The 72,089-nt window shown below is 37.3% G+C and overlaps 1 protein-coding gene across 5 annotated transcripts; it reads right to left on the bottom strand.

Moving 5' to 3' along the window:
* Positions 1–17,873: 17,873 nt before the first annotated feature.
* On the bottom strand, positions 17,874–70,258 carry HACE1 (HECT domain and ankyrin repeat containing E3 ubiquitin protein ligase 1). Of its 5 annotated transcripts, none has more exons than XM_050315420.1 (24): positions 70,125–70,258; positions 65,604–65,658; positions 64,450–64,539; positions 62,969–63,073; positions 61,607–61,682; positions 61,193–61,324; positions 59,956–60,038; positions 57,665–57,761; positions 54,939–55,040; positions 53,084–53,190; positions 49,216–49,462; positions 44,248–44,585; positions 40,411–40,479; positions 39,680–39,767; positions 37,839–37,950; positions 37,649–37,746; positions 37,376–37,463; positions 36,197–36,346; positions 30,803–30,999; positions 25,984–26,115; positions 25,170–25,268; positions 24,803–24,873; positions 19,226–19,339; positions 17,874–18,785 (listed from the first exon to the last, which is right to left on the bottom strand). In XM_050315420.1, exons 1-24 carry the CDS (start codon positions 70,198–70,200, stop codon positions 18,683–18,685), a joined length of 2,829 nt encoding a protein of 942 aa, XP_050171377.1. In that variant the 5' UTR covers positions 70,201–70,258; the 3' UTR covers positions 17,874–18,682. The 5 variants fall into 5 exon arrangements, with proteins under 5 accessions (XP_050171377.1, XP_050171378.1, XP_050171379.1 ...); XM_050315422.1 differs by having other exon boundaries at positions 17,903–18,785; positions 49,312–49,462; XM_050315424.1 differs by lacking the exon at positions 70,125–70,258 and adding an exon at positions 70,055–70,096 and having other exon boundaries at positions 17,903–18,785.
* Positions 70,259–72,089: the final 1,831 nt, after the last annotated feature.

The raw sequence follows: 72,089 nt of genomic DNA, 5'->3' as shown, positions 1-72,089 counted from the left end.
AAGTGGATTTTAACCAAAAAATCCACAAACAAACAAACAAACAACAAAACTACTTGCAGCATAGTCGCTCCAGACAATAATGATCTTTCTGCCAGAAACTCTCAGTAGTCTCCTGCTTGGCAGAACATTGACTCCTGTGCCACAGGGTCCGGGGGCTGCAGGGAGGAAGAAAGCAGATTTTAAATAAGTCCCATCGATAATGTCTTACAGGGTAAAGTGCAAGAGGTTGTTAGATCCAGGATCTTTCAACAAGCCTTTCAGTTTTCTTCTTCTGAAATCCTGCAAACTGGGTTTTCAGATTCACTGAATATTTTCCCCAGTCTGAACATATAAAATATGATTGAGTGGTAAGCAGAGACCTGGACACTTCACCCGAATACCTGTTTTCAAACAGCATATCCAGTGGTGTTCAGAAGGCAATGCCACATGAAGCGCTCCCCCACATTTTGCTTCAAGCTCTCTGCAGCCTACCAGCATTTCTCAAAAACATGACAGCAGGTCTGTAAAGAGACAGAAACTAAAAAGAGTTGTCAGTTTAGGGTCTTGAAGTCTAGTTACTGCTGTGCTAGAGGAAGAAGACTGCAAGCAAGGGCTCTAGCATCAGCAGAAGAATAAGGGGGAATAATTACAGAGGTCCTTTTTTCATCCACTGTGCTCACCTCAACTTGCCTTGGGGAGGGAGGGAGGGAGGAAGGGAAGGCACTTGGTACAGGGGATGAGCAACTGTTCAGTCATTCTGAAAACAAAAAAGTTTAAAGTTCTCCTAGTTCTGGGAAACTGTTACTGACCTCTTTCACTGAGTTGATAAGGGTTTGGGGTATGAGGTGTTTTGTTTGGTTTTATTTTTTTTACTTTTAAGCTGTCATGATGTCGATTTCCAGACTACCTTAGGTCTGCCAGAAACCAGCTGCGACTTCTTCTTCAACTTACTGCTATCATTAGAACCAGTTTGATTTTAAAAAGTACATTTCCAATTCCAAAAATTTTAATCTAGTTTGGGTTTTGGTTTTGATTTTGGTTTTCTAAGGTGAACTGTTTTGAGCTCTTACAGACAAGAGAATGAAGCTTAACACAATAAAGCATCTGGGTTTTAACTACCATTAACAACCCCAGTTATCTGAACTGTAGTTTAATTTTTTTGAGATAGCAGAACTATCTTTAAACCACAGCAGGGTTAGAAAGGCATCAGGCGTACCCTGTGTCTGTTGTAAAATTGCCTGAGAGATGAAACCAGCAAAAACTGAGGTGCCAGCAAATTTGGAGAGGGGGGTAATCATCGTCACACCCAGAGAGAGAGTCAGACTGACAGAAAAGCACATAAGCATTTGTGAAAATAACAAGTGTAGGATATCAAAGACCAAAATGTCATCTGCTGTTAGAAAATATTTTTTTAAAAATCCTAAACAGAGAAATAAAAGACATCAACTTCTACACAAAACACCTTGTAAAACAATCTGATAGAAGCTGGGGAGGTATTTGTAGTTCATTTCTTGATATATCTATTTGGAATCTCTGTGACACTATTAAGAGACATCATAGTTTGGTGTTGTTTACTTCTGATCGGCATTTTTAGAGAGAGTTTTGGGGTTTGTGAATTTACTTGCACCGTAACCCAGAGACCTTCTTCGTGTTTCCTTGCTTCAGTATCTCATGACTGGTTTTAGCAATTTATTCTGATGAAAAACAAATACATTCATCTGAAGATAATAAATACACATGCACTCTCCCAGGGAATTTCAATCTCAGTTATCACAAATACATCTTTCATTTCTAATTTTCCTATTCCATGGCAGTAACCAGATGAGCCTTTGCTTGTTCATTTGCATCCAATCCTGTCTCCCTTTCAGGAAGCTTAAAATATACTGCCAGCTAGATGTACCGTATTTAATGATTACCTGAAAGTTCCTACACATTTGGAGCTATACAGATAATACTTTTGCCTTACACCATTAGCAATCAGTAAGTTAGGGCAGTGCTCTCCTCAGATCCCACCTCACCTGTTCCACATGGATCTCTAAGCACTTCTCTGGTACAAGGTACCATTATTTGCCATAATCATCTGCACCTTATTTGCACAGAGAGTATGTCTTGGTGAGCAGCCTCAAAGCAGCACTGTATTCTGTCGAGATCAGCAGTGCATGGAGTTCAGTGCCAAAGGGCAGTGGAAGACTCCCCATGTAAAGCATGAAGGTGGAATGTGTTATATCAAAACAAAGAGAGGGAAAAAACCTCTAACAAGTCATTTTTCAGGTCAGTTAAATGGTCTGTTTTGTCTTACATCTGCTTTTCAGTCTATTGAAACAATGTCAAATTTGGAGTAAATTCTAGAAACTGAAAAGGGAGTCCGTGTGATGATAAGCAGGCATCTGTCTGCACATTTGCCCTGTGTAAAACTAGGGTCTAGAAAAAAAAGCTCTGTGGATAGAAAGGCATTTCATTTAAAATACAAAAGCCAGCAGAGCTGTATTCCCAAATTAAGCACCTCTGACTTTCTGTTTGTTCAAAATGGATGTATCTCATGTCATTATCCTAACTTGTGAGAAAAGCAATTGCTGAAATGATCCTCCCAAGCTCCTTCTCATGGGATAGAAGGGTTAGACTTTTCCTGGAGCACTTCCATATGCTTTAAGACATTGCTGTTATTGAACCCTCCATATGTTAGAACTACACAAGGAATTTATCAGTTCCTGCATGCCCACTCAATAATTGCACGGTCTACTGGCCTATTGACAACAACCTTCCAATAATGTCTTGCTGTGGCAGAGCTGACAGCTAGGGTTGGCTTGTTTAACAGCAACTTAACACAAAAAAATTACCTCTTTGACTCTTACAGAAACACTGTAGTGTCCTAGCACAAGCTCAGTGAACTGTGACACTGACTGAATTTCCTTGAATTGTTCTGAAAAAAATTCTTTATTAAATATTCATTCAGAATGAAATTAAAACAAAAGTTTTTTGCTTTTGCAGGAAGCTGCTCTATGTTCTTTATCAGAAATCAACCATGATTAGCAGCCCACTGGCACTTTTCAAAATCAGGGTGCCCAGCAAGAACTGAGGGGTCACCCTCATTTTCAGTCCTTGAAATATATTTTAACCTTTATTTCCCCCTTTATTTTAGAATTTTTTAAATCACTTGCTTCAGGGCAGCTTTTAAAACATGCTTTCTAACTTGCTGAGTTGTAGAGGATCATTCCAAGAGGTCCATCTTTGCATTATAGTGCCATAAATAATGGCCTTCATCTACGGCATTATTATCTTTCCTGTTCTAGTATCTCTCAAAGCGACACTTTGCTGGGTGCTCTGTGCCTGAGATGGATTAGTAATACTCACAGGTACTGAACCACATTTACTAGAGGAACACTGTCTGGGTTATTGACTTACACTCTAACATGTTTCTCTCTTACATGCCTTGTAAAGCCCAGGAAAAACTAAGCATTCCTTGCAAAACTAATTATTTTGCATGAGATTTCACAGCAGAGCAGTATAGCTTCTCACAAACTTTTCTTTCCACTTGGAGGCAAGCACTTGCATTAGCAACTTACACTCATGTTTTACTGCTCATAGATTGAATTACATTTATCACTCTGCAAGCAGCAGCAGCATGACTGCCCTTCCACATGTGAAACATGCAACTCATTGATTTCTGGAGCTGTAACCACAGCTTTACATTTATCATATGTCAGTTCTGGTTTACTTAGCAGTCCCCAGTGTGGGACAATGTAGTTTAAAATGTTGCTATTAAAGAGGGGGAAAAAAGAAACATTTCACATACAATGGTAACATTCATCAACTGTTTTTTGAAGAGTGATGTAGCACTATTCATCACCTCCAGTTTCCAATTTCTCCAGCAATAACTTTCTTACTCTTATAGATGGATCAAAGATGTAAGTACAAAATGACAAAAAGCATAGTTGAAATGCAACTCACATAAACCTTCTCCTTGTGCTGAACTACAGCACCTTTTTTACAATAGGAAGAAGCAATTTTGATCCCTGAACTTTTGTCTGAAGGTATAGATGAGCTCCATGACCCCTAAGGAAATTACTTTGCCCCCAAAATTAAGAACTTCACTCCGAATTTTGAATACCACCATTTGAGTGAACAAGTCCGTATTGAGTCATCCTGTTTCTGATGTCTCTAAATCCCTCAAGCACTTGGCTTCATGTCTGCTGACCTCATGGATGCATTACAAACCCAAACAAACCTTGGCATCTGCCCTTTGGCTTTCAGATTAAATAGCAGCAAGAGCAAGTGACAAAAAACTCATCCCTATTTCAACTCTAAGTTAGTATCTCAAAATATGAAACAACTCTACCTACTTCTGAACTCTTCCACTCTTTTTTTTTTTTTTTTTTTTTTTTTGCCACCTTTTACAATTTTTGGCTGTGAGGAGCATGAAGTCTCTGACAACTAGTCGGGTGGGCAGGCACACTGTCTCTGGTCCCCAGTCAACTAAGATTTTAATACAGTGTGTCAGCTGACAGTGTTTACAAAACACATTTGTAAAGAAAAAGGCAGAATCTCCAGCTGTTCAATTATCTTTGCTGGTAGCCTTTCTGGAAAATGTATTTTAATAGGTCAGAAATAGTTAATTCCTGAAAAATCCCATATCTTATGGCCTCTCATACAAAAGCTCAGATCAGAACATATGCACATACCTGCATGTTCAGACTGAAACCAGCACAAAGCACATAGTTTATTGATTCCACCCACACAGCAAACAAATTACTCAGTGAGCACCACAGCAAGTCAGAAGCATCCCCAACAGCATCAGAGACGGTGTTACTGCTAAGGTGCTTTCTGCTAGAAAATATTAATTTCAATTTTACTCGTATTAATAAATTCCAACAAAGTTTAGGGACAGTGGTATGAATACACCAGTAATGCAGTATGGCAACAGCCTGTTTACATTCCTGTAGAATGACATTTATTGCAACGATGAACTTTAGAAACACTTTGGACCAGATGGCAACCTGTCTCCTTGATAGCACGCAGGGGAAGGAAAGCCCCTCAAAACTGAGCGTAGAGGAAACCTCGGGAGTTCACACTGACTGTAACTTTCCCAAGGTAATAGAGCTTCTTCTGTTTGCCCTTTGCATGGAGGTAAAGCCTGGCTGGGTGTGAGCTCATCAAGAGAAACAGACATGGCAACCTTGTGATCTTCAGACTGTGGCCCTGCTTCAACTGAGCTTATGAAGGTAGCTCAAGCCTATGTTGAAGTGTATCAGAAGTTTTTGAGAAATCCTAAAGCAAGAACAAACAAGGACAGTATTTTGCAGGTACCTGTCCTTTATTATTCAGGTCTCTGATCACTTGCTCACATTCAGCAATCCATTTTTAGCTTTCTTCTTTTGCTACCTGAGTCAGCCCCTTTTAAACAGCTTATTGTCCTGAATCCCGAACAGCAGGTTATGATACTGGTTTGGTACTTCACTGTGAGGAGCAGCCTCCCTGGAAGCAGAAAGGCCTGTCCCCTTCCCTCTTCCCTAAGAGGACTCCCATGTCCCGTTGACTCTCACAAACAGGCTCTAAACTGTTTGCACATAAATGCTGGTCTCCTGTCCACAGGTGCACGCTTCTGTCTGCACACAGCACATACACTCTTTTGGGTTTATGAAATGCAGGTAATTCACACCAGCAAAATCTACACACCTTACCAGGCTTCTTAATTCTTGTTTGAGATACCCAGGGAAGGCACTCTTTAAGCATTTGTCATTGCATACACAGTGCATACAAAATGCTGCTATTTGCATTTACCTCTGCAGTGCAGCATTTCAGAGTGTACCTTCACATTACCTTATTGTGGACAGCAAACACAAGCTTGGTGTTAAAATCATATCATTTTTACAATCATCCAACCTATAAGTTAAAAGGTAAATTCTGCAGACTCATTTGCATAGTCAGCATAGCAAAAATATTTATAGGAAACAGATTTAAAAATAAGCCCCTGGATGCTACATATCTAGGATAAATAAAAACTAAAAGTTACAAAGTCATGTAGACTTCATTTTGGACTAGTTGAACTTACAAGTACAGCTGCTTCAGGCATTATCCCAAGAGAATTGAAAGCTATCAGAGGAAAATCATTTGTGTGCATGCACACAGGCACATACACTATATTTATTCATGCACATGGTGTGATTTCTCTTTTACTCCAAATAAAGCATACAGGATCCTAAGGACTAATGGTTAATTTGACGTCTGTATCTTCAGATGTAGAGCAGAGTTTCCAAATGACAGAAATGGATTGATTGCCATAGACTTTTTTTTTCTTTTTTGATGCTGATATAATTGATATCAGAAGCAGAGCTGGAATGCCAACCTGGACCAGTGGTCATCTGTGGTCCCAGCACATTAGCTCCCAGCTTCCTCTCTTAGTTGTGTACATCTGCATATCTATCAACCTGTCAGGCCCAGCTTCTGAACAGCTTTAATGTGCATCAAAGATAAATACTTCTGCATTTAGGACAGCAAATGAGGCTTCTTTTGCCAATAAAGATATGATTTACAACAAGTGTTGGGATAGAACCTTTCCAACTAAAAACACCACCTAAGTCTTTTTTTTCCGTCCTCAATATCAAAGAAATCAGAACATCACTGTAATTCTGTTCATTAATTTTAGCATATTTTATTAGGAATAATCCCCCTGAGCCAATTGCTGACCTCCAAAGCATTCTAGCTTCCTGTGGGATAACAAGGAATACGAAATACACTACTGTAAAATAAGCACGGATGGTATGAAGTTTGTTACAGTGTTGTCAGATAGACAGGCCTGTAGCAAGCACTCAGCAGTGAGCAAATAAATATCGAGAGACCTTTTTCTAACAGACAACTCAGCAACTTCAAACAGATTTCTTGAGCTAATTCACTCGTGGTATGGGCCAATAAAGCAGTGATAATCTCCTGCTTTAAATCAAGTCTCTGTCATAAGGCTCTATTAATCTCTCCCAAGTTATCAAGTGTCTTAGTGGTAGGAAATTATATTTCTAAATTGAATCTTGTTTTCTTTCAGTGTAGCAAGAAATATTTTCCAAACTTATAATAGGAAGTGCAAAACCTATGATGCTGACAATACATTTGAATAAATAAAAGCTATGATTTTAAGCCAACTTCTTCCAAGCCCTAACATTAGAGCAAAATAAAAAATTGGTTACCTACAAAGAAGAAATTAAACACAAGATTTGAAATGAAAGTGAAGCAACAGATGGTTAACTTTTCTATCTTTTTATAGCAATTGGATTTAAAAAAAAAAATCCTTTAAAGTCAAACAATCTCCAGGCACTAATAAAATGCTTATTGATTCTTAGTATATATACTTACTCTACAAGATGTCCTAACCTGCAGGTTCCAGTATTTTTAACAGAAACAGATACCCTTTATGTAAGTCTGCTAAGTTAGTGCCCCTTTTTTTCATGGGAGACAAATTTGCAGTAAGTAAATGTCTCTGCATTAAATTTACTATGGTAAAGTTAAAATTAATACCAACAGGTGACAAAATAACAATTTTACAGCCTGCAATAGAGCTGCAGGGTGGGTAGTGGTAGGAGGCAGCAGAGTCTAACTGCAGCACTGATAAATTTTATGGCCTTTGCTTTCCAAGAAGAATCTCACAATCTCAGTAATGTTCAGATAAACTTGCCCCAGAGGTTTATTGGAATTTACCACAAAGCCTTTTCTTTGGGAGAGGCTGTGGGGTGGGAAGGGTGGTGCTACCTTTCAGTTCAGCTGGGAAATATGGTGTAATGACTGAACACAACCAAGACCACAGCAAGATTGGACCAAGAAGCATTATAAGCAACTGCTGCCTCAAGTTTAATTTTAGCTGACCTTCATTAACTGTTCAGAACAGACATGCATTAAGCTTTGTGCAGAAGGAAAATTTATTGTAAACATTTCTCAGGGCTGATACAGGCATGTGTGTGGTGTATATGCAGGGAGAGCAGTCTCATACAGACACAAAACAAGCCATAAGAGCCAGCTGAGGAAGCTATGATGAAGTACATCTCCCAGACTACTGGCTACTTCTGGTGGAAGGAACTAAATAAGATTTGATGCAGAGTAAAAAATACAACTGAAGTGTTTCCAAAAAACAGAGCTCTTTTTTGACCAGCTTTCTTTGTGACAAATAGAAGGATCATTCTCTCATTCAATAGAAAAATGAAAAGATGGGAGCAGGGGGAGGAGAGAGAGTAAAGAAAAAGAAACAGAGAGAGGAAGGCGGCTGCAGCCACTGAGGGAGGAAGGGAGAGCATATCCCAGAGCTGGCAAGCCTCAGGACAGCATCGCAGCAGCTCTCCTGCAGCTTCTGCAAACAATTAGAAATAAAAGGAGCCTGTTCCTGTCAATGCATCTGAAGGGGCCTCAACAGTTTTTATAGTTCCTTTGTTTGCCCCTCAAGCTACTCCCTCAAGACATTAATTTTATCCCCTTTTAAGTAAAGCTGTTTTGCTGACACATTGGAGAGATGTCTGCAGCCCCAGTTCTGAAGCAAATAGCTGGTGCATCCAGCAGCCTGCACCCACCACATTTCTGTGGAAAATTCTTCCGCAGTTTGCCCTAGGTACCCTCTGATAAGTAGGAGAAGAAATGTCTTTTTAAAACACTGATGTTTTCCCTGGAGACTGCTGATTAGAGTCTTTTCCTACCATAAGTGAGATACAGTGATAAAGAGGAAATATGGTCTTAGGACAACACAAGGAGAAACACATGCTCCTCTAAAATTCAGGATTTTAAGAATTCCTCAAGACTACATGAGAAAATATGTAATGTAGGGCAGACGTTGACTCTCATATTTCAGGGTGCTCTTATACATGGATAAAGAGAATCTAAAGAGAGTAAAAGGCTTCTTGAAGACAAGTGTCCTCATTTGTATTACCTGAATACAGGAAAGGTTTATGTAAGTCACTGCTCAAAACATGAATATAGCAGTTTGTCAATAAAAAGTAAAGCCAGTAATCAAAAATGGGAGAAAATGACAAAGCTCATTTTTCAAGGTTCAAACCCACACGTCCCATAGACAACTGTCTACGAAAAAAAGACTAACATACAAACATGAAATTCATGAGAGGAAAGAGAAGTCAGATTAATTATCTCTGTATTAAATACTGTCTAATAGAGGTATATTACCACAATATGCCATAAATCCTCCAATTCCAGCAACTTATATCAATTTACAAGCAAGAGACCATTTTCTTAAACAAGTCATTGATAAAAATTATGCTTTTTCCCAAAAGTTAAAAGTCAAGCACCTCTGGAAGATCAGCAAAGGTTTCTGAATAGAGATCTCCCCTTACCCACCAAGTTACATGAGTCTGATGAACAGACGGCCCACATTTAGTTTGGCCTTTGACAGCTATAAAGCCAAGTACCCTACAAAGACAGGAACCAGATAAAAATGTCATAATAATTAAGTTCCCTTACTTAAGCAGGTTCAGACATACTGAACGAAGCACAGCTTTATGGTCCAGGATCAGAGTAAATAGCTATCCTAAGGCAGCAAAATCAATGAAAACATTTTAGATACTTGGCACTCCTTTTTTAGGGATGGTAGAAGCTGATGATTGGCATAAATCACTACACAACTTCAACCTTCAAAATTAGAGACCTTCAGACCCTGCAGATCCTTTGCCCATTTTCTGCTTTTTATCCTGCCTTCTATCCTGCTCAGAAGCCTTCCTGATGCTGTGAGGTTTGATTTGTCTGAAGGGGAGGATGGTATGAAATTTAAAGATCTGATATTTCACAGTCACAGAAAAAACAAGCATGTTTAAAAAAGCAGCATCTCTGTAGAGCTGCAGGATAGCACCTTGCATGAAGAGATCAGCACATTTCTGGAAAATCAAGGAACTCTCCACTCTTGTTCCCCAAAATATTTCAGTTTTTCTTTAAGTGCTTGCCTACACCAAGAACAGACTTAAAATCTTTTCATGTACATAACTGTTCATATTACAAAGATACAAATGCAGAATATAATAGCTGTCCAGACAGCATCAAAACACCACTCACTTTTCTCCTCCATGAAAATGCTTACAGAAGCAGGAGGCATGTACCTATACCAACCACACTAACAGTGAGCTTTTAAAGCATAACACAAATGCATTACTGGAGAAAAACAGCTGAGGAGTTTGACAAAACCTGCTAAAATACAGGTATTGGGCTTTACTTTATTAAACTAAAAATCATATTCATAGCAAATATATATTGAAGGAACAGATTAGATTTAGAGTCAGAGTCTACATAACAGAAAAAAATTGCAGGCTTTAAGTATAAATTGTACTAGTGAGAGTTTGTACATATACAAAAAAAGGTAGGATCAACACAAGATGGACTCTTGGGATGTGTTGAACTTTAGGTGGTTAGTCTTGGTACAGAAGTTGCCAGGTGATGTTGAATGGACACACAAAAAGACCCATGCAAGAGGAGCATGACGCTTACCATCAAGGCTTCTGAAAATGAAACTCACTTCTGCTTCAAGAAGGAAGTACAATTTGCTATTTGCTTAAAAGCAACTTTCCAATTTTGTCCAAAGTTGGAAAGCAACAACTACTTCCTTATTTATCTGATAGTTAAAGAATCAGCATTAAACTTTATCAAAAGCACCTCTCCATTCAAACCATCAATTTCTGGATGGTAAAAGCCTCCAGTGACAGGGCATCGAAAGCTCTTGAGAAGATGACAATCCTAGTGCAAGTTAAAGCACCTCAGTCACACTCATACAGAGCATCCCCACAGATCACTGTTATCCAACATGACTGCTTTCCAGACAGACCACAGGAATGAACCTATTACTCCACACTTTACCAAGTATTTAGTCAATGTTACAGGGTACAAGAAGACATGGAGGAGAAGGAACAAGCCTTGCAGAGCGTTTTGGTTGATTCCAAGTCTTTCTGTTACCATTTTCAAAATTTGCAACCAGTGAGCACTCAACAGCATTTCCAAGACACAGAGATTCCCTAACCACACGTTTATGACAGCCATCTGCTCCAGTTTGGCCCAGTTGCCAGAAGGGCTCAACAGGATGGGCGAGACAGAAGAGCAAGTAGACCCTTGAGGCCCACTCCAGGACTGTCTCCAAGATCAGAATTAAACCCTGGGTAAAAATACATACACTACATCTGGACACTTCCACATACCTCTACTAAACTCATCTGCTCTGTGAGGCAATACAGAGATACACAAAGACTGTCTCCCTCCTTCAGAAGTTTACAGTCTAACTATAATAGCATGGGCCTACGTACAGACACATGAAGAGATTTACTAAGGTTACAAAGGGGGTCACGGCAGACGTAGACATCAAACGTGAGCCTCGGCACTCTCTGTGTCATCTGCCTGTCCGTTGAACTTTGCTGTCTGTTAAGCACAAAGATACATGACAGAGCAAAAGCCCCTGGTGAACTCACATCAGACCAGTCAAGACTGAGTAACAGAGAGGCTTGGTACTGGAGATAAGACAGATGCAGAAGTGGAAACAAAACATACAGTCCAACAGTGAAAGACAGAGCCAAAGGTGATTTTTCTCTAAAAGACGGTAAGGAAAAGCTTTTTTTTCAGGCATTTACACACACACACACACACAAAGTGCACATAGCTATGAGCTCTAATTACACACAGTTAGACTCTCGGACATTTTTAATGAAAGTATTATTGCACCTTATAGAAAGCATAGCTTTACATTGAAGTTTATCACAGTTATTCACTCACACATTTCCATTATTTCAATCCCTTTCTCCAGTAACATTCCCGGTGAAGACCCAGGAAATTGTCACCAAATACACAGCCAGAAATTGCAATGAATAGCAAAGGCTGTAAGTATGTTTGCCTGGTCTTTCTAACACAGTTCTCAAATTGCCACAATTCAGTCAAGACTGGAAGTGAAGATTCTAAATATGCTAAAATAAAAACACTTCCACAATGACCCCCAGCCTAAACAAAGAAAGGAACATCTATCTAAGTTTAACCCAACTGAATTTTCAACCTTTATGTATTAAGTACTTCCAAGTCGGGAGAATGATTATAGAAAGGAAAGCAAGGGAAACAATACTAACACTCTGAACCTTTTTTTTTTTTTTTAAATGCCCACAGAGGTACACACAGACTATTTTCAAAACAAACAGGTGACACAAGTTAAGTTGCATTTCAAAATGATGTCAAGGAGCTAAGGACCAAAAGCACTGATATGGCTATTTAACCTCCATGCGTCCTGACCATGGAGTCCATATTTGGAGTTTTCCTAAATTAGAGACACATTTCAGCAGTTACGCATGCCACTGCGCTTAATGGGGAGAATCTTTCCTGGACAGAAGGGAGCCCCTTCTCACATAAAATCTGAAGTGGTGGCCTTTCAGCAGAAGCTTAACTGCTTCTAGCATGCCAAGAAAATCTACCTTAAGGCATGGGGGGGAGACGGGAGGGGGAGAGATATATCAAGATGACAAGTCACCAGAAGGCTCATTCTGAGCTAGCGTTAAACATGAAAAAGAAAATTCCCCATCTTGCAGCAACCCTCCTGGCGAAGTCCCACCAGCCTTCCCAGTCTCAGTGGCAGCAGACTGCAGCCTTCAGACCAGGTGAGGAAGCAAAAAGGATCGCATCTCTAGAAAGCCCAGACACTTCTCCCACCTCCCAGCTGAATGACATATCTGTTGTTAAAACACCCCTCTTATTTCACATTTATACTCGGGACACGACTCACCTCTTCCCTGAAGATACTCTTCACTTTCAGAGGTGTGTGTCTACCATTTATTTTCTCTTTTCTCTCATTTATGGTCTTACACCTAAGAGCATCACTAATATGTGCCACAAATCAGGGCTAAAGCACAGTAGTTGTCTCCAGGCCACCTCACCAGGTCTAATCTATTACGGAATTTAGATTCCCTACAGTAAAATCCCATCCTTTAGCTGACATACACCTAAAAGCCACACTGCCGTTAACATCCACAGGCATCCAAATACCGATCAATAGCTGCATCACTTTATTTCCACAAAGACAACAATTTGAAGAATTAATTTAAAATAGTGCCTATAGATTTACCTAAATACATTAGAATAAACTTACTAGCACAGACAACCTGTGTATTAGATACCTGTAAAATCTTTGTCTGTGTGCATGTAAACTAGTACCACTCTTCAAGTATTCAGCTTTCTTTCCAATCCATGTAATTTGTAGACCAAGGTGTTTTTATATACTGGACAGCACTAGGGTTCAGTTTCCTTTTACCAGAGGTTATAAATTTGACTAGACAGCAACAATTGCTTTATAATCTAAGCAAACTGATCTGTCAGATGCAATCAGTACGGTGAACCTATCCCGTGAGAATCCTAATAATCCCGATGAATCACTTGGCGCTGTATGAAACTGAATAGTTGAACTCTTGGCACAGAATGTCACAAGCATTTAATGCACCAAGTACATACAGCTGCAAACAGCGAGCTCAGGGACACGTGCCTTCATAGTGTTTGCACTTCTGCTCAATTTCTGCACCTTTCAGCATTAACCTGTTTCTAATCATATTAGCTTTTTTTTTTTTTTAAACAACTTCCCATGGAAAAAACCTGACACATATTTAGGGATATTTGCTGTTCCTACCAATGGTAATACATTACATTCAGAGAAAAAGATCAGGAAAAATCTGGGTGAGAAACTGTGAGGGTTCTGTTTTAAGAGAAAATTTATCAATATACTGTAGTCAATACAGTAGTCAAAATGTTTCTGATGACTTTTTAACGCTGATTGGCACACAAATGACACTGATTCGAGAATATTTCAATAGACCTCTGCAGCCCTTCTTACTGGTGTTTTGAGCCTATCTGTAGCATTTCAAACACATTAAGTGAGTATTTTAAAAAACAACATGCTTTGACTAAATTATATGCCATGTATGTAAAGGCATACAATAATGCCATGTATGTAAAGGCATACAATAATGCCACATTTAAAACAAAACTAAGGTGTGTTCTATCTTAATTCAGTTCTTATTAATATCTTAGTTCAAATTATATGCAGATTTTTAAAACTGAAACTAGAAATACTGCTTTATACACATAACTAGAAATGTTTCAATCTACCTAACTGTATAGAACCGGTAACCTTAGGTTAACCTCAGAGTTACCTTACACTAGGTTTCCTTACGCAGTTTGATTCCTACTGCTTCTAAACAACATCTAGTCCTACAAAAGTACATTAACTCTGTTATTGCCCTTAGAGTGTAAAAAAGTTGTTGAATTGACAAGTGTGTCTATAAAGCATATATCACAGTCTCTAGTCTATTGGCTGTACGATTATCTATAGTAAGTCTGGATAAAAACAGATGTTCTGACTTGGAAAGCACTTATCTTTACAACTCAAGAATCCCTGAGGAGTTTTAATCTAGTTGATTTAAAGCTTTGGTCCTTAGCATCAGTTCAGTAGTTGACTGATTTTACTTCTTAACTGGACAAATGCTCTTCTATGGACATGCTAAAAATTCTCAGTAACAACAGCTGCATATACAAGCTACTGATTTGTCCATAATTTCAACAGCCTAAGTGAAAACCTACCCAGTCTCTCAGAAGACTATAAACTATTTAAATATTGTCTCCTCTCTGGAGACTGCGGTGATGTTACAACAGAACAAGCTATTAACATAAAGATTCCTTGATTCACTCTCACAGTTGTCTTCCTTCTTCATGAAGGTGCCTAAAACCAAAAAATTTCCAGTGCAAATTCACTGGACTTCTTGAAATTATCAAGACATAAGTTGTATTAGAAAGTGAGATATGCTAGAGTATTTTTTCAGTATCTTTTAGTATTTTAATAACTGCTTGAAACATGTATTTAATAGAATGCTTTATAATAAAGTTATTTACTAGCTCTTTGGAATGGTTACTGGATGCTCTTGTGTCCAGGGAGCAGAACTGCAAAAACTACTTTCTTTCAGAGTCAAAGGTCAACCCACAATTACAGAAAGAATGACAAGTCAATTGGTTCAATTTCTACACCTGGTTCCTGTGCAACACCACAGAGGTGTTACTGGAAAACCACCTACACATTAAGACTTAGAGAGCATTGCATGTCTGCATTTTGTGAGTGACAAATAAGGGGGGTTTATTTATTTTTCAAAAGGTTTAGAAAAGCACTCTGAGCAATATTCTCCCCCTTCCTTGGTCTACACCCCATACATCCAGGTTGGACATCATGAAGAGAGCTTCTGCTCCTGCTCAGGTCTGGAAGGGGAAGGCTTCTGAGACACCACTGAGACACTACTCAACCTGTACTTACAGAGGGGAATAAACTAAATTAGTTTATTTAGTGCAGATAAACTAAAATTAGAAATTTAAGTTTATATTCCTAAATAAAGAGTTAACATGTTTCCAAAGCAGAGGTGATCCTAACATTTTTCCCTATTATACATGTGGAAGTCTCCAATCCAACCACCTTCTCCCTCTCATTCCATTTTCAATTTTATGTGACTATGGAACATACAGTAAAAGTCATTAAGCTACATTTTACAGTTTATGGTTTTAATGGTTTTGCAACATTAGATGCACAACACATTTTCAAGCATCAAAAACTAGGCTTTGCTATCTAACATTTCATAAAGATAATAAAAGTTAATGAGCACTCATGATCTATGATCTGACAAGACATCTGTTCTGTTCTTTCCGAGATAAAACATTCACCCTGACTTGTTCTGGCACAGTGGGAGAGAACAAATATAAACTAATTAATCATTCTAAACTATAAGCTATATTAACTTATAGTTTCTCAACAGGCTTTTCATACCCTGTTGCTAATAGGGCACAGGTGTCCTAAAAACAGTCTTTCAATGCAGTAATTAAATCCTGTCAATTTCACATGGTCAGCTGCAGCCACCAGCACTGTTCAGAGTTTCAGCAGGGAAAAAACACTATTCAAACAAGCAGTAACGAGGTTGATGTTATACCAAGATTCCAGCATCAAGACCTCTATTCCCACTTTCTACAGAATTTCATCATGCTTTCTTGTTAAAGGAGGATCTTAAAAGAATTTCATTCTGACCCGTTATGGGGGTAAGTAGTACTAACATTACAAGAAATACTACAAGATACTTCATAGAGGACATGACTAGCATTGGCACGGAGGAAGGAGGAATAATCTGTGTCACCATTTGTGAGGCTGTAACAGGGAGATCTGTCACAGGAAACTTGAGAACAATGAAACTCTACACTCCATGACATTTCAAAACCAGCTTCCGACCATTTTAGATGTACTGTTTGAGACCACATTCAGCCTGTTGATACTTATGTCACCGACAGGATAACAAAGAGGAGAAAAAAACTGTCAAATGATTCTTTTTTCCCTTCATTCATCCTTACAGTATGACATGTTTTGAACACTATGCAGGAGTATGCAAGGGTTTGGCTTCCCCCAAACTGCTGTATATTACTGTAAACAGAACATGTGAAATGGAAAAAAAAAAATTTAAAAATCACAGATTGCACAGGAGTTAATGAACAACAGTGTTTACAGCAAAACCCTAAGATAAAGACAAAAATCCCAGTTTTACATACAGAAAACAAATACCTAATACTTGGCAAATACCTTGTGCTGCTCAAAACACTGTCCTGCTATCCATCTACCTTGCAAAGGCACATAAATAAAATGAACTATAGAACCAGGGAACCAAGCACGGCCCAGCTGTGCAGAAAAGCAAAGTACTTTTGCTAACTGAGGGATCCAAGACAGCTGGTATTTAACACTAAAACCCCACACAGCCTCAAACATCTAACCTATCTGAAGAGCCAAAGCTTCCTAGAGCCTGCCAGAGAGGAACAGCATTTCTCCACTGACTGAAGCAACAGGCAACCAGCTTTCACTGCACTGCCCCGCTGGAAGAGGCTGCTCTTTCCACTAACTAAAACCTGTATTCTCCTTAAGTTGCAGTCACAGGCTCGACCAAAGAATTTAAATCAACATTTATACAACATGTGCACAAACAGAACCAGAAAGGCTTAGCCCAAAGGAATATTACTGTGGCAAGACTGAGTCAGATGGTCCACGGATTTCTCTCTCACACCTCCAGAGGGATTATGTATGCTTTAGATTAAAATAAATAAAATCTTAAAAAGGAAAAACACTAAGTAAGCAGCCTGGGGAACTCAGGCTACAAATGTAATAGCACTTAGGGTAGGAAAACATGAATGGATCAGTAGGAAGCAGTTTCTGCTGTGGAGTTGAAACTTAAAATTTATGCGTTTGGGGAGTTTGCTATGCCTGAATTAATTTAAGAACTCTTCAGATCACCTCTTCAGATCATTTACGTCTTGCAGATACAAATTTGATGTTCACCCATTAGCATTTGGTACATTTTTGGATCATGTTTTTCTGTTTAGTTTTATCTTAGCAGACTTCAGTTTGCATTCTCTGAAGCAGAAGAACGACAAGCAGGGATGACCAGATTCATTTATAGAGAAAAAATACACCCTCCACTGAAAAAACACACCAACAACCAAAAAAACAGTCCTAGCCTGAATCAAAACAATAATGTAGACCTATCCTAGGGTCCCTGGAAAAGCAATTATGCAATAACATTATCAACCCCAACACGTGCAGCTACTTAGCAAAAACACATGCTGATAAGCCCTTGCTGTGTATTTTTGTACATTATTTGAGTAATATATTTTAATTCTACGCAAATTGTGACATGAGCTTCTAATAATTATATTCTTGTCAGTTAACTTCATAAGCTCCATTTCCTTCCTTGTGCATCTGTTTATGTCCATCCATACACTTTGACAATGACTTCTCAAATGCTGCTTCCAAGACAATTTAAATTATATAAAGATTAATAACATCCAGGGAAAAAAAAAAAAGAATAATCCACCCAGAGACACACAGACTTGTCACATTCAGATTCTGGTTAAAATACCAAAATTTAATAATACCTTTCAAAGATACAGTTATGTCAAGGAAAGAGTAAAGGCATTCAAACAATGGATATAGATCTTAAATAATATTTAAAAATTCTAAACTGCAAGTTGACTATAAAGTCACAAATACTTTAAATATTTAGTAGAATATAGTGTAAATTCTAATATAAATTAGATAAACTCAATCTGTTATTTTTTACAGTCATAGCAGTCTAATCTTTACATACTATATACATTAAAATACTAAAAAGTTATAAAATTTTCTCTCTGTTACTATGCAAAGAAATGGAAAATACATCAGCTCTGTCTTACTGTACAATATCCCAACTGAACTTTCTGTAGTGGTCTCTGCAAAAATAAATGGCACTTTCACATGCAACAAGGCATAAAGTACAACTCTGTCCATTAGCAGTATTCCATCTGAGTGCAAAGTAAACTACAATGCAAATGTCATTCAACCACATAGTTGGAAATCAAAAGTAAACTTGGGAAAGAGATTCTGACAAACTCCCTCATACTGAAGTAATAATGAAAAGCATGTAAACTGATTTCCATACAGATCTGTAATTTTAAGAAATGAAAATACAGCATGCTGAGAAGTTTGTTGTGATGGTATCAAAGCTACCTTGACAACACAATAATGGAAGGAAAGCTGATGATCCTGTGCGAATTCTGAAGCCCAGTGCTGTCAATGGGCTGCAGCATCTGAGCTGCTTCTCTACTGACAGTTTCCAAAATTACTTCTGCCACTCAAAATTGCACATTAGCAGTCAGATAAGTTTCCTAGACTTCATTATGCCATTGTGTAACCATAGCTTCCACAGTGCAATGCCACAAGAAGCCTGTCTTTCAGGATTTCTTTACTTGGGTATTCGGGTAACTTGAGCATGTTGATACTGAAAAGAAAGAAAAAAAAACCACATCACAGTTCAGCAAGAAACTCAACAGTAAAGATTTCTGATCGAAACCCCTGAAGAGACCACATTTATGGAAGAAAACAAACCTGTGTGCCTTATAGTACCACTGAGCACTCGAATATATTGCAGGAAATTGTTTTTTCACTTCAGTAAGTTGTAAAACAATAATTTAACTTAAATATTCCTTTATTAATTTCATTACTTTCAATTAGGCAAAATCAAGTAAAAAACAATGATCAAACACAATGTAATGCCATCTGGGTTAAAACCCATCGCTTTCTTGTTGGATAGTAAATATTCAAAAAAACTGCCTAAATTTCTTTGGGACCTCTTAATATTGAAAAGAACTGTACTTTTGACTGTGACTGACATGAAAAAGTTCTAGTTTTAGGACATTTCAATAAGCCTAGTTAACATACCATGTGCTTGATGTTGGTAAAAGATTTTCAGTATATGGTACAGCAGCAATTGTAAAATTTTGCAATCCACTGCCACCCATTATATGGGCAAAGCCACCATGAGGCACCCTGGAACTGAGAAAATTCACAGAAATTAGACCATTGCAATAATGCTATAAAGCAAAAAATATAATCTTTACACTGAAAATACCTCCTATTAAGAGCAATTTGACAGTTACTAATACTTTTATCAAGGTTCCCCATCTCTTACCAATATCAAAATTCTCTTCATCTAAATGCTTTTAATTACAAGACTGAATAATATATTAATCCACTTACATTAGGCACCAAATTGTTTGAATGATATTTAAGATAACTCTGCTTTTAAGGAGGACTCATTTCTACACCCAGTTTTTGTAACAAAATGTTCATACAATCATAGAATATCCTGAGCTGCAGGGGAACCACAAGGATCATCGAAGTCCAACTTCTGGCCCTGCAGGGATCACACCATGTTCCTGAGAGTATGCCCAAACACTTCTTGAACTCTGTCAGGCTTGGTGAGCTTCTCCACATCCCTGGGGAACCTGTTCCAGTGCCCGACCACCCTCTGGGTGAAGAACCTGTGCCTAATATGCAACCTAACCCTCACGGACACAGCTTCATGTCACTCCCTTGGGTCCTGTCACTGGTCACCAGAGAGAAGAGATCAGTCTTTGTCCCTCCCCCTCTGCTTAGGAGAAACCTGTAGACTGCAGTGAAGTCTCCCCTCAGTCTCCTCTTCTCCAGACTGAACAAATCAAGTGACCTCTTATCGCTTCCCCTCAAGGCCCTTCACCATCTTCAAAGCCCTCCTCTGGGCACTTTCTAATAGCTTTATATCTTGTTTATATTGTGGCATTATCTGAGGTAAGTTAAAAATGGCTATTTATTTTTACAGTTTAAGAAATACTACATCATACAAAAGTTCATTCCCTGATTACTATCTATGGGACAAATGACCAAAGTGTCCTTGATATATCTATTCATTTACAACTTCAGACCAAATATTACAAGTTTAAGTTGTAATTAAGTTTACAAATAAAACCATTACATCAGTCATGCTATCACCCAGTGACAAACTACGGCCAAACCAGAGCACACTAAAAAAAAATCACTAGCATCTTCAGGAATACATTCTCACTTAATCATATTACTAAATTCTTTTCCACTTATCAATATATTATTCAAAGATTACTCAAGGTGTAAATGGGCAATAGCCTGGAGTGTCCAGAATCCCTCCCTATAATTTTAAACTAACAAATAGAACACAATTCAGATATTCATATATTTTCATAATGTCAATTTAAGTTGGTATGCACTACAAGATAACATGCTGTTAGTATAGTCCACACACCCAAAGAAAAACCCCAAACAAAAAAAACCCTCACCTCCCCAAAAAACCCACTATAATGAAAGTATAAGGACTACAGAAGTTGAATGCATTAAGAACAATGTCACTAGCAGGGCGAGGGGTGGTGATCATTTCCCTGTACTCAGGGAGAAATATTTGGAGTGAAGCTTCAAGCTCTCCACTACAGTAGACACAGGGACATAATGCAGCAAACTGAGCAAAGCACCATGAAGATTGTAAAGGATTGGAGTACCCGACACAGGAAGACAGCGAGCTGGGACTTTTCAGCCTGGAGAAGAGAAGGCTCAGGGGAATTTTATTAATGTGTATAAATATCTGAAGGAAGGAATAAATAAGATGAAGCACTCAGTGGTCGGCAGTTACAGAGGAAATGGGCAAAAATTGAAGTCCTGGAAATTTCCATTTAAGCATGAGAAAAACTTTTTTTACTGCAAGGTGGTACAAGTTGTCTGGAGAAACTGAGAGGTCAGCACTCCTGGAGACAGTCAAAACCTGTCTGGACAAGATCTTGAGTATCCAGCTCACCTGACTTTGCTCTGAATATGGTGTTGGATTTGACAATCTGAGATTAGCTCAGGTGGTTAAAGAATGCTGCTAATAACAGCAAGGTCATGGGTTTGGTCCCCATATGGGCCATTCACTTAAGAGCTAGAGTTGGTGATCCTTGTGAGTCTCTTCCAACTCAGAATATTCTGTGAAAATCTTAATCTCTAGATTAATCTCCCTGTCAATCTCAGTTCATCTGCAATTTTATTGCTAGCAAAGAAAGAAACAAAATAAACCTTCCACAAAATATATAACAGCAGTTACAATTCTGGATTACAGGCACCTATATTCAAAACAATGTTCCCGTATTCACCAAATCAAGTGACTCCAAAAACAGGAGCAAGAAAAGAAGTAACGTTTTCACTCACAGTAAAACTACTTGGCAAAAATGCAAAAGAGTAAAGGTTGCTACTGCTAAATGTGGAGGAGCTAGGACACAACTCACTGTAATACTTTCTAAACATATCTTTAAGAACTACCTATAGTATCCAACACATAAATCTGTATCACCTAGCTTAATAAGAGCAATGTCGGGCATTTAGTTCTAACACTGGTATGCAAGGCAACCACTGTGGAGGGAAGTGCTGATTATTGGCAGCACATTGTTTCTGACACAAATGGAATTGTGCTCACAGCAACAGTTCAGAAGAGTTGTAAAGATTTTACAGCCATACTGTTATACTGTAGTTTTGGCTCATATTCCAATACAGTTCTGCTGCCTCTGCAGTAATTTTTTTTTTCTCCCCCCTAACATTCCACATTCAAATCAGTGATGAAATACAGACCTAACTGCTGAAAATTTCTCCTTCAGTCCACTATTAGCTAAAAGTTTTTGCAACGTAACTTCTTATAATTTTTTCCATACAACAGGTCAAAATTGTATAGTACGATCACGGCTTTGAACACTTTAAAGTAACAGATTGCTGCCAATTTATGCTTTCAAGAAATGAGTTTTCACTCCAAGGAAAACACTGCCAATATAGGAAAGAAAACCTTCCAAATATATGCAAAAAATATCACAATATCTTACCTCTTCTACTGCATGTGCAAATAGCTTTGAGCAAGAGCAACGATGCAATTTCATAGCTTTGAAAATTTCAACATTTAAAATGTTTAAGTTTATATCTGAATTCTACCTGTTTTTCTACTGACAGGTTTTGCATACATTTACTTGAAATGAAAACACTGCAGAAGAGATAATTTAAGCTGGTTCCCTTATGTTTTTTTATACTTTTATAACAGTAGGCAAATATATGTTTCACATTTAACAACTATGTTGAATTTCCCTTAAAATAGCAGAAGCATATTGCTTATAGCTCAACAAAAACTACAGTCCCCAAAGAAATTAAACAGCAATCTTTATACTTGTAGAATACCAATAAAGTAGAATTCATCCTACTGAATTTATCAAGCTGACAACATTTGCCTCCAACTGTTTACTAAAAACCTGATCAAAAGCTGCCAATAGATAATTAACAATAATTTACCCAAATACTATGATAAATACTAAACAGATCAAGAAGGGGAAAAAAAATAACTAAAAGCAGATGGAACTGACAATACCATCTCAAGCAGCTGTCTGCTGAGAAAGAGTAAGTGGTGCATAAGTAAACTTTCAGATCCCCATCACGAGGCACAAAAATATTTAGCCTTTTTCCTGAGTGTGCTAAGGCTGCCAAGCACATTCAAACTTTGCTCGCAACAATTACTTTACTGTAAAAAGTTTTCTCAAAATTGGTATTACTGACAAATGCAATGGCATCTCCACTGAAACTACAAAAGCAAGACTTCATTACATTGAAGAGAAAAAGATGTAAGAATGGGGGAAAAAGGCGTAAGAGGAAGTTTAAGACATTTAGAGATGTCAGAGAAACACTGAAGACATAATCATAATTTTTTATTTAGTTCACTAGATTAATTTCATAGTCTTTGGAAACAAAGAACAGTTGTTCTTCACTAAGGAAATGTGAAGCTAGAAAAAGTTCATAGTGGGAAATCAGGTATACTTTTAGTGAATAATTTTACTTAAGATACCAGCCTGTACTAGACTAACTTGTGTTTTAGCTCACAGATAAGTCAGCATCTAAATCTTCCCTGCCCAGAAACCAGGACTGTCTGGGGATTTATGAGCAAAAATGCCAGCTGCATATCACTATTAGAGGTAACTTTAAAAAGTTAAATTTTTATGGAAAGATATATGTTCTGCATTTCAATCAGAGAAGAAAAAACATAAAGTGTTCCTTCTAGCTGATACAGAACAAAAAAAAAAAAAAAAAAAAAAAAAAGGCAAATTGTTTTTCAATTCTAGCCCAGAGTTCCCAAAAGCCAAAACAGAAGTTTTTTCCTACTAACAAAATGGGTAAGGACAAGGCATTAGGTGATTTGTGACCAAAACGAATGGTACTGAAGCACGTATTAATCAGACAACATAATTGTTTACTTGATAGAAGTGTCCCTTAGAATCCAGCAGATTATCACAAATGCCATGGAAATAGTGAATGCCACTTCAGTACCATTTGGAATGTTTTAAAAAGCATTTGAAACATGAACTTACATCTTAAAGATCCTTATTTGCTGTCTAGATTTAGAAATGGACTAGTCCACTAAAAATGAAAGACGAGCAGTTGGCATGCAACACAATATGCAGTTAGAACTGCAGGAATCATTTCTTCAGAGGACAAAAAGATCAGTGTGCACAGAGCTAGCTTCTTAAATAGTCAGTGATTCCTAAAAACAAGTAAATTCATATTAAATCAAGTGAAACTAATAGAATTTGAAGGCCATGCCATTTGATGATACATCCATAACTGTGAAATTCCTTAATATAAAAGGCAAGTTTTGATGATCTTTAATTTGTATTTTATCATTGCTTAACCACAAAACTTACACACAAAAGGTCAGCTACTCTAATAATCCTAGAATAAGAAGGGAACATCAAAGTAATGGTGGAATCTCTGCCTGCCATCAGCAAAAGACTGGATTGAACAGCTCAGGTGCCACATAAATGTCTACAGATCCACTTGGTGAGATGTCTGTACACACAAGCTCAGTAACTCAAGGGGCGTTTATTGCTCAAAACCTTCCCCCACTGCCTCCAAACCATAAGGGAAATAAAAATGGCTTTCCCTAGAGAACAAATAGAATTTAGGACAGAAAACCTATATAAAGCAAACAGTCCTGTATAAGGTTGCATCTTCACTTGCCTTGACGTACTGCACTAATGTTAAATTCAACTCAGCTTTAGGAGAAGAATGTTCTGTTTACACGAGCTGAAGTGATACCTGGTTATCTCATATATTACAGCCTCTATTGATTACTGGAGAAGCCAACAGTCACATAAATATGCAACAGGAAGAATATAAAGCACAGTTAAATTCGCTATAGCCTTGTTAAAAATTGCCTGGACAGCAACAAAGGCCTCTTGCAAAGTAGTCAAGTATAACAAATACATAATCAATCATTTTGCTGGCAACACAGGCAGCAAAAGTATTAACACACGCTTTGTCTACTTTGATCAACATATAGAACACCCAAGTATGCAAAACGGTTTCCAGCTAGATGATCTTTTATGGCAATCTCAAGTCTCTTATTTCAGAGTATCTAGACAATATATTTGTAATTACAGAAGAGTCTCTCACCTGCCAGTAACAAACTGTAATAGTAATACTCTCTCTTCCTGAGTTAGTTCTTCCACCACATCCCAGAACCACTAGATGAAAAATAAGTAAGTTTGTATTTTCTATTAAGTACTTGTAATACATGAAAATATAATGGTAAAACAATAAATGAAATAGTTGCCAGTCTGCTACTTAAATTATGGAAATTTGCATATGAAATTCATACATAATTAGTTTACTTAATGGAGGAATATAACATTTTAAAAAATCCACAAATTTCAGCCAAAATAAACTTCCATAAACACATACAGATAATGATGACAACAACAAAATCATCTTTCTTGGATTAAAATGAAATAATCTACATTATAAAAAAAAAAAAATTTACCTGAATAACTTGGTCTCCTCTCTCATAACCACTCGTGTATTCTGTATTTTTTAACCAGTCATTCACATCAATTTCTGGCATACCAGACAACAAAAGCTCCTTCAGAAGAAGCACACAGGTTGTGATTAGTCCTCCTGATTAACCACCAATTTCAAGAGTTTATGCTATTCTAAAAAGCATTGCTTTAAGAAGTAGAAAAATTAAAGTGCTTTTTCTGTTTAGTTGCAACCTTATAGACCTTATGACTAAATTTTAATTCAAGATTTTTGAATTCAGGTAACTTCACATGATCTGTTTAATTTCAGTATGCAGTATCAGGAGAGAAAAACTATTGCCAAAGAACCTGAAAAAAGAAAGCTATGAGTTTTGGCATGACTTGAGACAAAACTTGGTAAGTGTTGGATACAGAAGATCAAATCACCAACAAAAACGAAGTGAAATTTGATAGTGCAACTCAAAAATTAAAGACAATTGAAAGCATCTCCTTACTTTTAGAGAACCTCTGTCCTCCTCAAGGAAAATATAAAAGGGCTTAAAGGCCACAACATCCTGATTCATATTGAAATTACAATTCAAGGCATTTATCATTGCCATGTGAAGCTACCACATTCCAGGAAGTTGGTAATTCTGAGTAATTAGAAAAAGCAGGAATACGCATAATAAGATCTTCACTGATAGATGGTCGGGAAGCAAAACCAAAGTGAAAGCTATAAAATGTTTATTTTGTGATTAGAAGCTTTACTTCTACATCATTACGCTGCCAATGAAGTATGCTGAACAAAGTATTTGAAAATATATAGGCATTTCTGCTTACCAGTTCATATTCATCAAAAAGCTGGATCAACGATGGTGGAATGAACATATGGAAGCCTTGTAAAAAGGCATTTATCTGAGGCTGAATGGCTCTGGTCATTCTGAGCTCTGTCACAAGCTGGACATACTCAGCCTGCAATGTAGAAAATGACATTAAGATGTACCACAGCAAAACCACAGAGCTCGTACAAACACATACACACAAATGCTGTCCTTCATATATTACAGATGTCAGCCACTGCAAGATAATAAGAGTTCCTATGCACTTTCCACATTGAAGAAACCCAAAATAATTAAGCAGGCTCCTCCAAGTTCCGAGCCCCTTCTGGTCTTCCTTATTCCTTCCTTCCAGAGACAATTCCAAAACAGAACAGTTTAAATTGTTACATAACCCAGTCAAAAAACAAGAGTTCGTACAAGATAAAGGAAGTGAATAAAACTTAATTTGTCACGCCTGCCATCTAATACAACCACCATTGTGCTCAACTAAGGACATAAACACATCAAGGTTTGTAAACAAAAATACTCTACTAAGCAATCTGACATAATTCAGGAAAAAAGGTAAACTTCTGATGGAATATTTGCAAGCCAAAAAGCTTCCTAGATTTCCTCCTATCTCGGAAGTCTCACAGAATACACTACTTACCTCTGCAAGCTTTGTTGTTTTAATAAGAATTTCAGTTTTTTAAAGAAAGTCTTGAAAATCTCCTTAGTTTATAAAAAAAGAAAAACACCACAAAATAATTTCTACCATCGCCATGGGAATAGACTATATCACGCTTTAGGGATTTGGGGGCTCTGTTCCCTCTAAAAGATGTCAGCTAGAAAAGGTATCCACCAGAACTTTCCTTTTGTTGAGAATACAAAAGCCTAGGAGGCATTAGTGGAGGAAGGTTTTTTAGGAGACAGGCAAAAAATAAAGCTCTATAAACGTCTCATTTACTCTGACAAAAGTACACAAATCTAATAAAGTTTCTTTACTTAAAAAAAAGCTTTCCTACTTGAAAACAAAATGTATTCCTAGATTATTTATGGTACTCAGTTTCAAAGAAATGCTTTGACTTCCTAATAATGACTTTTAATAAGAAAATCATTAAATGTATCTCCCAATTAAACTGACTATCAGCTTCCTTCAAGACAATAATCTTACAAAAATACTTTGATTTTTAATTTTAAAAAACTTTAACCTAAACTTTTAGGTTCTGAACCTTTACAAAAGGTTTCAGTAAACCAGAATGAAGTATGAAATATTTCAAAACAGAAGGATATTTTTCAAAGGCAGCTCCTTACATTCACAGAGGTAGAAAGCGATTGGCACTTGCTTTGCAGCTGGAAGGTATTTTTACATGCATTATCACCATTTTACTAGAGTGAAAAGACAATTATTTTGTGAAGTGCTCTGAAAAACACAACCTACTCATATTTTTAACTGCAGAACTGTTCCAAAAAATCTAGTTTCAATCTAGAAATCTCCCTGGGTTGCTTCTACAATCAGCGGAGATGAAGACACCTCCTTTCTCTAAGGACTGAGGGGTAGTCAAAGGAGATTAACTGCATTAGACAAAAGTCAGACTCTGCGTATACAGAAGAAATCAGAAGCTTTCGCATTACCCGTATTTGAAATAATGTTAACACCAGTCTTCTTTAATGATCAGAAATGCTTGTTTTACATCTCTTAAACCGCTGTTACATATATAAGGCTATTCAGAAAACAGTAGAAAGGAAAATTCACAACCTTAGTTTTAAAAAATCCATTTAAGAAAAAGAATATGGCTTGTTTTCTGTATTTCAAAAATACTGCATTGAAGACTTTAATTATGAGAGAAAGCAGTTGCAGCGCTTTAGGTGTAACAAGAAATGTTTTAAATAGCCTGGAACAGCTGAGCATCCAGACTATCAGCACTGGCACATGATGAAAGACCTGGAGCACAGAATTTACATAATATATGTCAGTAAAAAATTGGGCAATTTGTTTTTCTCTCTGTTCACTTTATTTACATTTTATTCTCTCTCAGAAGCCTTAGGAGCACATTAGAAAACAGAAGCACCCATATAATTTCAGATCTACATATTCATCCCCACACAGTGCACAAAAGGTACAATCCAGACTTCTTTTAAGAAGGGAGATTTGATTTAACACAAATTAGATGGGCATCACAAATATGATGATAAAGTCTAGTTTGGGTGAGGGTTGTTCTGTATTTTCTTTTGAGGTAAATAAAGCAGAGATCATGCTTCCTCAATTTCACAGTCCCATATACTGTGAGACAAGGATCACTGTTTATGGTGTTCAGATTCAGAAAGCAGCTCCGTTCCAAAGCTGCCTGGAAAAAAAACCCACAATTTTTTACTGCCAAACAGCACAGCCAGCTCAAACAGACAAGTCCTGCAAGGACAGAGAAAGCCATATGATTGTGAAGATTTGCACCATTCTTTAATAAAACATAGTTATACTTTGACTAGCTCTAATTTTATTTTTTTTCTGGAAAGTAGAAAGCTGCAAAAAAACACACAGCAAAGAACAAAGATAAATGTATATTACCAACACTGGACACAGCCTGACTTTTCCCTCTGAAGTCTCTCCTTTACCATGACAAAAGGCAGTTGAACCACAGCTATAACTGATACCTCAGCTGCCTGCTACATGGACATCGCAAGACATGAATATTTGAATCAAATGGTTCCACAACCATTCACCTATTACACAGTCGATGTTAAAAAAAGGAAAATTCCTTCGTTCAAAGAAAATAACTTTTTACAAATAGCTCTTACTGCTGGTGCATTTACTCTCTTTCAGATTTCAATGTAGGAAATGGACGGTTTGGGTGATATCTGCAGGGGGGGGGTGGGCAGTGTGTGTTTTGGTTTGGTTTCAGCCTGGGGTTTTTTTGTGGGTTTATTGTTTGGGGTTTTTTTAAGGAATAAGGATTCACTCAATTTCATTTAAAAAAAAAAGCTATCCTTCAAACAAGTAATCTGCTAGTGTGCATACACAGCACATTCTTCTAGAAGCTGAATTTTCTTCTCCCAGAGGCATAGCAAACACAATGAGTTTTAAACAGTGATCTTTTATTCCTTGGGTAAAGGCAGAAAAAAAAAAAAGATATCTCTTACAGGAAAAAGAAGATTTTTTTTTTTTTTTTAAATAAAGGAAAGTAGACACAGTCCTATTTAAAGTGAGAGAACAGCTAAGCTAAAACATACTGCAAAACCATGTCACCTGAAAGAAACAGGAAAAAATGCCCCCACACCATTAAAACACAGATCTACAATTTTCAATCAGTTCGCCCCTATCAACAACTTTGCCAGTGAACAAAAGACAGAGACAATTTACAGATGGGTTTTGACTTCACATTTCACAACTTCAAATACAAAAAAATCAATTAATATTAATCATTTCAAACCTACCACCAGAGTCATCTATTTCTTACCAACTTTTAAATAAATACTGCACAAACTCTGATCCCCTCCTGCCATAGCTGGGGTATATGGCTCCACTGAATATGGAGGCATCTGCCCTACACAATTTAAACCACCCTTTGTAGTCTGTGCCCTAACTCCAAAGTTAACAGAGTAATTTAAGCTACTAGTGAGTAGTACCCTCATGTGGGCAAACTTCTAATTTCATGCTAATAGAGAACAGGTTTTAAATAGTTGTTATGAAGCTACACTTTATGTCAAATATATCTTTTCTACATACTGAGAAGCTAAGACTGACCAGAAACAAGAATCAACATCTTTGCTTTCTCCAACAGATAATAAAGAAATTAAACACCCCCTGCCTTCACAATTAGACTTATTTTACCATCTGTTTTCTTTCATGAATGACTGTACTACAGGAAACATTGCAGAATCAGGCTAATAACATGTATTCCTGTTACTGGAATGACACGCTGCTCTAATGAAAATGAGGATTAAGGATACAAGAATCCAGCGGCAACTGCTCCGACACAAACCTTGTCCTTGCGACAAACGCTGACACCAAGCGGCCGTTTCCCAGCGCAGCAGCTGCCGACACTGCTGGGGCAGCCGAACGCTCACTGAGCACACAGAACGGGCCAGGCCCCTCACAACACAAATGAAATTCAAAACAGAAAGCAGGCAGCAGCATCAAGAGTCAATGTGACAAAAAATTGAAGGTCTACCCGTGACACTCCTGCAGTTCCTTGAAGCTGTTCAGTCGGTAACTTCAATCAGACTGATGTTGATTTTAATTTCTAGATTATTTTCAAAATCCAGCTGTGTTTTTCAATATTTCTCTCTTTGAACTAATCCTGCAGAGAACTGGGGCCTTCCTAACCTGTTACTATTACAGTAAATTAAAAAGGTACATTATTTCCATATGCACTAAGTGACTTGCAAATGGCTGAAAAAGCTTTCTGCAGCCTTTTACTCCATCTATTATCTGCATGTTAATGTAGAGCAATCCAGTGCCACAGACTGCCTCAGAAGACAGCACACTTTGCAACATTAACTACTATTTTACTTTTAGTAATTGCTACTGTTCTACTTCTCTGGTATATATACCCATGACTTAACTTCAGGATTATTTATAACCTTTAAAATAAACCCTTCATTTGAAGCTTCCCTTCCACAGTTCTGTCAGAAAGAAGAACCCCAAGCCTGAACTCTTTTAAAAATTTCAAAAAGCACTATTTCTGTATAACACACTAAGCTAGAAAAAGGGGCAAGAGGGTAATTTTTTAACTTTTTTGTATTTTCTTCAAAATGGGTATACCATTTATCCTTCCAGTTATTCAGAAAGTCGGTCCAGTCACTTTTCTTATACTATCAACTTCTGAATAAACCTGTACACTCACCTTGTTTTCCTGTGTAACAAGTATACTTGCACCCCCGGGCTTCAGTGGCACTTCTTCCATTGCTCCAAACACATCAGTCTCAACAGAGAAGGTCAGCTCTAAACCCAGATCACTGATATCATTATCTAAAATCCACTGCAAGTTCTTTGCATACTCTGGATCAATAGATGCTACATCCTGATAATTTACAGGTATACCTGGGGGAAAACAAAAACAAAAAACAAAGAGACAAAACTGCTCAAATAAATAGGATAAAGCTAAAAGATTTCTAACAATATATGGCAGAAGATTGCCCTCTAGAGAGAAACCAGAATAATGCAGTAACAGAAAAAGGGAATAAGGAATCCACAGTTAAAAACTACATCAGAACTGCACTTATTAAATTTTTAAAATATTACAGAATCAAGTTTTCCTCTGTGAGTTTTTCCCCCCAGTGAGGTAAATGACACACCACTCAGGCAAAAACAATTTGCACAATTTTTACTCGCTAATGGATTTAAGTTACAGCATCTAACCGTACTGAACATGCAATGTTAAATCTTTCCTACAAAGTCTTAAAGTTTTCTACATAGCTTTTAAAAACCCAAATACCATATTTTTCTACAATAATATCCTTGTCCCCAGAACATTACTTGGAGAGGAAAGAACCCTCCTGGAGTCAGAAAACCCTTTTGCTCTTCAGTTTTCTTATTAACCATAGTTAAAATGGGATCTATTATACAGTTGAAAAAAATTATTTATAGGAATTTTTACATTTTCAACCTGAACTTGCAAGTCATTTAAAAGCCTTAAAAGGAGAGTTGCTAAAAGTTTGACTTTTATCCAAGTACAGGAACTGCTATTTACAGCCCCTTCACAGACATGGCACTCAAACACATTTGAGCAAATGTGCCCAGAACAAGGTGACCCTGAGTTTATGCAAGAGAACTACCCTCTTCACTACACAAGAAAGCAAACCCCCAACTACCTTAAATCTGCCATGATAGATATTCTAACTCTACCAAGACAAATACATTTCTGGGAAAAGGGGCAGGGGATGAGGGTGGCAGGAGGTTTAGAGAAAAGCAAGTTATTGGGAAGTATTGTCTTTGCTTCGCCATCTTCTGTGCATTGTGCAGTGTCATATGGGTGCCCATTAGTAGGAGCCTTGGCACAACACAAACTGTGGACGCAGTACCCCAGAGTAACACACAATCCAAAGGTTAGCAGCCTCATAGACATCTAAGTGCAAAAACTGTTAGAGTATTTCCATGGAAGAGCTGACTAGTGCTGAAATGGTGTGTACCGAAGCTATAAGGCATTGTTTTTCTAAGAAAATCAAGCAACACTACAGCTTAAGAGAGGGATGGGTAACCTACTAATTAAATATCACTGTCATCTGTCCCTCAAAAAAAAACAAAACAAAAAAAAAATCTAACAGCTGTCTAGTAGTTACTAGAGGACATTCACTTTTGCCAACTAGCAAGCATATGCGCATTTCACATATGAAATGTGGAAATAATGATGTCTCTGAGGGATATAAGCAAAATGTGGGAAAAGAAGACTGAAAAGTAGGAATGAGAGACTCCAACTTTAGAGAAGAAACTTAACTGGAGCATTATGATGAGAGTACACTCATAGTCAGCATATTATGAGACCAAAGCACTAAGCTCACTCATTTGCATGACAGATATTTTACCAATCAACAGACTCAAGTGGGCAATTATAAAGAAACTCCATCAGATTTATCAGGACAAACTTGAATCCCATGAAATACTATGTATCTTTCTCTTGTATACCCTTAAAGCACCTGTAGTTTGAAAAGGAGGAGAAATCTATCTGAGCATAATTGTGATTAGCAGGTATTTCCATGCAACACAGAACTTCAAAAAGATACTACAGGTAAGCTCTGAGACAACTTCATTTAATATTCAAGGATTTAAGGCCTCCAGTTCAAAACAGACTGACCCAGAAATTAATTTTCACTTCTGTTTATGCCATTTCAAGGACTACTTTCTACTATACTGTTCAACAGTGGACTGAAGTCTAACAGCAAATAGTGCAGTAAAGAATCTATCTGCTATCTGCCGTTGTGGGCTGGAGGTAGAACTTTTCTTTTATAAACAGAAAAGTAATTGGTTCCTTAAAAAAATACAAAGTCAGTGGAAAAGAGCACTAGAGAAACTATCATCTCCTCCTCTGTTTAAGCAGACAGCAGACAAAGTGTAAGAAAAACAAACCTAAGAGGCCTTATTAATTTCTGACCCTATTTTTGCCCATCTACACCTGTAATAAGTGCAGCCTTAATAAACAGGCAGACCAAGAGAACACATGTTTGATTTCACAGCACAGACACACACAAAATTATGCATGCTACATATCTAACACCTTATAAAGCACATTAGTTGTGTGTTAGCTGGGTCATCACCTAAGTTGGTGATCTGTCCTTGCCTATCAGATATTGTTGCAGAAAGATCTCAGTTCACCACAGTGGAAAAAAGGTGATGCACCCACCCGAGTCTCAAAAAAGTAGCCACATTTGTTCATACAGGTTTTGGCTTCTAATTAAGGCATTTCCAATCATGTGTGCTGACTAAAAAGAAGAGTTCCTTCGAAAAAGGTTCACACTGTTCCTCAGAGACAGGAGGTCTTACCTCACAACTGGTGGTTTTAGTGCCATCAACAGATGGATATACTTTAACTACGAGAAAACAAGGAGCTCGGTGCAAGGTGAAAAACCAAAGGAATGGAAACAGTTTCAGGCTGCAAAAGATTTCACACTCCTTCACTTAAGGCCTGACAAGTAGTTGAAGGAAATTCATATTTCTGTAATCTGATAACTTGTATTTGGTATGAATAACAGTTAGTATAACCCATAGCTGAACCTGAAACAAAAATTACACAAAAACTCCTCAGAAGCATCTGCTGCTATACAACTCTGATTCCTTCAGCAAGAAAACAGGAGATGCACAAAGCTGATGGAAAAGGCCTTGGAACAGTGAGGCAGAAAAAGCAACTACTCTTGGAAGTGGAGGGTGTAATTTTTCCAGTTCTCTGTGTCTGATAAGTAAGAAGAAGTGATAAACAATTGTGAAAACTTAAGTTAAATGTGTCTAAACATTTAGAAAGTTCCAGAATGCCTGTTCAAGAGAATGACAAGATCTTAATAAGACTGGGGAGAGTTTATTAACAGAGACTACTGACTGCTGTTTCTTGGTTTGCAACAGTTACTCTAGCAAAATGAAAAAGGAAAAAAGTAAGGTCATTTTGTCAATTTAGAAACCAAAAAATCAGCCATGTCATCACTAATCAAACTACTAAGGAACCCAAATTCATTAGTAGTCAATTCCAGAAGAGGTGACAAGAGCAACAAGCAGAAAAATAAGTTTTTCTTTTTTGTGAATACATCACATGGAGATTAGCCTGTGAGCGTTAACTCATAACCACATCCTGGGCTGCAACAAATGAAGCATGACCAGCAGGTCAAGGGAGGTGATTCTGTCCCTCTACCCTGCTCTCATGAGACCCCATCTGGAGTGCTGCATCCAGCTCTGGGGCCCTCAACACAGGAAGGACATGGATGTGTTGGAGAAAGTCCAGAGCAGGAGCACAAGGATGATCAGAGGGCTGGAGCCACTTTCCTATAAAGACAGGCTGTGAAATGTCTGGGGTTGTTCAGCCTGGAGAACAGAAAGCTCCAAGGAGACCTTAGAGCACCTTCTAGTACCAGAAGCGGGCTACAAGACAGCTGGAGAGGGACTTTTTACCAGGGCAAGTAGTGATAGGACAAGTGGGAATGGCTTTAAACTGAAAGAGAACAGATTTAGATATTAGGAAGAAATTCTTCACTGTTAGGGTGGTGAGGCACTGGAACAGGCTGCCCAGAGAAGCTGTGAATGCCCCATTCCTGGAAGTGTTCAAGGCCAGGTTGGATGGGGCTTTGAGCAACTTGGTCTGGTGGAAGGTGTCCCTGCCCAAGGTATCTTTAAGATCCCTTCCAACCCAAATCATTCACGATTCTTCTGCTCACTCAGAGGAATCTCTTGATGTCAGAGGCCAAGCCTTAAGTCAGTACCAAATTGTGCCACACAACAATACTTTAGAACCACTTTCCTATGTGAAGATCAAGGAGTAGGGAAGCACTGCCTACATGGTGCTGCTTCAGACTGGCTGTCCTCCACTGCCTCTTGACCAGAACAAGGTCACTCCCATGCAGCAAAAAGGCAGAGAAGTAAAACACACTCCTCTGTGAAGAAGACCTTGACAAAGATGACTGAGTGTGCACCACCAACTGCAACAGTGTCCCCTGAACACTTTCAGAGTTGATCTGTCCTCAGCAAACATCACAGGAAGACTGCAGGTAGACAATTATCAAACTAACTTATACTTCCAAAGAAGATCAAAGAATAGTACTTGAACACAAAGGAAATTCTGCATGCAGCAGCAAATAAATTTATGTACTTAGAGGAGTAATGAGAATGCACAGGGAATTTACCCTTCCACACATTTTCATTCAAGAAGAAAAGTTCTTTCATGGCATTGCAGAGGCACAATCAAAAGGCACAAAGGTTCTCAAAGAAGAGCCCTAGACAACAGATATCACAGTTAACAGAGGTTGTCCTCTACTAAAAAAAAAAAAAAGTTATTTCTACAAAGACTTCTGACCAATCCCCTTGAAGGCTACAGCATAAGCATATGAATTAACTTTCCTCGTTAAGGAGACAGGATGAACCTGCATTAGTTCCAAAACACTATTTCAGAAAATAAGTTTGCAACAGCATGGATTCAGCTTCTGAAAACTTTACACAACTGATGAACTTCGAGCATAATAAAGAAAGCCTGGTAGAGTTTTTCCAGAGTTCACAAACATTCTCAACTTTGTAAGTCTGTCGCAAGTTAACCAGGGAACAATTACTTTCATTTCTCAAGAATGACACTACACAGCAGGATAGATGAATTTCACAACTGTGATGCAAAGAACTGCACATACCACAAAGGCAATTGGTTGCACCAGTCTGCCTTTCAGGCATTCCTAGTCAGCAATAGTAAAGACAACTAAATTACATGATTAGGTTTTAGACAGAGTAATGATGCCTTCCTTGTTTTTAATTTAAGATTCATATTCAAATATAAAGATTCACTATTTTTAAAATGTTGTTAACTGTATAAAATTCCCTCAAGGTTTTGCTCATGTATTTCTATATTTTGCAACCACAACAGCTCCTAAGTGAGGCACAGGCTGGAATAGCAATTACTGCCATATTATGTTGTGACTCTGATGTACATAAAAGACTGGCAAGACATTAATTTCCAAGACTTTTTCATTTTTAATACACACACAAAAGTAAAAGAGGAAAAGGTTTAGTGCTCAGACAACTATTACAATTAATGAACAGGATTTTAATAAAACCATACCAAGAATATGTTTGTAGAATGACCTTGTGAAGTAGATATTCACCAACTGCCTGTGATTCAGAGCTAGTCCCAGGATCTGGCCTGCGAAACGGAAGTAGTTCAAATGATCTGGATTTACAGAAGAGTTGCTGTTGGGTTGGAAAGTTGTTCCTATAAAATAAAAATATTATCATATTTCAGTACACTTTTTTTCAAGTGAAGTGTTTATTTGTCAAATACACTTAACATCTGAAACCACTGCAAGAGTTTTATTTTGGAGTTCTGGAAGTTTGGGGCTTCAGATAGAAATGTATTAGAATGTAATGGCACCCTACTACTACAATGATACTGCTTAGTAACTTTCCAAGGCACAACTCCGAAACAATTATCATCAGCAAAAGGGGAATTATAAACTGGTAAACTTGGCCCTCCATCTTAGTATATTGCTATGGGCATTTTTTGCTCACTCTAATGGGCTGTGCTTCTATCAGCTTGTGACCATGCTCAAAGGAAGGATCAGCATGTATCTACTTCCTTTCATCTGTTTCTAGCCAGAAGCAGGCAGGACACAGTCCAATCCTGGTCTTTTTGGAAAAGACCACCTCAAACAAACATCCCTGATCTTTTCCTTTTAGCTTTCATGAAATAACCTACTGTTGACTGAATCCCTCGCCACTTTCCAAGACTTTGTAAGGTAGAAAATAAAACACTTAGCACTGATGATGATGATGATGAAATCTTTTACTGATAAAGACTTGCTTTATATGAAAAACCCAAAAGACAAAAAGTCAAATGCAAAGAAGACCTGTGGAGATCAACATCTGGTTTTACAACAAAAAGTAGCTGATTGAATTTATGGATTTCTGAAAGGAAATAGAGGAATACTTCCACAGTTCTCTTGCAGATGTAGAAGAAAGGAAAACTCTGAAAGTGTTATGTCCTCCTACAACCAGGCAGAGATAGCGTGGACCCATTAAAACCAACAACTCACTCTCCTCTTACAGAAGAGAACGAAACTTCAAATGAAGAAAAACATTTCATATGTTCTTGCAAAAACAAACAAACCATAAATCATTTCTCTATATACAAGATTAATTCCGTCAGTGTTGCTTTTAAAAAGTAATTATCTTATATTCTGAAATGATGCTTTTATAAAAGATGATACCCTAAAATTAGGGAGAAAAAAAGGCAGAAACATACCATCAGCTGACTGGGTAAATAAGGCGTAATCTGGGTTAACTATTTCACTGGACAAGATATCAAACCATTCACGCACCACACCCTGTCCCTGTATGTCAAAAGAATAAAACATATTAGTACAAAGAACTTTCACGGCTCCAACAGTTGTACTGAGTAACTACATATTTCTTTTAAACTAATTTTAAAATAGGATTTAGTTCAAAACAATACTTGTGAAAGAGAACTAATGTTTCCATATGAAAATACAATAAAAACCAGTGTAGTTTTACCCACCATGCCTTCTTCTCCATGAAATCTCACAGCAATCCCCTGCTTCAGTTTTGCACTATTTGCTTTAGACACAACTTCACAGCTACTCCTAAAAATAGAATCTAAATACAAAGCGTCAATTAATTTTTTCATCTTAATTTGTTATATATCATTGTATTTCAAAGATATACTAATTCCACTTATAACACAATACCTCTGTGAACCAAAAGAATGTCATTTTCATTGACAGGCCTGTGCACCATGTCCGAATCTGGCTGCCCAGCATGCAGATGTTCATAGAACCACTCACAGCGATCTTTAAATGGCTACAAAACAAAGTGTAAACCATATTATATAGATGCATTCCACTGAATCCATCATCTCTCATAAGCATGACTGGAAAATAGCTATGCAGACTTCTCAAGTAATTTTTGAGATGTGCCGAATTACCTCAATAAGCTACATAGTATTTTGGGAAAAGACTAGACGTGCCCTTAAGTGCTTGCTGAAGTTTGGTATGCTGAAGCTGGGTATGCAGGAAGACTGGACCACCAGTTATGCAGAAATTGCTGCCAAAGTTCTCCACACAAGAGAAAAACAGCACAAAACTTCTTACAGGGAAGGGGTGGGTGTGAAGGACTCCAGATAAGAAATAAGTCACTGGCTTCTGTAACTGATAATCAACCACAGCTGAGCACAGAAGCACAAGGGATATAAACAAGCCCTACTTGTAGTAAAGTCCTCCAGCAGTATAAAACAACTCAAAGGCACCAGAAACCTTCCAAAGGAACTCCTAGGTGAGAAGGTTCTAGCTTGTTTGACTCAGGATTGAGACTGACATTTTGCAGCTCTTCCAACAGAGGCCATCCTTGTGTCATATCCTTCTCATCCATCACAATTCACAGCATGTACATTTAGCTGACCTGACAAACAGGGTTTCAGTTCTCAGGGTCTCTTCATTATTTACAGGTAATGAATTTCAAAAACACACATTTCAACCAAAGAATGATTAAACAATACACCTACACCCTTGTCCCACAAATGGAACTGGATTACTAAAAACAATGTACCTTTAAAAATAAAACATTGTACTGTCCACAGCTAAGGAAATAAAGCTTTTGGAACAGACTTTCCATAATTATTGGGGGAAAGGGGTGTTATGGTTGGGTAGAGGAACTTTACCTTTGTTTTCAGAAAATTTGGTATTTGACTAAAATAGTTGACCAAAACTCCTTTAGTGTAAGGAATCTTTCTAATGGAGAACAAATCAAAAGTAACCCAGTGTGTGCTAAATGAAGGAGTTCCAAACAGCTCATTATCACCCAAACACCATCTTCATTTGTAACAGAACAAATGCACAGCACAGTAATCAAAACAAGGCAGATGCCTAAGACTACAGAGTCATGTATAGGAGCCAAATTCCACACAGGAGTTTGTGCACTAATTTTTCAATGTAACTACAGTAGTACTCCCCTAGAATAACTCTTTAATCTTGAATTCATGTCCCATGTCAAACTGAGAAATGAGTTTATAATTTTACTTGAATAAGAAAAAAGACAAAACAAAGAAACAAAAAGAAATGGTAGGAAACTGAGCGAAGTGTAACAAGACAACATTATGTTTCACTAAAGAAGCTGTCACTAATTAACTATGGCCAAATCAACTAATAGTGGTGTATTTATCCTCTGGTTTGTCTCAAAATGTAAGTCAATTAGGGAAAAACACAGCATTTTAAAGCCCGATCTATTACATGTGCACAAATAGATTTAAAAACAGAAATTTAGCTTTGTTTAACTCAAAGTTGGACTTGAAAGACATATCTAACATCAGTCACGTCAAATGGACTCACTTATGTATTTCAAAGAACTACAAGTACAGAAATCAGGCTGCCATGTCCATTTAATCTGATCTTCCAACATCCGAGATTCAGAAGCATTAGAGGCCACACTCAGTTCTTCCATCCTCCCCAAATAGAATTTCTTTAAATATTATTTTTAAACAAAACACCCTTTGTATATTTGCAGAAGTTGTAACTAAGCATCTCCTGACACTTACCTGAGCTTTTATGATGTGCATAAATCTGGACATCAGTTCAGGACACTCAAGAAGAAAATGAAAGTGATCAAAAATTATTTTGGGGTTTCTGAAAGAAAAACAGGTTAGAAGCCTGTTAAGAGATTTAATAATAATAATGCTTCGTGATACAAAAATTCCACAAAAAGAAACAATGCAATTAGTCATATAAGAAGATTTTAACAGACTCTTCTACTTGGTCAGTTTTCTCTTGTTTTCAAATTCCTCATCTGGAAAACATGGGAGGATTAGAAGAAGCTCCCCACACAGAAGCTGTCCCAGAGAAACTCTGGGAACAGCCAACTGTAAAAAGATGGTTTAGACTCCTTTAAGAAGTCACATATTGGAGGAAGAACGAAAGTTTTCATCTGCCTCAAAAGCGAAGCCTTTATTTGGAATAAACAGGAGGAAAAAATCCATTAAGGAAATTATTCTGTTGCTCTGTGAAACAGATTTTGTTCACGAAATCCCACAGAATCTCACAAATAGCTCATTTAAATATGCAAAAGAGTTCATTTAAGTCTAGAGCTCTGAATCATTAATCTATACTCTCTTGAATCTGGCAGGACCATTAAAGTGAATATAGTACATAGATTACAACAAAAACCTAAAAATACAACTCAGTAAGAAGAAAAAAATCAGTTTAATTTATTGGGGGGAAGGGTGGCTGGGCAGAGGGGTGGATTACTAAACCCACATTTGTTGAAGCTTACCTGTTAACAAAACACTTAAGGACATCATCGTGTTTACAAACAAATTCTATAAAACGAGGTGACGTCATCCTGTTAAAAATCATATGATGCTTTCCATTAGTGAAATTGAAAATAATTTGAATTACACAAATTGTCCTTTTTTTTAAATAAAATACTACACAACTAAAAACTGATATTGTTTAACAAGTCATCATGAAACTAAATACTCAACAGCATTAAGATCTCATAATAAACTAACAGAAAAGGCAAAAATGCCAATAACCATGAGGGTCAAGCAACATTACCTCCAAGTGTTACTAACTATACAAACAAGAAAAGCTCAAAGTAAGGGAGATATATATTTTTCTATTGAATCCTTCCAGCTTTCAACGGAAGCACATACATGCAAGGGCTGATACCACATGCACAATGCATATGATATGCAGGTTGTTCTATATTCTTGTTTATTGTATGAAACTCCCACCATACATCTTGTAAATTGTGGTATGCCAGAAAGAGAGCCAGGAAGAAATAAAATTCAAACTTAGCAAACTTAATAATGGGGACAACAGGTTGCTTAATGGCAAAATACATGTTAACAAAAAGAAAACATAACAAAAAACCATAACAAAATTACTTGCTAGGCAAGAGTCTCATAGTAGCATTAATTTATTTTTTTTCTCCTATACATATATATATATATATGGAGAGTGAGGGAAAGATTAAAATGGGTGCAAATTTTACTACATTTGTTTACATCTATCCTACCAAAAAAACCCACCAAGACTTAATTGTATCCTTCAGTAAAACCTAATGAGTAGTTGCAAACACGATTAAAATCCTCTCATCAAGTTTCTTTAAAGTCTGTGAAAAACACTACTTAGTACAGGATAACTTTCCTGTTCCCTCACCAATTTAGATAAGAGCTGCTAATTTTATACAAAACTAAGGTGTTTTCCTTATTCTGTTTTGAAGAAACAAGTCTCACTATATCCTTTCACTCATCTGCACAAAAAACAAACAAGCAAGCAAGTAAAATCTCCCAGAGACCAAATAAGAACATATTAAACACACTCCTCCTCTGGGAGATGATTTGAAAACATTAAACAACTAAGAGAGTCTTCCCTAAAAGGAAATTAACTCTATTTGTAAATTGCCACACAAGTTGTAAGATACAATATATGGGGAACAGACAAAAAAGCATACACTTGTCATTTTTTGATGCTGAAAACTTGGAACATTTTATTTCAGTATATTAATAAACAATGTGTAGATTTGATGTCAGCATCTGCACAAGAAAAGCAATTGTGGCAAGTAAAATAAAATAACTTAAATATTTCAGATGTTAACCAACATGAAATGCCATCCTTGTAGGAATATCAAGAACAATGGAAAGCTATGAGCTTTGCTTACTCTCTTCCATTAAATATAGAGACACTCAAATTTAAATTTAGAGCTGTTTTAAAACATTTTGTCTGAAAACATAGTTTGTTATCATTTCAAATATTAATTGAAGATGGCAGCAGTACTGATTTACAAAATTCACTCCTATTTATGCCTATGGATTTTTTTGATTTTTAGCTTTTTGTAGATTTTAGGAGTAGCTGTAGTTAGCTCACACTTCAGCACAGTAATTTGCACATTTACCCAACCCTATTACCCCATTGGGAGCCCCTGGTGGTCTAGTGGTAAAGGCGCCGCGCTATCACCGCGGAGACCCGGGTTCGATTCCTGGTCAGGGCCACTCCCGGGCAGGTGGGGCTCGTTAGCCCTTAAAGGCAACCCACCTACGTCCTAAGGACCTCGCTGCCACCGTCCAAGCTCGCTTGGCCCCGGCAGATGAACCTTAGGATTAAAGGGTGGGCTCAGTTCCGCGCACACTGTGTCTCACCTAAAAAATCCAATGCGCAGGCTGGAAGGTGTAAAGACCTTCCCCGGATCTTCGCTCGCGAAGACTGGCCATTATTATTATTACCCCATTTCATATCTAACTTTCTAAATTCCTGTAGCTTGTTTAGACTTCTCTTAAGGTAGGCCTTCTTTCTGTTTAAGAACATTTGCACCCTGGCTTGAACAACAAGATACATCCTAGTCAAAGCATCCTTCAAAACCCCAGAACTGTGGAGGAGCTCCAAGGACTGGACATGCTGTGACAAAGAGGAAGATGAGGAAGAGGGGGTCTTAGAGACCTCTAACCTTATTTCCAGAGGGGCATGCCAAGGGACAGAACTGGGAGGATCTGAGGGGCAGATAGATCTGGGATTGCACAGACTAATACCTTAAATTGTGGAACCCCCTGGACACGGGACGTGCATCTCTCTATGCCCATGGTGGCTGAAGGCCTTCTATTAAAACTGCTCTCTACCTTATCTCTATTAATAATTACCTGGTGACCAAGTTTTTGGCTCTCAATCTAAGGTAACACTATTAACATAAAAACTTTGGAGCAAGTCTCAGATCTTTGTATTCTCCACACAGTTCTGAAAAGCCCTAAAGCAACACGCAATTCAGCCTTCTCTCCCACATCTCAGGGAGTTCTCTCAGTTGTTATTGAAACAGTTTTTACGCTCCTGACAGTAGTCTCAGACTTATGTAGTATCTGTGGGAGTTCTCCTTAACATGAAGCATAAATTATGCTTTGGGACAGACTTAACAGGGCAAGTCATATCAGCAAGTCACCTGGACACAGGGAGACAGTCACCTTGATGACAATTTTGGTACAAAGAGATGGATGGTGGATGGAGGGAATGTACTTAATCACTTCTGTAAACACTTCTGCTCTTCATTTGGCTGCTGTCAACAATACTTAACTGCATTTTATCTTATATCAATGGAAATGGTTAAACAGCACTTCCTTTTTCAATGTGGAGTAAAATTAAAAGTGTAAGTACTAAGGAGTTTGTGGAACATCCCGATCCCCATATCATCTTCCAGAATGTCCACAGAGGAGCATGCCCCAGACAAACATTACTGGCCAACTTGAATGCTTTTATTCCACTCAATTTGGCAGAGAAAGAAAAACCCTCAAAGTGGCCAGGAATAAACAAGAGTTGTCATGTAGTATGAACCTTGCTTCTTGATTCCTCAGAGAACTTGTAATACCACCATACTTATGGTATGTGGTATTATATGCATACTTATGCATATAATATGTGTACTTATGCACTCACAAGGACCAAAGGATCCCTTCCTTGCAAGTTCACAAACATAATCCATAGCAATCTTGGCCTAAGACCTCAGTTACAGTGGATACACTTGTTTTCTGTTTAAATCAGGCACTGAATTTACCTTAGCTGCAGTGCCTGTTCCACACAAAACTGCATGTTTGCCAAGCTGGGACTGGATTCCACGTGACTGTTATTTTTGAGATTGAACTCTCCTTCTTATAAACTTCTGCAATATAGTCAAACAAACTTTGCTCCAGCCATCATTTTCATATACAACGATCACTTTTTTTTTTCTGAGCTTACAGCTGTTCTTGTTGGATAACCATATTAAATTCAGGGATAACTTCACATTAAGAACCAACAGCAAATACAGCTATGTTTCTAGAGATCAAAATTCTATTATCTCCAAGTATATTAGATGATTACAAAACGCCATTAGACATTTAATACAAAATTTGTCCCACTGCAGCTACACTCACAGGTAGCAGCATTATGGAAAATATGCAGTGCTGTTTGGTGTCATTAGAGCCAGGAAAGAAAAAATTCAAATAACTGAACTAGTGAAAGCACTAAAAAACATACCCTTGACTGTCACTAATATAATGTGGTCAGCACCAACATTCTTCCAAGAAAGCATGTGTGATTTTAAAATGGTAATAGTTTGGATAACAAAAATGAATCCTCTCCTTACCCCTGAGGCATCTGACAGGAGCAGCACATATAGAAGGCTTGAATGACAGCACTTAGCCTGTTTGCTGTCATGGAGATAACATCCTGGCAATCAGCACAAGCTTCCTGCTTCCCAGCAACATCATATGCTTTTAACTCGACAGCATCAGTGGATAGGTCTTTTCTTCCCTCAGCTCCTGCAGTGGCAAAGGAAGGTGCAGGAGCAGCATCCTGGTGATCTGGTCCTTTTTGCTTCAGTAAAATAGAAGTAATGTTGGCAGAGTCCTTTTTGTTTTTCATAAGCTCTGTGGCTATAAGAACGAGCCACTCATCTAGAGAATGCCAGAGCAATTCCAGTGGCTGCAATAAACACACGAGAAAACAGACAGAAAAGGAACACGTTGACATTAGATAATATTAATAATGCGATAATGCTGTTTTAGCAAATAGACATCAGGCACATTTTAAAGCTTGAAGTGATCCTTTAGAGGTCATGTTAGAAGTAAGAGTCAAATACTCATAAAAAATTCTGTACTTGTAGCCAAAGAGCACAAAGAAAATTCCATATAGAAGGAAAATAATCAAGCAGCAGATGGAAGAAAGATAAAGTAATTTAGAAAGAAGTATACAAGAACTATAGAATTGAACTGTGTAACAGAGTTTGGCCTCAGGGTTGTTACACAGCACAGTACTGCCTGACCGCTGCAGTCAAGCAGAGAAACAATAATACACAGGTTGAGTTGCCAGAGTAAGAGTTCTTTTTTAAAGACCTGGTCAAAGAAGCTCCCTCTACCAAGAAGATGGAGTGAACTCCAGACAACACCACAGAGATTCAGACCAATGCATGTATCTAGTAAGAACACGTTTTATGTAGAGTGTGAGCTCATAACAGTTAATTTTGATAGTACCCCAGATGTCTCAGAGTAAGGGTCACTAACATCTAGATTTATGAAAGAGAAACAAGTATCAAAATCATGAATCAATTTTTAAAGCTGTACATTTCATTTTAACAAAGGCACTCTTTATTCACTACACACTGCTCAAAACTAGTAACATTAAAACCTGGTACAATTCTATCACTACACCTTTGCTCCAAGGTGTATGGAGAAGAAGAAGGCCTGAGCATACAAAAAGACCACAAGGGGTGTAAGGGTTTGTTTCACAAGCCTACAGTCTAGTGAGCATTGGGATATGAATCCTACAGGGAGATAATCTGACTCAAGTACTAGGTAATTCTAACTCAAGAAACTAGGTAGTTATTTACTAGAATACTAAAATCTAGTTTTCTTCTCCCAAATTTTTCAGTGCTTATCTTGCCAGGCACCATTTTCCACTGATATCTTGTGTTTTATCTCTTATTTCCCACAGACTTAGCACACCTCCTGGAACTTTTCCACCTGATTTGTTTTTCCAAAGTTCGTTCTTCTCAGTTTCTGATTACAAAGTCATTGAAAAGGGTAGTCAAGCATAGCAGCTTCAACATTTCCTTTCTTTCTAGCCTAACTTCAGGATATAAAGCACTTCTAAATATTGCCCATCACTTCCATATCCATGACAGTCAGCGTTTTATATCAGCATCCGTGATCAGACCGTGTCATGTGGACATACTCAAACAAACCATCAGCAATGCTTTTTTCAAAACTACAAATCAACACACAACTGAGTCTGACTGAGTACCCAGCTTTTCCAGCTGCACACCTTACCCCCCAAATGCACGAATTTAGTTATGCAATGCCTTTCTCTTTACCCATCCAGAAAGCAAGACACCGGTAATCAAACCCACATTCAAACCGCTACACTGGAGCAAAGTCTTCTGCCAGATGACAGATAGCCTTTTAGGACAGAGGGCACAGGAGATCACTGATCCATGAAGTGACTGTCATAGCAGAGAAGTTACCTCAACTCTAGAAAATAATAGTATCTGAAACAAGGGAAAAATGTTAACAACTTCCCAACCTTGTTCAACTACAGAAGTTTTGCAGCAAGTTTCCCTAATATCAGATCTACACTAAACAGCAACTGGAAGAGCAATAGATGAAAAAGTAATGAATGTAAACTTAGTCAAAATTACTATTCATAAAGTTTCTCAATTCTAAGATCTTTTTTGAGTTAGCAGTAGCTTATTTCAAGGTTGGGAGACAAAATTCAATGATTCTTTTGTATCTTACAGGATCAGTACAAGAATGTGTATCACTAGATAGTGCTTCCACTTTAAAACATTTGGATAGGCCTGAATCACATACAGGGAATTTCAGTACAGCACAGACAACCCTGTGATTTTCTTGACCTTGTCAAACAATAACATTCCCCAGTAGCCTCAGATCAAGTTGTAGTCACATTTTCAATCCCTTACCAGCTAGATTACAGTGAAAACTTTTCAAAATATGTTCAATCAGTATATCAATACAGAAAAACTTAACCAAGCTTCAAGAAAGTTAAAAGAAAGGTTTTCTTCATTTCTTATACTGGATAAAATATGGTTTTGCACCAGCTTTTTAAAAGAAATTATGAAGTACATCTTCAAAAGTCATCACGTACAGATCTATTTGGAACTAACAGGAGTGTATTTAAAAGGAATGGAAACAACGCCCTGTAACATGCAATAAGGCCTGATAATGTTCCTCCACATACCCAACCACAAGACAGAACTCCTGCCACTGCTGCTCTCAATCCTCCTCGGGTAAAAGTCTACTATTGAAAGAAGACAGTATTGAACAACCAATCAACTTCCTATGTTGTAAAGAAAGACTGTATCTAGAGGCACTCACTCAAACAGCATTCAAAGAAGTGGATGGAGAACTGGATCACTTTCTTATGCTCTGGAAAGTACTCAGCACCTTACATGGAACATGAACTATCAAACTGATGGTTTATGTCAGAAACCTGTATCAAAATTCAAGTTACCTGCAACATTTATACCCACAACTAAATTTTAAGATCAGCAGAAAATTCCAATTTAAAGCTATCGACTTCTAAAATTTTTAATATGGATCTCAAATTTAAAATCTTGTAGTTCCATGTTGACTTCTTTAACACAGATTTAACACCCATTTTGTAGCAACAACCTCTGCGGTTTCCTTAACAGTCTGTACTAACCAGTTAGGCTATCTATATTCAAGAAAACGCAAATAAAATAAAAACTAGAAAAGGAGTTCTTTGTCACTAACCTGCACGTCACACATGCAAGGACTGGTACCAATGAAGACATACAACTGTCAGGTCTTCAAGTAGCTTGCAAACCATTGCAATAATCTAGACATGTAGTGGGGGTTTTTCCCTCCTCCCAAAAGGCACAAGAGACAATCACAACCATGTTTTCAAGGAAAGGACAAAAAAGGAAAAGAAAAGGCAGGAATAAGAGAGAACTGGACGTCACCCAACTCACTCAGCACTATGTGTAATCTCCCACTTCCCAGTCACCATAAATTCAGGAAAGAACAGACTAATCCAGACACAGCTATTGATTACCTTAGCATTGCCAGACCTGCGTGCCCAAACAAGAATAAGTTCTCATCAGCAGTTTTATATTTTTGAGTTTGAAATTGAAATGAATCTTTTAAATATCATGGAGACAACAGTGGTCCTCATGAAGGTTTTAACACTTCCAAATAAATAAATTACAATAATTGCAATAATAACTTTTAAATCATTCTGAAATGTTAGCTAAAGCAACAATAGGATAGATTTTGCTTATTTATTAAAAACCTAAAAGTGGTTTTCACACTCTTAAGAGTTACTGATATATTCTGGGACGACTGTGGCAGTTCTGTAATATAAGTTTACTGCACAAGTAACTCCACATTAAATTGAGAAACAATTCTTTCAGCATACAAAGTAGTTTGGGCACACAGATTAGTGATTCTGCTGAAATACCATTTCTTTTGCAAATTGCAATTGAATGGTTTTGTTTGTTTTATACTGAGTTCTGAAATTATGTGGAATTGAAAAGTCACGTTCACCATGTGAACCATCAGATCTTATTGGTAACTCTTTTCTCTCTCTCTTCTCCTGCTGCCTGCACCATGTGACCATTTTTCTTTCCCCTCTCTACTTCCCTCTTTCTTTACTCTTTCAATCTGTTTTCTTCTTTTACTTTTTTTTTTCCTTCTCTTGTGGGTAGCTTAAAACCAATTAATTGTGTTTTATTAAAGTTACTGATTGTTTTTAGTGGGTATTTCCTGTGGAATGGGTCTTTGTGCTGAATGTTTTAGTGAAATGCATTTTCCTGGTTGTATTTTACTCCTGTAACAACCTTTTGTCAAACTATCTTATTTTTCTCACTAAATTAAAAAGAATTTCTCTTACAGAAAAGTGTGTGACTCTTCCTCTAGACACTAATTAGATGTTATAACGAACCAAAAGGCTTTTAAAAAGTCTTAAATAAAAATGTAACTGCTCTGGGCATCTTATAGCTCAAATCCAGAGTGTAACACCAACAAACATAAAAAAACCAGACACCTTCAGAAATTAAACGACTAAATGGCAAGCACCTAAAGCATGTGTTTGAAAACAGCTATAAATCAATAACCTTGCAAGGGCAGTAGTAAGCTGATATGTTTCAAAGCATGTAATAATAAAATCCAAGAACAACTTGCAAAAAGGCTTCATGGTCACAGTGAAAACACACACAGATCAAGATTTCAATTGTTTCCATTTTTCTTGTGAAGCTGGATAAAACTAAATGATCAGAACTCGCACTGAATCTCCCAACTATCATTCTGAAAGTAAATTAATATAGTCTACTATATTAATATTACCACATTTAGAGATTACTACACTCCTAAATAACAGAAATAAAAACAAAGTTTACCAAAATCAGCTGGGTAACTAAACTTTCAACATCTAATAAACAATGTATTAAATAAAAAATAAACACAGATCATGAGATGTGCATCAGTGGTTAAATGAATGCAGTAGGCAAAAAATAATAAAAGAGAAGAAAAGAGATAGGTTTAACTTAAGAAGGGATAGGGACATCAACCAAACTTACTTCCTGTTCATGAGATGTCTGATTAATGAATGCATGCTTTGTGAAATTCATCTCTTTAACGTCTATCTTCCTAACAACATCATATACTTTTCTGACCTTGAACACCTGACTTCTTGGAGTTTTATTTCCATTGTAGCCCATGTCATTTCCATTACTGGGAGAGGATGGGCCAATGCGAAAGACATGGCAAAATATCCTCACGATCCTTAAGAGACTCTTCATTTGAGCTTCATAATTACTTGACAAGCTGGGGGAAAAAAATTGAATGTTTAAGTTTCTTTTCCTAGATGAAACAATTTAGTATATTAAGGAATAAGCAATCTAATGGTAGGGTCGGAAACACATGCTGAAAAAAACCCCTAAGCTTTAAACCCTAGTGAATTTTAATTTCCATTTCCTGCACCAGTCCCAAAAGTCAAATACAAGCACTATAATTTTACTAACATGTCCACACAATTTTAATTAGTAGTTAGAACAGCAAATTCCACATCTTGCAAAACACTTCATTTGTTTTTACACACACATACACTTCTTATGAACTGCCAGTAGGAAATTCAACTTACTACAGTAAGGATCTAAGCGCATGAAACAAGTTGGGATATTCAGATGAAAATGTTTTCAATTCAGGAAAGAGAGCATCCAATAATAAAAGCATAGTGACTAATCAGATATGCTGCCACAGCCCATCCTCACCAGCTGTTACTCTAAATGCCCATTAACTACCTCAATCCACCAAGGGATCAGAATGGTAAAGATGCCACTATTTCTACTCAAGAAAAACATTTACCTAAAAGACACTAAACAAAAGCACCACTATGTTATTTATCTATCCGATAAACACACTAAAAGTTTTATGTCTGCAAGAAATTAATTATTTTTCTACCAAAATCTAACTCATAAATATGATAGAACTGAGCATATATTCAAATCTATCCTTAAAGTGTTTGCAAATTTAAAGCATGCTTTCTAACCATAAAATCAGTAAGCACCAGAAAACTGACATCTTAGAGGATGCTGTAAACCTCTGATGCAACTAGCAATCTGCTAATTCTGAAACATAGCTAGTTGTAACATTACAGTACCTTTATCATGACCTCATTTACCCTATGTCACGGGTAAAAGCAACAGACCTATTTGTTTTCAGCACTACCTTTCAATGACTGCCAGGGAGCTGTTAATTTTTAAAAGCAATACACTAAGAATTTTACTAAACTAACAAAGTCTGTCTTTGTTGTCACAATCTATACTTTAACCAACAAAGTTTTCAGTATAAGAAAGGAACACAAAGAGTAAGGAATGTAACAGTGGGAATGTTAAGTTTCTAACTAGGTAAAGAAAATCTTCTGACTAGAGATCAGTAATCATACTACCAGAAGCTCTGGTCACAGCCACAAATTAGCATTTATGAAACCTTTGCTTATGTACCAAAAGAATATGTGAATACAAGAACCTAACTCAAGAAGATAACTTTAAAAAAAATGCCAAAAACAAAACCAAACAACTTATGTTTCAGTTGAAGTTCATCATCTCTCAGCAGCAGTGTTTTCCTGGTGAAATTTCCACTGAAGTCTGGTCTCCAGGAAAAGGACCCACATATATATAAAAACTTCAAAGTGTTTTAATAGCTTACTGATGCTTTTACTGGCGTATTTGTAAACATTCAGCTAGGCCTAACCTGCACAAGCAAGACCCAGTCATGTCACACTGAAATCATTTCTTGGAAAGAGGAAATACACAATGAAGGTAATTCTAACTGAACAGGGTCCTTGCTGGTATTCAGGGCAGAAGTCCTCAAGAAGAAGCTTGGTGGCACCCCTGGCTACTTGCTAGAAGCATTACAAAAAACAACTTTAGACACTTTTGAACTAAACAAAGACAAATCCAAAAGCAATGGGCTACAGGTTAGAATCCAGGAAACAAACAGTGATGAGATTAGTTCAGCCATGCAAAAATATCATTATTGGAGGTTTTCAGGTAGAGTACATTTTACATACTTTTGTTGGAAGAAGGAGAGAGAGGAAAGAGGTCCAAGCTCAGAGTACTATATGCACCAAGTACTACCTTAATCCTCGTTCTGTATAACAAAGTAACTGAGAAATACTTTCTCAGAGTAGAAATTCACTGCTTCTGACAGGAAACAGAACTGGAGAGAACAGAGACACAGTTTTTGTGAAACTGTGTCTTGGAAATATTTTCTTTTTATATTACAATTCTGTTGTGATATATTACAAAGCACCAAAGATAAGTGGGCCACTAAAAGTCCACAGGACACTGTACAGGCATCTCAAGAAATGACTCCTCATCCTCATCCAATGCCATGCAACACTTCCATCTTGTTTTCAACCACCGCTAGGCCACCCACATGCAGAAATACAGTAATGCACAGCAGCTTAAATTGAGGGACAGTACAAGCACATAAGTTCTGTTTCTACAGCCATACTGAGGGAGCTCAATAGAGAGGAGCAGTAACAGTAATAAATCAAATCTAGACAACAATCAGTTCAATTTACCTCTGAAGACACTGAAACAGAAACAAATACTGCCTCATATGATCTAATCCATCTACCACAACTTCTGACAATGTACCTATAGAGAACAAGTTTGAAGCCCTTTCCTGCATAATGGTTTTACACTTTATCCCAAATAATTTGTGGGAGATCTATTGGCTCTGCAGACAAAAAGGAATATGTTACAAGTTAAGCTGATACACACTGAAGCTCAACAACAGCTAAAGTCTTTGAGAAAGTCATCTTTGCAGAAACAAAATGTCATTAATACGCCTATGCACTTTAATCCCAAACATTTAAAAGGTTTAAGACTTTTGGACTAATTCATCAAAGCGAACACCCATCAGAATAAGACTTCGATTAATGATGTAATGAACTTCCTAGCATCATTTAGGAGTTCTGACCTGCTATCTACAAGCTCCATCCAAATGTAACACGACTGATGGGGAAGAAAAGGCACCTAGAAGTAAGAATATATTATTTATTCTCCATCTAAGTGATGGGCTTCTCTCCCTGGCCCCAGTTAAAGAGAAGCTTTCAGTCACATTCGTCTACAACCTAAGATGACAGGCTTCTTTGGTTACAGAACACTCTTAAACCTCTTTCTAAGGAGTCATCCAGAACATGTTAGTAAGGAACTTCCACTCATGCTTTCAGACTTGACCTCTTTCAGTAAAGATTCTCTAGTTTCTAGTAAAGCATTTAGGTTAGACCAAAATCTGTTAGCTTTTGAAAACAGTAAAATGTTACTGGTGTTTCAACAAATTACAGATCAGGTATCTAACAGATGCCAGAAAAACTAGGATAGCACTCTAGATAAATATGCTTACCTATTCTATGTGTCTCCCCAAGTAACCACTGCTTGTGCTGCTGAGACAGCATGCTGCTGGATGAAATTTTTGGTCTGATATATATTAGTAGCCATGGAAGGCAATCAAAGCCAGCAAACACGAGAAAGTGTCTGAAGTAACAAAACTCTCCTCAAGCATACTAAGAAAGCATGCAGAAAATTAAAAATGTGGAAGGGTAAAAAAGGGAGAGAGAGGGGGAAAAAATTATTTGATACTTACATCTAAAACGATTCCCTGCACAGAGCTGACACAGCCAAACCAATCAAACAAAAAACACACTTCTCTGCAACTCAAGCTTCTGGGTGCCAGCAGCTATACAAGGGTATCAACTTTCTTTCTTGAAGTCTTTGTGAAGACAGTGATCTAAACAGGCGCTGCCCTACAAATCAGATTTGGGATCCATCTACTCCAGCATGTGCTGAGCACCAAATAGTTTAGATTATTAAAACTACTAAGTGGCACTAAATACCAGGTAGTTGATCAACCTACTTTTGATCTTCTCACACTTACCTAAGCAGTTTGTGACCATTTGTTGTAGCAACTTCAGCAAGACTTGTTAGGATTTTAAGATACTGGTTTTCACTCTGCTGAGACAGGTGTTCCAGAACTTGGCGCAACTGAAGGATTAAAACAAAAGGAATTGCATAGCGTCAAGGAGCATCAGATCAACAATAATTTACCAATTGTTTAGAACATTATCACCCATGCGTTAATATCTAGCAATAATAATATAATAATGTATATTGTCCAACATCTAATCTAACCTCAGTTAATGTTTCATTATGCTTCACAAAGATCACTGAAAAGGTTTACATTCTAGTGCCAGTGCATGTACTGCAGGATATTTAACATTACAGAATCTATGAACGCTGAATACTTAACCATGTATTATTAATTCATAAAAACAACTTATGACATTTAAAATGTGAGTCCTGACTTCAACATATACTCAGTCTCCTCATGTCATCACTTTCAGATAATATGAACTGGTCATCACCCAAGATTTTGAGCAGAACAGCTCAGACTTGGCCACAGAAAACCATTTTCAAAATACAATTACCATTTGGCAGTGACACACAACTATGTCACATATTACCTAATTAGAGCATGGTGATAGTGACACCAGGGTCTGTGGGTTCAATCCTCATATGGGCCATTCACTTAAGAGCTGGACTCAGTGATCCTTGAGGGTCCCTTCCAACCAAGAATATTCTGTGAAATTTGTGAAATATGTGGATGTTTTGCATACCCTCTCATTAAGATCTTGTTTTTGCACACACCTCCACCATTACTCAAATGGATGAAAAATTCAATTTTCTTGCTGTCTTCACTTCTACAATATACAGGGGTTTTTGTTCCATTGTTTTAGTTCTTTTACTTTCTCTTTTAATTTAAATAATCTTTATCATTTCCCCATGCATCTAACATATACTTTGAGAATTCTCACCTCTGTTGTTTCCCTCTGTAAAACTCAACCCTGCCTCAAAAAATTAAACATTGTTTCTATATATAAATCCTCAGTCTTGTAGTGGAAGTAATGGAGTTAGAAAGAGAATGAAAATATCAAAAATCTAGCAAACTAAGGTAATACCTTACTAAATATATATATTTTTTTTTTAATTTGCAGTCTTTAAAATTGTTTGCAGTCATCTTCAAACAAATAATGTATTAAAAACCCCCAGCTACCTAGATTTGGAAGGGGAAAAAGCAGTCCCATGCTTCCTTCCCAATACACAAAAAAGAAACAAATTTTTTTCCTTGCTTTAGATTGTACTACCCCACAATAACAAAAAAAAAACAAGGTATAGAACCATTAAAAAAGAAACAGAGTAGTTTCATCTACAGAAATAATAATCAGATGAAATTTCAGCTGCAATCTTTTACACTCTAATCGTACAAGGCAACCTCATACACATAATGTATGAATACTTATACCACAAATGTTTAAGTTCATTCTAGATGATTCAAGCCTCAAGACACATCCTAGAATGTCTGCAGATAATGACTAAATGAAGGTAAATAGGCCCCATTACACAAAATAATTGGATCTATAGAATGCTCTACCAGCACCTTTGTATTGAAGTTAGCAACAAGACTGCTCTTTCAATCGTCTGTAACACTTTGCCAAATACGCAAAGTCAGAACACTAACTGAAAACAGCTCCTAGTTTTAATCCCAAATTCTTGTGTTTAAAATAACGTAAAGTCACTTTCCATGGGGAACGAAAAGTAGATAGTGGTCAACTACTGTGGCACTGACAGTCAGTTGCTGGTAGAGTCTTCTAACCACGACACTCATATGAAGCAATCAGATCTCCACAATTCAGACATATCCCTTAGCCATAAAACATGCAATGCTGTATTACCATGTTTTCTCGTAGATCTTCATTCTGCGTCATTTGAATTATCGTCTGGAAAAGTCGAGGATGGTACTGTATTAAGACTTCACAAGTCTCTCCATAACCACCCTAAAAAGGCAATCGTTCAAAAAATATTTTAATTAAAAGAAACATTTTTTTTTTTATGCTGGATGGAGAAAATCTATTCTGAATTTCTAAACTGAACTTCAATAATCAATAATCAAAGTTAGCTACCACAAAACTTTTGGGAGAAGACAGAATCAAACTTTTTTCAATATATTGGCTCACATATATCCACTCCCTTTTCTGTGTTTTTTGAAACATTTTCCTACTTATCAAGCCAAAGTTACAGTTGAACAACACTTCACCTAACAATGACCTAAGATTAAAAACAGTGCAATATTTCTCTTCTATTCCCCTTGCTGAAGTGTCTACTTAATTATACCCAGAATCTAACCCTTCAGAACAAATGTTTTCTAAAGATTCATAAGGCACATATCTGACTTGTTATAGGAAGAAATAGGATAAACCCATGTGAAAGGATTATTTAACTTTAAAATCAATACACAAATATGAACCACTTGTGCCTTAGACTAGCTTCACACCCTTCTGAGAAAAAATGTTTTCTGGAAAGAATAGAACTTGAATTTGTGGTTTATATGCATCAACTCTTACTTAACACAGCTGCATTTTTAAGCAGACACCTGAATACGTATCAACTTCTACACTGGAAAGATGACCATATAATGCATTAAATGCTGCAACTTCAGGGACTCCTCCTCTTTGAATGACAGTTGACAACTTACCTCAGTGATAACAGATTCATTAAACGGATTAATTTAATTGTTTCTGGTACCAAGAAATCAAGTATTAAAAAATAAAACCATCCAGAATCCAAAGAACTAATGAAAGTCAAATCTTCAAGATCAAGGTAACATTGGCAAGAAGTACATGAATCTATAACTTCAGTCTTATAAAAACATGTATCTACTCTGAAAAACAAACCTGTAAGCACAGAATAAAACCCTTGATGTAAAAGGAAAGAAAACATTTTGTTTTCTCCCTTCTTACTTGGCATCAAGAACTTATAAACCACATGATCTCGAACAGAGTAAGATCATCACTACAAAACAGCAAACACCAGGTGTCACTACTCACATCTAAATGAAGTTAACAGAACTTTTATGTATAAAGTGGTGGCACAAGGATTGCAGAACTGCAGACTGAAGCAGAAATTAAAAACACTAATAAAAAAAATAAGAACAGTACCATTAAGTACACACTGGTATAGAATCATAGAATTGTTTAGGTTGGAAAATACCCTTAAGATCAAGTCCAGCCATCAACCTCGCACCACCAACATGTGCAACTAAACCATGTCTTCAAGTGCCATATCCACACTTATTTTGAACGCTTTCAGGGATGGTGACTCCACCACTTCCCTGGGCAGTCTTCTCCAGTGCTTTACAATCCTTTCCTTGAAGAAATTTTTCCTAATATCTAATCTAAACCTGCCCTGCCATATGTCACCTTACAGGTCTATGGCTGCAGAAAGCCTCGAAACTAGAGTTCATGTGTTTTTACGGTAATGGTAAGTCATTTTGCCAAAATGAAAAATGTCAAAGAGAAAAAAAATCTGAGCTTCACAATCAAGTCAGTTGTGAAACAGAATAGTGATCAGGCACTTCTGAGTGACCAGAGCTGAGGACTTATTAGGATTTCTTATATCTAAAAAGAAATGCTGTAAGTAACCTAAATTGATCAAGGTCTTCCACAGATAGTTTATGAAATAAATCTTCCAGCATTAAACATTCCAAAAATGTCCCACTGGTACTGGAGACAGTACTCTAGCACATACACACAACTATTTCAACTGTAAGTTTTAGGCACATAAGCAATCTTCAGAAATAAAATAACTTGAACTTTAAATAATCTGAAAATACAGAAAAAAAAAAAAACAACCAGAAGACTCAAGTTTTATCCTGACAAACTAATAACATACACGAAGGTGGTGTGATGTCACACTAAGTCCAGTGATTTTTTCAGCCTTCAGTTTAGTATTCTAGTCTTCTGATTACTAGCAAAGGTTCAAAAGCTTCCATTCATTTGTTAATTACACACTGACCTTCAACTGATTCTACAGAAAAACATGCAAGTGCAAGAAAAGACACTTTAGCAGGCAGTGCAAACAGTATTTGGTATCAAACAAGAAAGACTGAGTTTTGCAGTTGAAAATGCTGTGTTAGCTGAAAACGCGTAAGAGTTTTGTTCCTTGTCCAGATCTAGTCATACCTTTGAAAAGTAGTAGTCAGCATCACTTAGGTTTTGTTTGTTTTTATTAGTAATATCTCTTCAAGAGAAAAGAAATCTATTAGTTAGGATTAAAAAAAAAAAATCAGTCCTTTCTGCATGCTTTTACCTCTTACTTGTTAACATTTAAGCACCTAAACAGTCTATTACCATTATACCAAGGATTCCCAAACTTTCTAGCCAAATGGAGTTCTGTAAACTCTTTCTCATGAGGTCAATTCTTGCATTACACTTATGCAAAGGGTAAAAATTATGAACCTGCCTGTAGGATCAATTTAGTGACAGAAAAAATGGATTTTGCATTTGTTTTGGCAAAGGACAACCATCTTTCAGAGGCCTTAAAAACTGAAATGATAACACTGATCAGGTGACACATAGTTAAGTCATAGAAGTTCACAGAAGGAGTGTTGTTAACTTCATACCTGTACACAGAGATCCAGTGGAGTAATACCATTCTTGTCTGGTAAATATTTGGCTCCTCTCATCAAAAGAATTTGTGCAGTGTCTCTCTGACCATGGCTATTCAAAAGAAGAGAACACAGTTAATACAGCATTTATACCCCATTATCAATCATAAATCTGTCTTTACTGCACCTAACAAATAAAACCAACATAAGCTAGAAGAAAACAAATAGTTATGAAACTTATCAGAACACAGGATGGAAAATAATGTCACTGCAAAAGAACAGTGCAGAAATTAGGTAAGGCCCATTTATCAAGCCAGAGTCACCCTCATCATTCAGAAATTGTTCATCTTAGTCTAGCCTCATAAATATCTATGAGCTGCATTTCCTGCAAAAAGAGAGCTCTTCCTCTATTCATACCCTAATTTACTTGACAGAGAAAGTTCTCTTCACTGAGTTCTTTGCTCAGTTCTACCAGATTTGGGGAAAAAAATCTAATTGTGCTTCAACCATCAATAAAACACCTGTAACTTTTTTTATTGATAAAAAAATCTTTTTTTTTTTTCACAAGAATTCAACATATCACTCTAATGGGTCTGATTTCTTTTAATCAATACCTATAAATGTTTTGCCTGCCTTTAAATGTGATGAGTTTTATTTTGCATTCAAAGTCTATTTCACAGTCTCATTCATCTATTTATAGGTTGTACAGGACACTTAGTTTCCCTGAGTCAAGAATTTCACAAACAACTATTCCAACATGCATAAGACCAAAGATTATTTATATCTCTCTTTATATCTCTTTCCGAAACCTTTTCTTCCAATGAAAATGAGAAATTGGGTAGCAATGATCAGATATTTACTTCATTAAAAACACACTGAAAGACTAGTTGACTGTTGCCTTCACCAGTGTTCAGTGCATATACTGCCAAATGTAATACAGAAGCATTAAAGGGGTGAAACGAAAGACTGATACAAAACACATAGCAATTAAAGTTACAGATGCAAGTTTTTTCAGTGAAGTTTTATTTATTAAGCTAGTCTGCAGCACATTCTTTACACAAATACACAAGTATTTGCCATCCTGGAACGCGCTGAGGCTGCCTGCACTATCAGTTCAGAAAGGGCACAAGAAAAGTGACAATCAACAGCTGAGGGACAAGAGGTAGCTTCACTGATCCCTCAACAGCTCCCAGATGAGTTATTATTCCTGTCCTTCCAGCCCAGGATACCAACAGGTTAACAGACTTTGTCCCAGTGCAAACAAGCATTTAGAGTCAGAAAGGAGCTAAGACTAATGGCCTACTCTTCCTCCAGCTGTCACAAGCTACTGCTACCACATCCCCACATTCTGCTCTCTCTGCCTTCAGGGGTCTATAACCTTTCTTCCAAGGCTCACTGCAGTACACACCCTGTCCGCTGTACCCTGCCAGCTGCTCCAACTGTTAACTTCTAAAAGAACATCGCTGCTGTACTTTCAACACATTTCCTTCTTACCAAAAACCTTCAAGCTGAGGCAAGCTGCTAACTTCATTTAAAGCAGGTCCAATACCAGGCCCTAAACCAAGCACCAAGGACAGCAGCTATTTATTTTCTCCTTCTTCTCAACTGCCAAGGATCAACATACACTAACTCCAGAGACCACAGCTCCTAGAACATAAGTCTTGGCAGGCCAGCAGGTCGGTCCATTTCTCCTTTTGTTTTTATTAACATTTAATCTTAGGCAAACTATTTAACCTGTAACCAAAGCAGGGGGATTATAAAAATTGTAAATGTTCTACCAAACACCAGAAATGCTCTCATTAGACTAAAGGTCATTTATCATATGTGATTAGTTTTGAAATTAAACTAAACTGTGAATAAAACAGAACTGGTCAAAGCCACAATATAATTTTAATTCAACATTGTAACTTAAAGACATATACGCGCATTTTGTATACACTGCAATAGCGTAATGTACATTAAAGCATAGACAAACTTGCTTTACAAAGACTGTTTTTAGTGTACTCAAAATAACCTAAGTTGGTAGAACTCATTTTTCAGAAAATAGTTCAAAAGTCATTGATTTATAACTCATGCTAGAACGTGCACAGCTGGTGTTTAACATGTCTGATATAAAGAGGTATATAAGCCTGGAGTACTAAGATAAGTAGATAAGACACCAAATTACATTCAAACATGAGGCAAGATTAAATAACAGTTAGTTTTTATGTTTCTTAAATTTTGTGCCTTCTAATCATTGTTATTGCAAAAGAGCAAAAAAATTATTTCCCCTTTAGCACAGTATTCAAAAGTTAAGAATATACAACCTGCAAGCAAAATAAAGCGGAGTTGCCCCAGAGACATTCGGCCTGTTTATATCTGCACCGCTGTCTAGCAAACACTGCACTGTCTAGAAGAGGAGAAAATACCAGCATTAGAAAAAGAGCAATGGAAAAGTCTATCAACTTGCAACTATTTAGTACCAAGCATGTTAATTACACTGAAGGATTTAATTTTTAGTAATGAACCTCAAGACCAAAATTCCTAAACATTAATTGGAAAATCGTGGCTATCAGAGCTCATAAAGTTTCCTTTGAACTGCCTACTTTAATAACAGTATCTTTTATTGAATATCAGCTAATACCAAAGATACCTGGATCTACAAGCCATTTAAAAATAAAAATGACACTTTTTAGAGAAGTAAACCATACACAGCCTTATCACTAGCCGAAGTTTCCAACTCAAACTAGGCTAGAAGAAATATGTAAGCAAATTCTAAAATATGAAAACAATGAGCAGACTCTCAAACATATTTTTGTTATATTCCAGTCACATAAATTAGGTAAGTCTATCGACAACAGTTTCTCAGAATTTGGTCTGCCGTAATTGAGCACTGAAAATGGCAACAGAAAGGATCTGAGTAGAACTTTTTTGTTGTTGTTGAAGTAAATAGTTCTGGAGATAACCTGTATAACTCTGTATGGCTCTATATGGCAGTTCAAGCAAAGCATCCAGAACTGTACTCTGAATATAAATAGTCAGCCCTAATGCACGGCCAGGTATAAAAATGATTCACACATATCAATAATAGAAGAGTTTATTTGAACTTGTGTACTTCAAATGTTAAATATTTAACTGACCCAACTCCTTGTTCATTTTTCACTCACAGTACATTACGATCATTTTAGATTTCAAAAGCACATAATTGCTGGCACAATTATGAATTAAACACATTTGAAAAGTAAGGAAGAACATTTTCAAACATTTAACATTACAGAAAAACTGACTATCAACAAGCCAATAAGAGTACACAACAGCTGAATAGTATACAGTAAGTCACCTAAACTCCCATAAACACTGAGATCCATCACCTCCACAAGAATAAGTCAAGTTGTTCCCATGGAAGTGTATGGAGCTGATACTAAGACAAACAACAGCATTCTTCACCCTTCTAACCATTATCATGTGCATTACTAGTCTGAAGTTTATAAAAAAAAACCACAACTTTGAGGCATTACCAAGTTCTTAAAAAATCCATTGTGCTCATACAATTTAGAAACTTACTGTCTTGTGTCCGTTTTGACAAGCTACGTGAAGGGCTGTTTGTCCCATTGCATCTTCAACATCTACATTACTGACATGTTGAACAAGATCATGAAGCAATTCTGTTCGTCCATTGACAGCCAACCAATGAATCTAAGTACAAAATGATGATATACATGTTTTCTTTAGCAATCATACAGGTATTTCATAAATATGATTTTTAAACCTGACTGTATTATTGTTAACACTTTCACAAGGAGAAGCTTTGAACAATACTATCATATGCTTAGGTATTTTGATCACATCATTTGAGCCCTGAGGGCACTGGACACACAGAAGTTTTGTTTTACATGTAAGATGGCAAACGCTTAAAAAATTAGCATCTTCAAACTCTTCACTCCTTTAAAGAACATCATGATAATCAATTGCACTTACTGCAGTCAGGCCTTCATTATTACAAATGTTGACATCTGCACTGTACTCCAGCAGCTTGCTCATACATTTCTTCTGGCTATAAACAAAATAATACATTAAAACCCAGCCAGGGAAAATCACTTACATAGATACTCAATACCTTCTTAGAGCTCTGCTCACTCTAATTCATCACTGTGCAAAGCGCAGCAGGTAAGTTTCACTTTATAAGGAGTACAATACTAAGCATGTCGAGAAGTGGATCATCACGGCAGAGACTCCTACAGTGCAAGAGTAGCATACAACAGCACAGGGCTAAAACCATTGCTGCTTTTGTGGAAAGTCCAGAAGTACTTAACCACTACTTTAACAGCTTCAGCTCCACACTTTCAAGACAAGCCAGAGTTTACCCAAGAGAAGTCCACAAAGTTCACCACCATCTGTACACTTCAGTGAACGTGTTTACAGTACACCACTAAATCATTATTTAATGAGACAGTCATTGTAACACTGTGCAAGTCTTTGGCAAGTGCAATCACTGTCTTAATGAAAGTAGAGGTATGTTTTCCTAATTCATGTTTTCTCTGGTCTTTTAACATTCTTTAATGCTTTAAGTGCTTTACCCTTAAGAATTCTTACTTTTCCTTTTTATTTGGTACCTCTCACAGCTTTCTTATACCTCATTTCCTGTGTGTAATTCTGCATTTCATCAGGTACCACTTCACTGCTTCTTTCTTCTACTAATTGTCTTCCCACTTACCTAGAAGCCACTAAACACTCTGCTCCTCATTTGAAGTACCAGTTGTGATATGATACAATTCAGTTATTGTAACACATACAACCTCTATAAAGAAAGGCAACATTACAGCTGCATGTTCTCATACTACAGTTCAAGAAATAGGATCCCAAAAAGGTTCTTGTTCACTGGTTTGGGAGGGTTTTTTTCACTCTCTCCTACTACCGTGCAAGCCAACTTTATATTCCTTTCCTTGGAGTAAAACTTTCTTTAGAGACACTATCTGAGAAAAATCTGAAGTCTCTGATTCCCAAGCCCTCCAAAATCTTTTCTTCTCAGCTAACCGGAAGGAGAACACATTCCTTGTTTGATCACTGCTGTAAGAATCATTATGCCCTTGCTTAACAGAAATCACTAAAATGTCTAGCACTGAAATTGGTATTTCAGACATGACTTGTCATTTATAAAAATTTATTTTCTGAATACTCAAAGTATGGATTTAAACCTCCATGTTCTCTATAAGTGATCCCTCTTTTCCAAAGTGAAAACCACAGTATTTTGTTTGAACTATGCAAATATATTACAGAACATGCCAGCTTATATGCATTATGCACAAAATCTTTTAAGAGTTTTAAAAGCTTTTTTCTTACCCATTCCTTGCTGCTAAATGGAGAGGAGTACATCCTGAAATGTCCTGATAGTTTGGATTTGCTCCTTTTTTTAATAATAGAACAAGGCATTCAACTGATCCACAGCTATGAACAAAATAAGAAAGGGAAAAACTGTAACAAAGATATTTACAAACCAAATCTGTATTGACATAAACACAACAGCAATATCATGTACAGATTACACTCAGTAGAAAATCTTTATATAAAATTGTTTTATACCCTCATAGTTCAAGTTACACAAAGCTAAATGAAAGTCACTTAAATGGAGTGAGAACTGACTGATTATAACTTTTCTAACTAACAGATGCTAGCTTTCCATGTGATTTTAATGGCTTTAAAAACCAACAGCAAATCTTTAAGACTGGTAACTCCTTAGCTATAAACTGTTTAAAAAGTTTTGCTTACTATTTTCTCTCACATCCCTCATCTCAAAGACCAGTTGTACAATATGTTGCAAAACCAGCAGCTTGATAACTGCTGTGTGACCCAATGACTAGTCAAGATAATAGACAATCCAGAAATTAAGAGTAACACAATTTCTTGTGTTTTAGAATCAATAAATACAGTATATTTTCAAATCCACTTCTAAGGTGTATGCTAAACATTTGCTTGCATTTTTAAGTACTTCTTTAAGTAAATTTTATATAAGTAGTATGTAATTCTCAGATGAAAAGTTTGGGAAAAGATATTTTTAAAACAGACTGCTGAGGAAGCTGGAATTTCTGCCTCTATTGTGACCAAATACCAGCTACTTATATGCAATACTACTATTATTTCTTTTATTTTTGCCTTCTTTTTTTTCAACAATTTAAGTGCAAGAATTTTTAGGATATTTAAAAGGAGACCCAAATATAGAGCATTTCTTCATTAGTTTAAAGTTTAGTTTCCCGAAATGCCAAGTCAAAAACTATCCGGTTCATTTCTACTTAGGTTGTTAACCTGTTTCTTAGCAATATAGAGTTAGCCCCATTGAAGAGCTACATTAATAATAAATAACCTACATCAAGGTTATTTGCCCTTAACCCCACCATCCAGGATACAAAAACTTATTAAAAGTGAGTACCCAAGCTATATTCCCTTCAGTTATGGTCACAGGAAGCACTTTGGAATTGCTGCTTCTCTAACCCTACAAAGGCAAGATTAACCCAGGTACACAGGATGGGCATCATGGCTGTATTTCTTCACAGACTTGAGACTTCGCAGAAAAGCAAAAAAGTATCTAGTACGACTGCCTTCACTAGAATTTGGAAAGCCATTTGGTATCATACGTAAAATCTGTCCTCTCAATGAGGCAGGCACATTGCTAGAAGAACAAACAAAATACAAAAAGGAAGTATGAAAAGAAAATGTTAACTGATACTAAAGTGTTTTCCAGCTTACACTGGTGTCTTAGATTTGTGGTAATATTTTCATTGTTTCATTCCAGTCCAACTTCTGGACTGGACTCAAGTAAGTCTTACTTTGCTGCAATATGAAGTAAACTTCTCTTCACACGTCCAAAGGCATAATTCACATCAAATTTTGAATTTGACAGCAGCTCTGAGACAGACCTTCAAACAGAAACATACTTTTAATTTAAAAAATAGCTCACAGTATCCAAAAAGCTTATACTGTAAGTTGTACACAAGTACTCTATTTCTTACTTGATCACTATTTCTTTTCCCTTCAACTAATTTCTGATCAAGAGATCAAACAGTTTTCAAGCTCTTGCTGATTAACAACACCTTTTCACTTCCTCCTTGTACATAAAAAAAACAAACAAAAACAAAAAAACCACCTGTGATAGTGGGTAACTGTTTCAAATGTAAACTAGTAAGAATTACACCAGACAACAAAATCACTTCTTTACGAATACAGAAAACACTCATATTAATAGCTTCATTTGAAAAAAATAAATTCCCATTTTCCTCCTTATCTCATCCTAGACACCCCAACCAGATATCCAGCAGCTTTCCCAAACATAGCTAAAGTTCAGAGGGAATAACAAAATAGAAGGATACATGATATGCCAATAGGACAAAAAAACTGAAAGACCCTTCAACTTCCCGTAATGGGCCAATCACATAATTTTAAACCCTTACATGCAATGTCAACAAAATATTATGCAGCAGAACAAATGTTTATCCTGATTAGATAAACAGTTTACTGTTTCAGTAAGAATTACTACCTGCTTCCCTGCAAAATTCACTGGCACTATGTAGCCTCCAGTCCCAACCGCTTTGAGGACAACTGAGCAAGAGAAACAGCTGCTCATCTGAGAATCCCAAAAGTATCTAACTCTTATTCCACGTCTTTCCAAGACATCTGATGACACTAAGAGCTTCTATGTCATCAATAAATACACACTCAGAGCTAAAGAAGTAGTTACAAAACAACACTTCTGTACTAATCCTAGGGCAAATTTCTCTCTGTATGTCAACAAAACAAATCCCAGCTCCAGTTTGCAGCATAAAACAAAACAGTTTTCTCAGGTAAAAGTATGCTGGGATGCACCCAGTCAGTGAACAACTTCAGATATAGAAGATAACTAAGCAATTCAGAAGCTACAACTTCAGCAAACATGCTGGTTTTTTCAGAACTTAAAAAAAAAAGGTAAACTTAAAGAAGCTCTTACCTGTGCTGGTCAGCCATAACCATCGGCATCAGTGTATAGACAGCAGTTTCATTATCTGAGAAGAAATTAAATTACTCCATTACCATAAAGAAATCTTTTACATTAAAAAAATTATCTAGCAACACTTATTTACCTTTTCAAGTGTCCACTGTTCAATAGATCATTCTTTTTACACAGATCATTCACACATGAAGTTTTGTTATAAAGGAAAAGTCATCTTACTTAGATAAAAGAGACAATTAACAGAATTTCAATACATGAAATTTCAGTGTGACTCTTCTTCTTTACAGAGTAAAAATTACAGAATTTTCAATGGAGCATCAATGTCTTTGAATTGACAACTCTGTTAATTAAATCAAAGTTTTTAAGAAATGTGCATTACAAAAAAACAAAAACAAAACAAAACAAAAAAACCTATAACACTTAAATAGTTAATTTTTAAAATAAGGAAATTTCCTGTGTTCCAAGGTGACTTCCACAGTCCTAATACTATGAGTTTGTAATAATGATTTCTTTGAATTACTTCATAACCAGTCACTTTTGTCTCTATCTTTGAACACCTGAATGCTGCACACCTGAATTACTTTAATTTCTAATCTCTAATCAGTTTCACATTTCATATTTGAAGGCAATAAAGAAAGGTCAGAACACTTCAGTGGTGGGAGCAGACTGACAGCTATACAGTCTCTGCCATTACTACTTCTGCACATACTCACTGCATGGGTGTGATGAGCCTGTTTGGTCACTTACAGACTTGGGAAGTAAAATACTATCTTTAAATAATTCATTTGACATAATTTAAAAGGTTTTAATGTATAACAATTATAAATAATATTAATGTGTAATATTTATTAATTTTATTATGTATAATTATTAATTTTTTTCCCTTCAAGCAAACTACCCGTTGCTGGGATTAGTCTCCACAGATTGTTCACACAGATGCCAGTTTATGACAGGAGGGGCTATACTTTCTGAGAACCCAGGTATATGGATCCAGGATATAGAAGACTGTTACCAGAAAACTTTTATTTTGAGGTTTTTCCTCATCACCTTCATTAATCCAAATGCCAAAGTTACTAAGCAATCAGAACAGGAAGAATGAAACAAGTATGGCATCTCGTGCCTTTTACATACCATGCCTCTGTACATGCACTACTTCCACTAGATAGGTAAGGTGACATTTACTGAATATTAAACACATATTCTTAGGAGTTATCAAGTGGAATCGAATAAACTTATGATGCTGCAGCTGTGCTATTCACTATTATCGTTCTACAATGCTCCAAGACTACTGCTGCTATCTGCTGTTGGAAGCAATCTGTCCACAGCTAACAAAAGAAAGAAGCAATGGTAATCTAGTATTACCTTTGAACGCTGAACACAGCTAAGTCATATTCAGATTTAAATTACATGCCGTCTGTTATAAAAATTTAAAAATAAATTTTAAAAAGTCAAGTACACAAACCTCTCAAAACACCAAATCACAATTAAAAGCTGTAGAGAGTCACTCTAACCATTACCAAGTTCAAGACTTGCAACTCTCTACAGATTGTTCCTTATGGCAGAATTCTGTGAGCATCAGATAACTCCATCCTCACCACACACCACTAGAATTTGACTGCTGGGGAAAGAACAGGCTGGAAGGGAGGGAGTCCTGAAATAAAATTAAACAGATGCTACATAAAGATATCAATTGTGAAAAATATTTGACGACTTTTTAAAAATGTATCCATGACTTTTTAAAAATGTATCCATGTATCCATGATACATAAAAATGTATCCCAGTATACACAAATTTAAAAAAAAAAAAATCTTCTTTGAGCTGTTTCACAGATCTCTTGGCAGAAAGATAAAACGCCTGAAATGAAACAAAAAACCAGAACTCAAGAACATCATCTAAATTTAAGCATGTCATCCTTACATATATTTTCACAATCATGCCCTATTAAAGAGGAAAAAAAAAACCAAAACTTAAAAATACCAGCAGATTTAAATGAAATGCTTAATACTTGAGCCTAATTAAATTTAACTGTAATTCAGGTATAGTGATCTAGAAAAAGACAGTATTTAAATATGAGTGTACCTGGGCCATAAAAGGTGTTTACTGTACAGTTACAAAACTAAGCTATTTACTATTCTATTAACAGAAATTACACTGTGGAGCACATACAGATTTTCCCAGAGTTATTCTGTACAGAATTAATTAAAAGGGTGTGGGACTAAGGAGCTTTTGTGGCTATTTTTGGTAAATATTGTCCCCACTAATAAACAAACTCCTATTGACTTAAGCTACATGACAGCAGGTAGAGAAAAAGCATTATACACCTCATGCACTTACAGAACTTATTTGTTATCTAACTTGCTTGCATTTCAAGTTTTGAGTATCTAAAGACAAAAAAAAGGCACACAATATGCAGTCACAGCTTTGGGCTGTAAGACGATCTAGTTTTCAGGCACTGAGCCTTAACAGTAGAATCCAGAAATCTGTGTCAAGCTCCAAAGTGTCCAGAAGACAGCTGCTGAAGGATACTTCAGAAGAGTGATTAAAAAGCTATACTATTTTCTATTTGCAAGGTCAGCTCAGGGTATTCACTGGCACCGGACTCAGCTGTTAAGACTTGCTTTAAACAAAAGAGAAAAGAAATCACTTGAAACTCATCATCTAGAATCCTGCTCTGACAAGATACTCATTCTTTCATTTTATCAGAGATATTGTCATGAATTTGGCAGAGATCACAACCTTAAAGTGTCAGCACTGTCCATATAACACCCTAATGGCAATAGCACACACAAAGGAAGTTCAATACCTAGATTTAGTGCCTTCTTCAGCATAAGGAAGTTCAAACGTACATCTCCATTTCCTAAGAGACTACCATGACTCTTACTTTAAGGATGGAAGCGTAAATTATATATCTTTTAAATTAAAGCTATTCAAATGTAGCGGAGTCTGGGGACAAATCATAGTACAAGAGTCTAGACACACCACACAAAAAGCCACCAAACTACATACCATACTAGACTGGTGTGGAATATTCTAAGATGATCCAGTCAGTACGTGTTTGAAGCAAAACACTACAACCCAAAGCTGTTTCTCAAGAAGAGCTTGGGCAGACCTGCATGAGCCTAAGGAACACCAAGGTCAGGAAAGAAGATACAAAATGAACTATGACCAACCCAAAGTTTGATGGCCATTGAACAGAGAGACCTTCCTGAAATGCAATTTGAAACTTCAGTATCTTAAACCCGTTTATGTCCTTCTATCAGTCCAACTGCAATTCCTAGAGAACGCACAGAACTGACATTCCTTCCAAAGCACAAGGCAACAGAAGTACTGGTTTCAAAGGTCTCAGGGCTCGCATTTACACTGCCAGTACCATAGGTATAATTACCTCTGAATTGTAAGATAATAATGTCCAAGACAGGAAGAAAACAGATTAAAATCAGAATCAATTCACCTACATTAGTACCGGAGTAAATTTAAAGTAGCTCCAACTGACATAGATTGTACATAATATTAGTTGTATTACCATCTTCTATTAGTTAAACTGATGCTACTCCACTACTTCTGTAAGTCTGAGCTTAAGTTAAGAGTATTACATCCGTTTTCACTGCTGCCATTCAAAGGCTTGTAAGCAGCAGCAAAATCCATCTAAAGCCTGCCTGTCAATTTTGTGAACTTTATGAGTAACTGCACTGGCAAACACCGAAACTGTGACAGGTGACAGTAAGTGAAGGGTGTAGCAGCTCAGGGCAGGAGGACACCAGGAAGTCCAAACAGGGAACACACAGAGAGAACGTAATAATATGCCTTCTCCTCTACCACCAGAGCTGAAAGCTGGAAAACAGGCAGCCAAAGACCCATCCATAAAACTAAACTCTGAAGGAAGTACAATGACAGCACATGACTCAAAAGAAAATGGAATTTTGCATATCTGTCAGTCAGAAATTTTGCACATCCAAAAGTTTTACAGAGTTAGCCCTCCCAAAAAGCTCCCAAAAGTTGGGCCTGCCTCGAACACTAAACCACTTCCCCTAAGAGCCTGAAGCCGTATTTTCAAATCCATCCCGATACTTCGGACTAGCACTCACGGTAAGTAGTCTAGAGCCAAAAATTAGGCTCTAGATAGGTGACACCTTTTCAAACATCAAATTCATCACTGTTAAAAAACAAAGGTTTGTCATCGCTGGTCTGCCATGGAGGAAACGCCTAAAGAAGGATTTCAAACCAGATGAAAAGTGTGGCGAGAACCCCCGAGCACCCGCTCGCCCGGGCCCGGGGGCGGCAGCAGCCGGCAGGGACCCTCTGCACCCTGTGCACCGGTGGAGGGAAGGGGGGAAGGAAGGAAGGGGACGGGGACGCCGCTGTTGTTGCCACCACCACGAATAAAAACAGCCTCTCAGAGGCGGTGGGAGGGAGCCCTTTCCCACTCTCCCCAGTGGCCTCAGCTCACCCCGGCCGGGCCGGGCGCGGAGGCCGCCGCGGAGCCGGGACGAGCCGCCACGCCAGGGCCCCGCTCCTACCGTCCGGCAGCTCCACGGTGCGGGCGCGGCGCAGGGACCTCGTCAGCCGGTTGAGCTGCTCCATGGCTCTCTCCATCCTCGGAGCGCCCAGCCCGGAGCCGCGGACACCCCCCACTACTGCCACTGCCGCCGCCGCCGCCGCTGCCGCCCGCCCTCAGCCCATCCCGGCGGGGACAGCGCCGGGGCCGCCCAGGCCGCCACCGCCACCACGGGAGGCTGCGCGCATGCGCGGGGGCGGGGCCGCGGGACTGGCCGCCCACCTCAGTGTGTCCGCTGTCTGAGGGAGGGAGAGGGTCGGGGGAGTTGGCAAAGCCCGGGGAAAAACGGGTCTATAAACGTCCGTTTGTTACGGATTTGGGAAAGATAAACATACACATAAAACGAAAAAGAAAAGCTGACCTTGCCGGCTGATCCCGCCCGCGCGGGCTCGTTTCCCGATCAACGCGCTCCCAGACAGGACGCACTGACGAGCATTTGCGGCTTTGCAGCCGTATTCACTCCGCTGCAGCACGGAGTCTTCAAGGAAAAAGCAAAAAAAAATCTCCTGACACTCAGCTACTCCCTTAAATGATGACTATATAAAAATTCAAGGAAAGAAAAAAAATCCAGCGGAGGCCAAAAAGCAATCCAGGCAGGGGTGACATGATCTCAGTGGTCAGTGTCGATGGTCACGAAGCTCAGTGTCACTTTCGGAGGCTGGCTTGAACTCAAGGTCCACCCAGCCGGTTTGAGGAGCGCATAAAGAGTTAGACGTTTTTCTTTTCAGTAGACCATAGTCGGCTTCATCATCTGAAAAAAATCTCAGCTTGACCCTGTGAGCTTTAATTATGTCCTGGGAAATTCCTACTTGAACAATGTGCTTTTCCAGTTTTATTGCTTACTGTCCACGCCTATATTGACTGACGCGGAGAATAAGCACCTCTGGATGGTAATTAATTCCATCTAGTTTAGAAATGGATGAAACACCTTCTGAGGTGTCTGTAAGACACCTGCAATAAGACTAGGTCTCAAATGAAAAGCTTTCAAGTGAGTAAAATTAGCTGCAAGTAGTAAAATTAGCTCCACAATGACTGGCATCATCAATGCTTTCAAATTTTATTAATTTCCATGGTGTCAAGGAAAAAACAGGCACCTCAAGAAAAGATTAAGATTCCCAATTTACCATTTACAGCTTTTAAGTCATTTGTTCACTGAATGCAGTCAGCAGAGTTCCCTTCACAAGATAAGGAAACCCTAGTGTATCTGTCTGATGCACTTACGTGTCTAAAAATGCCATGTTCAACTGCCTACGAGTAATTGGTCAAACTTGTCTTTTGCAGTGAATTAAGTCAAGTCAATTATCAGTCCTGTGAAAGAAACCCTGTCTTTGGCTCATAAAGGAACTTCACTGGTGTGAGCATTCTCACAGAAGATAGGCTGTGTTTCTTTTCAGAGAAGATAATACCATCAGAACAGTTAAAACCGTGGAGCTCATGGCATTTGTTTTGCTACAAGAAAAGTCTTCTTTTGAGATAAAAAATATTTTGTTTTCAGGATTGGGAAAAACATAGGTTGTTGTCAGAAATGGAATGGAGTACTAAGTAAAACTACAAACATTCAACTCTTTCACTCAGTTTTTTCACATTCATTTTTTTCCCTCTGTATGTTCTTCACACAGGCATAGAAAATTATAAGGACTTTGTGCTAGTTAGCCTAGAGTGTAGAAGAAAGAGAGAAATTGATATTGATTTTTCCACTTTTAAATCCCCAGAGAAATTTGTGGCATAAAGACTTCAGTAAACTTTGGATCTTGTTTTTTGTTGCATTTTGTCTAACATTAGATTTGTAGGTATTCACAAAAAGTCTTCTCTGACCAGTGCTGAGCCCAAGCATCCAGTCCTAAATAGGACCTTTGTTCATCACTGGACACCAAAATGTAGGAACAAATTCAACGTGTGGGAAAGTGCATCTCATCTATAGTCTGTC

Source organism: Myiozetetes cayanensis, unplaced genomic scaffold (genome assembly GCF_022539395.1).
Source record: "Myiozetetes cayanensis isolate MyiCay16 unplaced genomic scaffold, myiCay2020 scf2-11, whole genome shotgun sequence".
NCBI classification, from domain to species: Eukaryota; Metazoa; Chordata; class Aves; order Passeriformes; family Tyrannidae; genus Myiozetetes; species Myiozetetes cayanensis.
Note: the sequence above shows the minus strand (reverse complement) of the source record. Positions and strands in the feature narration are given on the sequence as shown.

Coding starts and splice junctions, on each gene's coding strand:
- HACE1 (XM_050315420.1), bottom strand. CDS start 70,200: ATGGAGAGAGCCATGGAGCAGCTCAACCGGCTGACGAGGTCCCTGCGC. Junction 44,586..49,215: donor AGACATCTCATGAACAGGAA/GTAAGTTTGGTT, acceptor TGTTTATTGCAG/CCACTGGAATTGCTCTGGCA. Junction 37,464..37,648: donor TTCATGGAGAAGAAGGCATG/GTGGGTAAAACT, acceptor TTTGACATACAG/GGACAGGGTGTGGTGCGTGA.